We start from the raw sequence: 70,508 nt of genomic DNA on the forward strand, positions 1-70,508 counted from the left end.
AGGAGGGGAAGGGGGAACATCAGAGCCTGTGAAATGTAGTTATAAAATGAAATGCAATAAAAAATATATGTAAAAAAAAAAAAAAGCACCTGGTCTGAACCCTCAGTGTGTGTGCCACATCGGGACCCTAGGTTGATAGCAGGTGGCAGTTCCCCATCCCTGGGGCCTGGGGCAGTTGGAGGTTATCCTGGCTTCTGCCATTTTGTCTCCACAGTGCTGCCTCCTAGCACAAATTGGAAGAAGGAACAGAACATTTGGAATCAGCAATCACATGCACTCTTCCCGCCCTGATCAACTATGTAAATAATATCTAAATTTTTTATTTTTTTATTTTTTTTTTATGAATTTTTACTTTGACATTCTTTACATAGTTAATTAGGGTAAGAAGGGTCAAGGGCTACAGGAAAGTGGATAATACTAGTATGTTTTCCATATTGTTACCTTCATGTTTAAAGGGGGGTATTAAGGGAGAAGGCCCACCCCATTTCCCACCCTCCCCAGGTCCCGGATGTAGGGCATGCTCTGAGGTTCTTGCTCAAGCGGTTTTGATATTGCAACAGTTATGAATTGCTGTCAATCTTGCCACTCCAAGCAGTATGGGGGCTTTGAAAAATCCACTGATTGACATAGTCCATCGTAGCTGAGCTGGTTGGTTGACCTGTTCTGTCTTCTCTCTTTTCTTCGTTACGGTTCTGTGTCCAGCATTTAGGTTAGGAAGATCTCCAAAGAAACTTCTTGTATGTGCTAACAAGTACAGGGCCTGGCCGTGTCCATCGCCCCATTCAGCTGGTGGTTGCAATTGCTGGGTTGGTTCTGTTCTCACTCCCAACTTCCACTGGAACCAATGGGTGTTGCAGTCCAGCCTGGTGCTGCCCAGCACATATTTGGCCCTCGCATAAACCATTGGGAGCTGGCTTAGGATTGGCTAAGCTCTGGCCATTTCAGCCATTTAGAAGTATATCCAAGAAAAAAAAAATAGGAAACAAAATAAAAGGAGGGCTTCCTTTTATCCTTCTCTTTGGAAATCTGGTTTTCAAATCAATATGAATAAATCAGAGGGTTTTTTTTTAAACAGGGAAATCCTTTACTCAAAGGAAATTGTTTAAAATGTAGGCAAAGGAGATCTGAAGTAACTAGCTATTTTAAATGCTCACCCCTCCTAGCTGCACTTTACACATTGATTGATTGATTGATTGATTGATTGATTGATTGATTGATTTCCTGGCTAGAGAGCTTGAATGTAGATAGGAAAAGCAATGTTATTTCATCTAAATGACAGTCCTTGAAATGGGGGCGGAGGGTGTCCCAAGCTCAAGGCCTCTCTGCTGTCTTGTGCCAGCACTGGTACTTGTGCTAACAGCTTATTCCTCCAGCATTGGTACTTGAGTGAAGATGGAAGCTTCTTATCCAGGCTCTTGGATGTGTCTGGGAAAGACAGCAATGAGGATCCTGAGTGCAGGTGCTGGAGTGAACAGCAGGGGCAGCAGCATCCTTGGAGTGAGAAAGCCAGGTCACTAGGTACCATCCAAGGTGTGGATGACTTCTCCATTTCCTGGTGCTGTCCACCTCCTGTGGGGCTAAGTGGATGATGTGCCACCTAGTAAGGTATGTCCCTGAGGAGCAACTCGGTAAGAAGAATGGGAAAGCCTTTCAGAAGTCATGACCAGAGGCTCCCCATTCACACATTGACTCGGAAGTAGAGTCATGCGGCCTTGCAGTGCCCTCCAACAGCCTTGTCTGTCAAATGGGACTAGTAGCAGCCACCTGTCTCACAAAGGCATGAAGAGCTTTAAAGGAGTATGTGGTAGTAGAGCACATCAAAAGGTTTATAGAAACGTGGCATGAAATACACATTTTTTTTTTTTTAGTGGTGGAAGAGGTCTCTCTCTGCCTCCCTTTATTCAGCCATATATACCTTTTCCCCAAGCCTCTAGCAGAACAATTGGATGCTAATGAGTCTGATAGACAAGGTGCAACTAGCCTCCAAGCCCATTTCCTGCAGGAGCCAAGCTTAACAAATGCTAATCAACTCCTTAGCCCACAACAAATCCCCCTTTTTTGTTTTAAAGCAGATTTCTCTGCGCCTGTCTTAGGTTGTGGACTCTAGGTTACCAGCCTTACCCATCATTGGGAATCTCCGTAGCATGACGGAGCCCCTGTCTTAGGTTGGTCAGTGCCCGGTCCATCTTACCCGTCACTGGCTGCCATCCAACGCGTTGTCTGCTGCAGCTGCACAAACCATACTTGGGGAGGTTGGCTACCCTGTTCCATGGCTAGGAGAGATTTTACCTCGGTAGCAATGAGCAGGCAGCAATTCTCGGGCTTGAGAAAACATAGCACTACACAGGTGAAACATACATAGAGGTATAATGGGGGACAAGAGGCCCTGAGTATAGAAACATCTTAGTTCAGTAGCAATGCACAGACAGCAATTCCCGGGCCTGGAGAAACATTCTGCACTACAGGGGAGTTACACACAAAGAGGCATATGATGGAGTACAGGAGATCTAGACCAAAATCACAGCACATTTTTGTACAGAAGAATTTTGAATTTTTTTCCTTTGATTCTTTGAGGTTTTTTTTTTTTTTTTTTTTTGATTTGAAAGCCAGAACCTCCCACATGATCACAGGGAAGTAAATGCTTGAGCTACCTGCCAAGCTACCTTTCAATAGCTGAGTAGTATTCTGTAGAGCAGATGAACCAGAGTTTCCTTATCCAGTCTTCTGTTGGGCATTTCGGTTGCTCGCGTGGTTTTGTGATTATTGATTGTGCTGCTATGAACCTGCAGGTGCATGTTGCTTTCTTGTGTAACAGGCCTTGTGGCCATATTCCTAGACCTGCTATTGCTGGGTCATATGGAATGTAGAATTTCAGCTATCTGAGTATTCTCTATACTGATTTCCATAGAGGCTGCGCCAGCCTGCGCTCCCACCAACAGTTCTGACTGTGCTCACTGTGCTCACTGGCTCTGTATTTCAGGGAAAATATGCTGGGAGTGCAGCAGAGACTGATCTATTCAGATATGGAGGCAAAGTGCTGTTTGTCTCTGTGCATCCAAAGATGGAGTCCCAGTGCAAGACTTGAAAATATGCTGAGAGTAAGATGATGGCCCCTGACATTGTCCATGCCTGCATTGTGGGGAAACACATGGATCAGTGTGATGGACCTAAGTCTGCACTCTTCATGAAGGACACCCATTGTAAGACCAGAGGGGAAACCAGTGAGGAGGGAACTGGGGCAGGGGAGGGGTAATGCCAGAGCCTGTGGAACAGCATATAAAACAGAAATATAATAAAATGAAAGAAAGAATGTTCTCTGCTGTCAGGTTAAGTAGATTCTGTGACGTCTTCCCCCACATTGCTGCATCTGGTAGTCATTTTCATTGTATATTCTTCCACTGTATGAATAGCATACTTTTTTCAAAGATTTATTTTATTTGTATAGCAAAGTCAGATATACATACGGAGAGGATGAGAGACACAGAGGAAGATCGTCCACTCACTGAATCACTGCCCAAGTAGCCGCAGTGTCCAAAGCTGAGCTGATCTGAAGCCAGGAGCCTGGAGCCTCTTCCAGACCTCCCATGCTGCTGCAGGTGCAGAGTCCCTGGCTTTGGGCTGTACTCTACTGCTTTCCCAGGCCACAAACAGGGGGCAAGACAGGAAGTCGGACTGCCACGGTTAGAACGGGCATCCATATGGCATCACTGTGCATGCACGGCAGTGAGGACTTAGGCCACTAGGCTAAAGCATCCGGCCCTAACATACATTTTGTATGTCTGATTTTTCAACAACAATTACAATAAGAATTTCAGAAGTTTAAAAGATTTCTTTATTTATTTTGATTAGAAAGTTAGATCTTCAGAGAGGAGAAGAGATCGAGAGGAAGATGTTCCATCCAATGGTTCACTCCCAAGTGGCTCCACAGGCTGGAACGGAGCCAATCAGAAGCCAGGACCTTCTTCCGGGTATCACGTGTTGGTGCAGGGTACAAAGCCTTGGGCTGTCCTGGACTGCATTTCCAGGACACAAGCAGGGAGCCGGATTAGAACTGCTGCCCATATGGGATCCTGACACATTCAAGGCAAGGACTTTAACTGCTGTGCTATCGCACCGGGCCCAGTAACAATTTTTTTCTTTAAGAAAAGAAATTGACACATTCACAGGATCCCTCTGTACATACATTTTGTAGAGATTTATTGATCTTTACTAGAAGGACAGATCAGAGAGGAAGAGAGACAAAGAGAAAAATCCCCTGCCCTCCGGTGCACTTTCCAAATGGCCTCAATGGCCAGAGCTCAGCTGAGCCAAAGGTTAGAATCAAGCTCTGCTTCCGGGTCTCTCATGTGAGTGCAGGGTCCAAGGCTTTGGGCCGTCCTCTACTGTTTCCAAGGCCACGACAGGAAGCTGGATGGGAAGTGGAGCAGCAGGAACATGAACTAGCGCCCTTTGTGCATCCCAGAGCTTGCAAGGTGAGGATTTAGACACTGACCGGGCACATAATTTGCTTCTTTTCTTCACATTTTCATCAATGGCTTCCCCCTTTGGACCAATGCTATGAGCTTTCTTGTAGTGCCCTCAATGCCTGTTTCTACTGCCAGCCTGTAGGCTTTGTCCATGCTGTGTACTGAGAGACAGGCTGGGCTACTTTCACAATGCTTACCTGAATTTACATTCCTGTTACAAATTTAGACTTTCAAGCACGGTGTGGTAGCCTAGCAGCTAAAGTTTCAATTTGCATAGTCCAGGATCCCATATGGGCACTGCTTCCCATCCAGTCCATGCTTGTGCCCTAGGAAAGCAGTCGAGGACGGCCAAAGCCTTGTGAATCTGGACCTGCTTGGGAGACCCAGAAAAAACTCCTGGCTCCTGGCTCCTGGCTTCACATTGGCTCAGCTCCAGCTGTTGAAGCTGCATGGGGAGTGAATCATCAGACAGAAGATCTTCTTCTCTGTATATCTGATTTTTCAATAACAGTAAAAAAAAAAGTATTTAAGATTTATTTATTTGGTTGGAAAGGCAGATCTACAGAGAGGAGAAGAGACAGAGCAGAAGATGTTCCATGCGATGGTTCAATCCCAAGGTGCTCTGCAGGCTGGAACTGAGCCAATCTGAAGCCAGGAGCCTCTTGTGGGTATCGCATGTAGGTGCGGGTGCAAAGCTTTGGGCCATCCTCAACTGCTTTCCCAGGACACAAGCAGGGAGCTGGATTAGAACTGACACCCATATGGGATTCTGACACATTCAAGGACTTTAACTGTTATGCTATCGCACCAGTCCCAATAGGAATTTTGTTTAAGAAAAGAAGTTGACACATTCACACCATCCCTCCATCTTTTTTACTAAGATTGACAGTTCAAGGGCAGTGGTGGGTGCAGGACTATCCAGCAACAACTTTTGCAGGAATGCATGTGATTGGCTGCGCTGGGGACAGCTCAGAGTGGTGCTATTGAGGGGTGGGGATAAGGTGCTGGTTTCTGATTATACTGTAGAGGTTCCTTAGTGCGAATCTCCTGACAGGTTCCACAGCACAGAAAGAGCGACACTGCAGCGGGCGAGTGGGAACCGCCAGGCCTGGGACTCCACATGGCCCCTTCGGGTTTCCTCCCTAAGCGAGGAACCAGCTGGCGCTGCCCTGGCCCTTGGCGGGACTCGGGGTGCAAGGCGCGGGACACCCCAGGAAACAGTCCAAGAAAGACAGCACCTCCTCAGCCTCCCACGCCCACAGCGCCTGCGCGCGCGCTCAGCCCTTCACCAGCCCCGCTTCCGGCTTCCGCCTGCAATGCGTTCCTCCGCCGGCCCCTTTCTTGGGCTCCTTGTGTTGGCGCCAGCCGGCGCCTTGTTGTGTGGGACCGCCTTCCGCTTCCGGCGGCGTGTGAGCGGGCGTGAGCAGGAGCAGCAGTTGCGTGCGGGCCAGCGGCTGAGTGGCGCGGGCTGTGCGGGCGGGCGTGCGGGGAAGGCGCGTGTAGGCGCGGGGCGGCGGCGCGGGGAAGCCTCCCGCGGGGCGGCGGCGCGGGGAAGCCTCCCGCGGGCCTCGAGCGCGGTCCTTGCAGCAGGCGCCTCCCGAGTGGGAAGTGGAGACTGGGTACCTGCTGGAGAGGGGACTCCGGAGAGGTGAGTGAGCCCCGGCGGGACCAGCCGGGTGTGGGGTGCTGTGTGCGGACAGTGGGGTGTAGGGTGCTGGGGCAGGGGTACAGCGCGGCAGTGGGGTGTAGGGTGCTAGGCCAGGCAGGGCGGCCGTGGGGTGTAGGGTGCTGGGCCAGGCAGGGCGGCCGTGGGGTGTAGGGTGCTGATGGGTGGACAGCACAGCTGTGAGTTGTCGGGTGCTGAGGCGTGGACGGGCGCGTTCGTGGGGTGTAGGGTGTTGAAGTGGGTTCAGCGCGGCTGCTGTGCGTGGGGTTCTGGATGGGGACAGTGAGGTGCTGGGTGCTGGGTGGTGACAGCGCGGCCGTGTTTTGTGGGGTGCTGGGTTGTGGATGGCACACTCGTGGCGTGTGGGGTGTGAAGTGTGGACAGTGAGGTGTACGGTGATGGGGTTGGGACAGCACGGCCGTGGCTGCAGGGTGGGGACAGTGGGGTGCTGGGGGTGGGGAAAGCGAGAGCGTGGGGTTGGAGTGCTGAGGCGTGGACAAGGCAGCCTTGCAGTGCTGGTTGCTGGGCAGGGACAGCGAGGCTGTGCGGTGTGGGGTGCGGAGAGGATGCAGACACAGCTGTGGGATGGCGAGCTCATGGCAGAGATGCCCATTTGGGGGTCAATGAAATACGTGTTCACAGAGCTCGTTCCCCGCGGGGTGTGGCCGACCGTAAGGTGCTGTGTTCACTGCCGCTTCCAGGTCGTTTTGAGTGAGTTCCTTGTGCAGCCCTAAGCGCGCACCATGGAGGCCAAGGACCAGAAGAAGCACCGGAAGAAGCACAGTGGGCCCAAGGCCGAGAAGAAGAAGAAGCGACATCTGCAGGAGCTGCAGCTGGGAGACGAAGAGGATGCCCGCAGGAGGAACCCCAAGGCTTTTGCTGTGCAGTCGGCGGTGCGGATGGCACGCTCCTTCCACAGGTGCGTGGGAGCAGCGGGCTGGTGGTGCTGGCCCTCAGCATGAGGAGTTGGCTGTGGCTCTGAAGGAGCCGCGCATTCCGGCAGGTGGCTGTCTGAGATCCGGGTGGGCGACTGTTCCCATGGAAGCTTCCTGTGGTACAGGCCCTCTCTGCTGGTGTCTGGGCTCTGGCTGGTGGTTTTGCGTAAGAGAGAGATTGGTGCAATTTAATTGATGGAATGTTTCTCTAAAGTGTAAACGCCCTGTTTTAAGTTGCTTTCATGTCATTGTATGAAATGCTGAATTGGCAGTGTTGAATACTTGAATAGCCTTAGGGAGCAAGTCCTTGCTGTGTGTCCCACCACCACGGTCTAGTTCACACATTATGCATTAATGTGAGCTTAGGAATTATTCTTGTCTTCATTTTACAGGTGAGACAATGGAAGCCCAGCAAGCAAGTTACTCTAATTGTATACCCAGGAAAGGAGGAGAATTTAGCTCCCAAATAGCAATTCTTGTCCAGTAGTGATACTCGGCCTCGGTGTTTCTCTTTAACTAGATTGATGTGTCTGTAGTGCCCCACTCCCTGAGTCCTGTAGGCTTGTGTGTGTGTGTTGACTGCTGGGGCCAGAAATGATCCAAGTGAATTAGTTCCATCTGTCAGTTGTCTGCTCTGTCTGAGATCTGTGCTTGCAAGGTCCTTATCTTCTTTTGTGTTGTGCAAGTCCATGTACTTTTTTTTTTTGTTCTTTCTTTTTTGCAATGAATAGGACTCAGGATTTGAAGACAAAAAAGCATCACATTCCAGTGGTTGATCGAACTCCCCTGGAGCCCCCACCCATAGTAGTGGTGGTGATGGGGCCCCCGAAAGTTGGGAAGAGCACCTTGATCCAGTGCCTCATTCGGAACTTCACCAGGCAGAAGCTGACAGAGATCAGAGGCCCTGTGACCATCGTATCAGGTGAGGAGTGCTGCTGCTGCTGCTGCGGAGCCTCAAGCCTCAGGTCCCGTTCCCAGGGGTAATGATGGGCACGTGCTGGTGGTAGCCCAAGGGCTGCTTGATTTGGCCTTGGCAAATGAGCTGCTTGGGCAGGCTGTTGGGCCTGGACAGGCTGGCGTGTCATGGGGAGCGCGTTCCTGCAGCAGGCAGTGTGCACCTGCTGTGTGCTACGTGCCGCTTGCCCGCGTGAAACATGTTCTTGTGACAGTAAGAGGGGGATTTCTTTTTTTGCTGTAAGCACTCGTGGTTTTTGGGGAGAGGGGAGACAGTGAGTTTTGTACTTGAGTGTAGATGACAGAAATTCCCCAAATGGCAGAGGTAGAATTTGGAGTCTCGTGGGGCAGGGCTGATACAGATTGAGACTTTTCCTTCTCTTTGGGCATTCTTGGCCATCTCCTGTCTGCCTTGATGCAGGATGGTTGTTGGTCAGTGGACATGTAGTTGTGTTAGGTTTGTGGATGTTCTTAGCTGCAGTGAGAGCACAGGGACACTGGATGGGGATGCAGACCAGCGGGGCCATGGTCTTCCTGGAGCCCTTCCAGTCGCCGTCTTACCTGTTGGAGTGCTTTACTCACCTGGGTAGGCTGTTCGTATTGTTGTAAATAAAAAAACAGAAGAAGGAAACTAAGATGTGATTTGTTTCACACAATGTGTTTTTTTAAGAACAGATTTTTTTTGGCATGCGCATGTGGTGTTGGAGTTAATGGGTGTAAAGTCTTTTCCCTGGGGTTCCCAAATAGTAAAATGTACCCCTTTTCACTTACAGGTAAAAAGCGCAGACTCACCATCATCGAATGTGGGTGTGACATTAACATGATGATTGACCTGGCTAAAGTAGCAGATCTGGTAAGGCAGTGGATGCAGCCCGGGGTTTTTCTTCCTTTTTTTTTTTTTTTCATTTTTTTTAATCACATTTTTGATAATGTTTACATAGTTTAGTTGGGTAAAGGGTTCAAAGGTTACAGGAAAGTAGGTAAGACTATTATTTCCATATTGTTTCCTTCATGTGTCTGAGGTTCAGGGGGATATTGAGGGAAAAGCCCCACCCAGTCTTCCACCCATTCCAGGTCCTGCGTGTGGGGCATACTCCAAGATTCTTGCTCAAATGGTTTGATAGTTCACTAGTTATCAACCGCTGACGGTCTCTCCAGTCCAAGCACGATGAGTTCGTTGGAGAATCCACTGATTGAAATAGTCCGTCATAGAGTCTCTGTTCGCCCAGTTTTTCACTGCCAACTTATAGCTAAGGTGGTTGATTGACCTGTTCTGTCTTCCATCTTTTCATGGTTAGGGTTCTGAGTCTGGCAGTTTGATTGGGGAGATCCCCAAAGAAACTTTGTCTGAGGTGTTCCCAGACCAGATTCTTGTATGTACTAGCAAGTACAGGGCCTGGCACAGTCCATCGCCCTGATCAGCTGGTGGTTGCAATTGCTGGGTTGGTTCTGTTTCAGCCCTGACTTGCACTGGAACCAGTGGGTGTTGCAATCCAGCATGGTTCTGCCCAGCACATACTTGGCGCTCATAGAAACCAGTGGGAGCTGCAGCCTAGTTGGAGCGACCCACAATAACCCCCACCAGGCTCACCCCCTCCCCTGGTTTGCCAGTATGTGTAACAGACCTGTCCAGTTTGTTCCACATCGCATTCGGCTCTCGTACATGTCAAGGGGTATTATAGCTTAGTTGCATCTAACCAGCTCAACTATCCAGGCCTCACGGATGTTATTGGGTGCCTCTCTGTCTAGCCAAGCCAGCCCCTGTCCTAGTTTTTGTTGCCCTCCTGTGGGAGTGGTAACCCAAGAGGGAAGAGCCCACTATTTCCATGCTAGGCCCCTCCCATCCCCAGATTATGCACTTTCCAGGTGATTTTGTGGTTTTACTTGTCAGAATTAGCCCCCGGTGCCTGCTTCTGCCAGCTGATGCTGCAGCTAAGCCCAAACAACCCTCACCCACTCTAATTGTAGCTTGCACCAGTAGGAATAATCAGCCCAGCCTGGCTTTTCCCTGATCAAGGGAGATGAGGCCCACTTGTGTTGTAGCCCTGCTTAGTCTGGTCTGCCCCCATGCCAGTTCTCGCTCTCCAGTGGGAGTAGCTGTCCAACAAGGGAATACCCTCTTATTCCCCCTGCCGGTTCTGCCCCCTCCCTTCCTGGTTCTCACATGTGCTGGTTGGGCGCTGCGGTCACATCCGGTACAGACAACCTCTCCTTGGCATTCCCTATTGTGCACTGGTTTTTGTGGCGACCGAACCTGGCTCGACCCCCACTCTGTTCTGGTGCTCGGATTTGCCAGTGGATGACGTGAATTGATTCAGCCTGTTCTCCCCCCGACCCATGCCAAATGTATGCCAGTGGGAAACTTTCCATGGCCTGTTCTGGGCTGTTTCCTATCATGCTTCTTGCGCTTACCTGCAGGGCCTGTGTGCTGTCAGAGGAGTTGCCCAGGGTCCTCCATCAGAACCTCTCCCGATGCCAGATTTCACACTTCCCAGGGGGTCCATGAGCCAGCCCTACTCAGTTCACCTCCTGTCCTAGCAGGAACAGTGGTTTTTTTCTGACTGGTGGCCTGGGTTTCTGATGGAGACTTAGAGCAGTGTGTGACAGGCTGTTTAACTCTAACTCTCATGGAAGAGAAGAAAGTTTAGTGATTGGGAGAGGTTTAGTGGATGTAGAAGATGGGGTTGAGTTATTGTTCTTAGGCTAAACATGAATTGAGTAAAGGGAGAGCTATTTTAAAGCAAACCACAGGATGGAGAAAATCTTTCGTGAATGTTACTGATAAAAGCTCGTTAGTTTATAGACGCACATTCACACAGATGAAGCAGTAAGAAGTGTGCTGGGCACTGTTACAACAGCTTTCTGCAAGGTTAGTTTGCATAACCCGCAGTGCATCCTGGAAGTGACGAGCTGTGATCTTCTTATCACATAGACATTGCAGCTTCCAGCAGTTAGAAAACATGGGAGGATGAGAACCGTGCTGTCCAGCAAACATGAAATCATGCACCCACATGCCGAAATAAAACCATCCCGATCAGGAATTTGGGGGTGAGAGAGCCCTCCTTTTTGTTTTGTGTATTCAGCTTTTCTTGGGGAACTTTGGTTTAGGGAGCTATAAATTTCGCCTTTTGGTGGAAGACTCCTAAATTTTTTTTAAAAAAGTTAATATAGTGTTTTAAAAACTATAACATTGAATGTCAGAGTCCTAAGTTCCAGTCAAGGTTTGGACCTTTACTTACTTGCTGTGAGTGAAAATACTGTTTTAAAGATAGAGCAAACCAAACCTGTTTATGTAAATGATTGAAATAGTCAAGTACAAAAGTTATTAGTTTCTCTTTATGTAAAACATATCACATTCCATGTTTAAAAGCATGCATATGAAGAGAGATTGCCTTGTGTGTGTGTGCTTTAAGGCTTTCCAAAGGAACACGTGCATTTGGCACAATACTCAGACTGGCTCCAGTTTCCACAGACTGCATACACATTTTCTTTTTTTTTTTTTTAAGATTTATTTTTTTTTGTTATTTTTTCATTGGAAAGGCGGATATACAGAGAGGAGAGACAGAGAGGAAGATCTTCTGTCCGATGATTCACTCCCCAAGTGAGCGCAACGGTCGGTGCTATGCCAATCCGAAGCCAGGAGCCTCTTCAGGGTCTCCCACGCGGGTGCAGGGTCCCAAAGCTTTGGGCCATCCTCTACTGCTTTCCCAGGCCACAGGCAGGGAGCTGGAAGGGAAGCGGAGCTGCCGGGATTAGAACCGGCGCCCATATGGGATCCCGGGCGTGCAAGGCAAGGACCTTAACCACTGCGCCACCGCGCGGGGCCCTACATACACATTTTCTTTGACTTCTGGTCCCATTCAAAGCAGCATCCTTCCAGGTGCCTTTGAACTGGCCCCTCTGTCACATGGGTTCCAGTGTGTACATGCTCATGTGTGCACTGGAAGGTCATAAAGACAGTCAATGGAGGTTGGCAGCCAAGGGACTGCTTCCTATCTGTTCTTCCTGGTGTACTACCAGTGGGTTTGCCTGTTGGTATCTCATGGTGTGAGGCAGAGTGTCAGGGTATTCTGTGGCAAGTCCACTCACCTTCCGCTTGATCAGTGGTTGTGGAATTGTGCAGGCCTGGCCTATAGCCTGCAGTGGTTCGTGTGCCTTCTCACAGCTGCTAGCAGCCTACCTTCGTGTATATCACGGGTCGGCATTGGAGATGCTCCCTGGTTTACTCTAAGATGGATATTTCTGTCTTTGTCATCTTCATGGATATTTCTGTCTTTGTCAGTTAACAGTGTAAAGGTAAGAACAAAGATGTCTTTTCTAATGCTAGAATTCTGTAAGAATTGACTCTAATACTTTTGCATGTTTAAAGAGTCTGAAGATATTATTCATACAAGTTACCGATCATCATAACTTTACCATCAGTTTAGAATTCTAAACTGCTAGTTTAATTAAAAAAAAAATTTTCTGAGGAGTTACATAATACGCATGAACGCGTAAGTTAACATCTTTTTTATCACAGATTTCCTAACCAAAGAAAAAGAGAACAGATTGATTTTCCTATGAGAAGACTGAAACAAACAGTTGGTTTTCTGTATACTTTAATTTTAAAGATTTGTCACTTTTCTACTTTTCAGATGCTAGAGACCTGTTTGGGTTAAGAAAAATACCTTCTTAGAAACATAATCAGTATTGCTCCAAAAACGGCTAACATAGCCGTAGCTCTCTGACTTGTTTCTCATATACCTCAATCCTTGAAGTCAAAGTTTCTGTCCTGGGCATCATTTTATAGTGGCCTTTTAACACAGGTCATAGGGTAGAAGCCCCTAGCAGATAGGTCCCTGAATCACTTGGTTGGGGCTGGAGCAGGAGATAGCCGTCTGTCTCTGCAAAGGGCCTGAGAGAGAGCCAACGTTTGAGGTTCTGTGGGTCGCGTAGTCTCCCACTACTAAGTGCCGCCATTGTAGCAGACGAGCAGCCATAGACAGTATGTAAATGAATTCATACTTCTGTGTCCTGCTGATGTTCCTGCCGATGGCCGTGCCTTTCTCTGCGTGCCCGGTCTGTAGGGTCTGTTTCTGAGGTTTTCATGAGAAAGTGCTTTGTTTTCAGGTGCTGATGCTTATAGATGCCAGCTTTGGATTTGAAATGGAGACATTTGAGTTTCTCAACATCTGTCAAGTTCATGGATTTCCCAAAATTATGGGAGTTCTCACCCACCTAGACTCCTTCAAGCACAACAAGCAGCTGAAGAAGACAAAGAAGCGGTTAAAACACAGGTTCTGGACAGAGGTCTACCCGGTAGGAAGAGAAATCATTGTTGGATGTTGTTATGGTTTTTCTTTGTTTAAGGCAGAGAGGTAGAGCTTCCATCTGTTGGTTTATTTCGCAAACGTGCCAACAGTCTAGGCTGCAGCAGGTCCAAGTTGGAAGCCCAGAATTCATTGTTGCTCTTCCACCTGGGTCACTTCAAGTACTTGATCTGTCACCTGCTTCCTGCCTGGGTATGCATTAGCAGGAAGGTGGAACTGAGAGCAGGGCCAGAACTGGAAACGCATGCACTCCAGTGTGGGAAGTCTTAACTGCTTCATCAGGCACCTGCTCCTGTCCTTTTCAGATAGCCAGGTTAAACATCCCCATATCATTCGCCTCCCGAGTTTTCTTTATGTTTCTGTTCACAGTCTCTGCATGATTTCTTTGAAGATGGTCTTTGTTCTACACCTCTTCTGTAACCCACTGATCCCTGTACTGCCCACACCAGACATCTTGTAGCTTGGTTTTGAACTTGTAACTTACTGTAGTTAGAAATCTCTCCTAGTTATCTGGCCAAGAATTGCCGCTCTCCCTCTGTCCCTCCCTGATGCTGTGACCTGTTCATCACAGTATCCCTTGTAGGTTCAGGACCCTCACTACCCTCTGTGTGTCTGACCTGCCGCCACTTCCCTGGGGAGCAGTGTACGCCTGTAGGCTCCCCACGCATGAAGTCTGCACGAAGCTTGGGGACAGTGGCATAACTGGACTCTCCCAGTTTTGGCTTACTTATTTGGGAATTTTCTCTTAGTGCATATCTGGAAGAATTTAATTTTTATTATTATTATTTTTTTAAACATTTAGGGTGCAAAGCTATTCTACCTTTCTGGAATGGTACATGGAGAATATCAGAACCAAGAAATTCACAATCTGGGCCGTTTTATTACAGTGATGAAGTTCAGGCCTCTCACGTGGCAAACCTCCCACCCTTACATCCTGGCAGACAGGTAAATGAATGTATACTTCAAAGCTGAAAAGCTGGGATACTGGCACTGCTGGAGCTTACTCTGTGCTGTACCTGAGAGAGGCGGACCACGCAAGGTTGAGAAGAATGGGAGGATTTGGGGGTATTTGGCGCCAAGGGTGTGGCCCCACACTCCTTGCTGGTGCTGCTGTTTATGCTTGTGTGCCCAGTTACCCAGTGTACCTTCACATTGCTTCCTCTGTACTTTTCCTGTTTTCTTAGCTCAGAAGACCCTTTCCCTCCCCCCCCCCCCCCCCCCCCCCCCCCCGCCCATCTTCCAGCATCCATTGCTGCAGTAAAACCTAGAGCCCAGGTCCGTTCTTTTAAACCTGGAGAATGTAGTTTTCCGGTGTCTGGGGGAGTGTGTGTCACATGGAACCGGTGAGACATGTGTTCTAGGGCTTGCTCTGCTCCTTTTCCCCTGATGCGGATGGGAACTGTCTTCCCCATTTCTGTCCTTTCCAGTTTGATAAATTAGAGCAAGAATTATCAGCATGTAAGGGGAGGTACAAGGACTCTGACAGACTTCTGCCCCATGATGGACTTTTCTTGTTCTAGGATGGAAGATTTGACAAACCCCGAGGATATACGAACAAACGTCAAGTGTGACCGCAAGGTGTCTCTTTATGGTTACTTGAGAGGAGCACATTTGAAAAATAAAAGCCAAGTCCACATACCAGGTACCTCCCATTGTCGAGCCTGCCATGCTTGAAGAACACTTGGGAGGAACTGAGAAACGGCCTAACGGGGGAGCCCACCTCGCTGGAGGCATTTCAAGTAGACCAGCTGTGCATAGGTGTGGCGCAGACACTAATGCGGTCTAGCGAAAGGCACAGTCCGTATTTGAACGACGCGCCTATTTCTCCCTGTGCGTGGATTTAAGGTAGCTGACCCATGTGGGCCCCGTGGCCAGCTGGCATCTCCTCTCGGCTTCTGTCTTGCCAGGTGTAGGAGATTTTGCTGTGAGCGATGTCAGCTTCCTCCCAGACCCCTGTGCTCTTCCTGAACAGCAGAAGAAGCGCTGTTTAAACGAGAAGGAGAAGCTGGTGTACGCCCCTCTCTCGGGAGTCGGCGGGGTGCTGTACGACAAGGATGCCGTGTATGTTGACCTGGGCGGCAGCCACGGTTTCCAGGCACCGGTGAGAACGCCAGCTTAGCTCTAGCCCGCATCATTCCCTCTGTGCCTGTCATTCTATCACAGGCAGGGATGCACTCTGCTTTTACTTACTTTGTGTTCACATTTATGAGGAAGGCTTCTGTGCGTGTTGTAAATTCACAAATAGAAAGGATGGTACATCTTCCCAAGGAGGAAGGATGAGCCCTGCCCTCCACGCTCCCCTCATCCACACCTCGGTGTGGGCACCTCTGCACCTAGGCCTCTTTGTGCAATACGGCATTTTAGCTTCAACTTTGTAATTTAATTTAATTTAATTTAATTTAATTTTTTTTGTCGTTTTGTTTCTCACGTTCCAAATGGCTTCATTCTGTTTATTATTAAACGGACTCTATATTTTTTATTTCTTAGTTGTATCATGGACATTTAACTATGTAGCTTTAGGACCTAAAGGTTTTTCCAGCCAAGTGTTTGAGTGATTTTTGGGCTTTCTCTTTCAAGTAGTAAGAAGTTCTTGGGGGCCGTGTTTGGATAAAATCTCCTTGGAGTGCCCGTGCTGCCCTCTCCCCGTGGCCTTGGCAGGAGGAGGCATGGAGCGCCCGTGCTGCCCTCTCCCCGTGGCCTTGGCAGGAGGAGGCATGGAGCGCCCGTGCCTCCCTCACTTGTCCTCTTCCCATGGTCTTGGCAGGAGGAGGCAGGACCCACCCAGGAACTTGTCCAGAGTCTCATCTCTACCCACTCCACTATTGATGCCAAGATGGCTTCAAGCAGAGTGACTCTGTTTTCTGATTCCAAACCTCTGGGGTCAGAGGACATAGACAACCAAGGGTAAGTCTGCCTTTTCTCTGTTTTTAGTTTTTTAAAAAAGTATGCGTAGGAGATGATATTGACGGATCTGTAATCCTAGCATGTCTTGGTGGGATTTTTTCATTCGAGGTTGTTTTGCTTTCACTTTGCTTTGCGTATGCCTGTGTTTTAGAACTCTTTCTTTACTTAGCATTATGCGGAAATCTTTTTTTCAAAATATAATACAAAATTGGTTCTTTTGACAAATCCATAGTATTACTCAAATACTACCAAGTCCTTTGCATGGTTTGCTTTTAGTTTGTCAGGACACCTGAGGCCGCTTGGCTTGGTTTGTTGGCCCTGTACTGCAGCGGAGTCAGGGAGTCTACCCAGAGGCTCCGGGAGTGTGTGTCTCATGTCTGCAAGTGTGGGTAGATTTCTGCTCGTCTATGGTTCATGGGAATTATGTTTTGGTCTGGGTTGAGAATTTATGTTCCTTTTTATGCAGTGGGTGACAAACATGGGTTTCATTGTTATTGATTTATGAGTCTCAGTAAAAGTTTATCTGAAAGTGACTTTTCAGATCTTTTAAAAATTATTTTGACAATCTTTACATAGTTGATTAGGGCACAGAGGGTCAAGGGCTACAGGAAAGTGGGTAAGACCATTGTTTCCACGTTCTCTTTTTTTCCCTGTATCTGAGGTAAGGGGGTAGATAAAGGAAAAAGCCACACCCAGCCTCCCACCCATCCCAGGGTCCCCAACATGAGGCATGCTCCGAGGGCACTATTCAAGTGGTTTTGATAGTTCAACAGTTCTGAATTGCTGCCAATCTTGAAAGTGACTTTTAAAAAAATACTAATTTGAGAATCAGAGTTAAGAGAGAGAGAGAAGAGACAGATTTTCCTTCCTCTAGTTCACTCTCCAAATGGCTGCAATGGTTGGAGTTGGGCTGGTCTGAAGGCAGAAACATGGAGCTTATTCTAGGGCTGCAATGTGGATGAAGGGGCCTGAAGGCTTGGGGAATCTTCTGTTGCTTTTCCTGGACACATTGAGTAGGGAGCTGGATCTAGAAGTGGAGCAACCAGGATTAGAACCAGTGTTCATATGTGATGCTGGCTCCAGAAGCAGAGGCTTAACCTTCCACAGCTTGACTCTGGTCCCTATCTCTTTAAAAATTGGTTCCAACATACATAATCTTAAGATTTATTTTATTTATTTGAAGGACAGACTTTGCAAGGGTATGGGGAGAAACAGAGATGTTTTATATGCTGGTTCGCCTCCCCAAATGGCTGAAACCCCATGAGCTGGTCCAGGCTGAAGTAAGGAACCTGGACCACCATGTCTCCAGCGTGGGCGGTAGGGCCCTAAGTCCTTGGGCCATCTGCTGCTTCCCAAGCACATTAGCAGGGAGTTAGGCTGGAATTGGAGCAACTGGGATTTAGTTAGTGTTCCGGTATGGGATGCCTGTGTCGCAGGAAATGATTTACCCTGATGCGCCACAGCACTAGCCTCCCAAAGTAGCTGTTGTTAGAATCCGTGTGGTTGTTAACTACCATCTCATCTCTCTGGGCTCTTCTGGTAATCCTGTGTAGAGATTCTTTCTGACTTCATTATTTGTAATAATTCTACACAAAATTGACTTTTTCTGTGCAAGCAGTCATTTTGCAATGGCTGTTTTCTAACTTGCTCCTTCTCTTAGGGCACAGTTTTTGGTTTCTCTAATTGATGTTTTAGTTACTTTATATGTAAGACTTGTTTAAGTAGCTCCATGTAGTTATTTCATCATGTGGTTTAGCATCCTAATTTTTTTTAAACATTTATTTGAAAGGTCAGAGTTACAGGGAAAGGGAGGAAAAAATTTTTTTTTTCTCAATTTTGATAATCTTTACATAGTTGATTAGTACGCAAAGGGTCAAGGGCTAGAGGAAAGTCATTTAGACTGTTGCTTCCACATTCTCTGTGAAAGAGATTTTTTTTTTTTTTTTTTTTTTGTCTGCTGGTTCATTCCTCAAATGACTGCAACAACCAGAGTTGAGTCAGGCCACTACTGGGATCTGGGAGCCTCCTCTAGGTCTCTCACATGGGTGGCAGGGGCCCTGGGACTTGAGTACTTGAGCCACGTTCTCCTGATGTCCCAGACCATAAGCAGGGAACTGGGTTGGAACTGGTACAGCCAGGAATCAACATGTCGGTTCCATCAGCGATGACCTTGAAATGGTGGATTTCTTAATATGTGTTTATATGTTCCTTCTACATCAGAGAGCTGACATTGTTGAACACAGATACTTCCTCCTTTAATCCAGTATCTTTGTTAAATAATGGCCTTTAGTCCACGTGTTATTTATTTATTTATTTTTCCATTACTGTCATTCTTTCTGCTGCCTGCCTTGTCCCGGATTTGGCTTTGGGAGTCCTCTGGCTACTGTGTGCTTTTAGTAATTTCTCTCAGTCTTAGAGTGCTTCCTTGTATTTTCTCTCTCTTTTTAATTTAATTTTATTTTTAAGCGGAAAGAGACTCTTCCATCAGCTAGCTCACTCCCCAGACAAGAACGGACTAGATCCAAGCTGGGAGCCTGTAACCTAAAGTGGGTGTCCCACTTGGCTGTCCATGCTCCGGGTGTCATCTACTGCCTCCCAGGGTGTGTTAGCGTGAGGCTGAACCTGGAAGTCATGCAGGACGCGACCCAGATACTGCAGATGGGGGAGGCGTCCTGACTGCCAACAGGGCAGGGTGACTCGGGTTCACTTTGTCTGCCTCAGGCCTTGGCCTTAGCTTGTGCTCAAAGGTTGGAGTAGCGCAAGCCTTGAAACTAATCAGTCTTCACAAAGGTCTACTGTATGTTAACTTTTCTTTGGTCTTATTTTGTTTTAAGATTTAGTTATTTTTTGTAGGAAAGTCAGATAGAGAGGAGAAGAGACAGAGAGGAAGATCTTCCTTCTGCAGATTCACTATGCAGGTGGCCACAGCTCAGCTGGAGCTGAGCTGATCTAAAGCCAGGAGCCAGGAGCTACCTCCGGGTCTGCCACGTTGGTGCAGGGTCCCAGGGCCTTGGTGCGTCCTTGACTGCTTTCCCAGGGCACAAGCAGGGAGCTGGATGGGAAGCTGGGCCACCGGGATACGAACCGGCGTCCCATTTGGGATCCCGGCGAGTTTTAGACAAGGACTTTAGCTGTTAGGCTGCCACGCCAGGCCCATACTACTTTTTGAGCTGATTTTTAAGAATTGAAATTTTTTGAAGATAGTCTATTTTTAAATTATTACTATTCTCTAAATAAAGACCATGCCTCAGTTTGCTCATTTGGGGTTTTTCAGATCTGTTTTTCCCTGTGCTAGGTCATATTGAAGCATTCCTTGGACTGTTCTATTTCTTTGATTGCTGCTTTTTGATTAGCTAATTATTACACAAATGGAATTATTCTGCATTACTTGTTGCTATAGACTCTGGATGCCCAAAGAGGAAAAGCAAATGGATTTGAAAACTGGCCGAGTGCGCCGGAGGGCGATATTTGAAGATGAAGAAGATGAATCTGGAGATAGTGACGATGAAGACGATGATGAAATCTCTGAAGACAACGGGTTGGGAAATGGCTCGAGTGATGAGGAAATGGAAGAGGAGGGAGATGCCGACATGACCGAGGAGTATGTGAGTGTCAGGGGTGTCAAACGGCAGAAGCTGGCGCTGGAAGCAGACAGCGAGGAGGAAGATTTGCCAGCTTTCGCCGATAGCGACGATGACCTGGAGAGGAGCTCCGGGGACGAAGGAGAAGCCGAGGAAGCCGATGAAAGCAGCGCTGAAGAGGACCCCACGGCAGAGGGAAAGCGGTCCACTCAAGGGCTGAAGGCCGTCGGAGAACGCCAGGTAGGACAGGCTGCGGCTCATCAGAGCAGCGACCGTTCGAACCTGAAGGCTTGGCCAGTGAGGAAGGCAGCGCTCGCCTCTGACTCAGGTCACTGCACAGCTGAGGAGGCGTGTGGATCTGAAGATGAATCTGAGCAAGGCTCCTCACTCAGTTCGGAGGAAGGTGACTCAGAAAGTGAGGAGGGCCTTAGGGAGAAACTTGCAGAACCTTCTCAAGCAGGCCGGGGTCAGAAACCAGCCCCAGAGACCTTCACTGAAGAGACCAGCGACATAGAGGACTTACTAAAGGAGGAGGAAGATTACGTAGAAGAAAGCAACTATTCCACAGAAACTTCAGGTATGCTTGAGTGTAATTCAGTGCCGTGAACTTGGCACTGAAGATACGCAGCATTCACATTTGCAGATTTTGTTAGTTGTTGAAAACGTTGCATCCTGAATGAATTTAGGGCGCCTGACTAGTGAGCTCGAAGCGGGCAGGCCAAGAAAGCAGACGTCATTGTGTGTTGTTTTCTTTCAGGAGCCCTCAAGTGGAAGGAAGACCTTTCCAGAAAGGCAGCGGAGGCCTTCTTGAGGCAGCAACAAACAGCCCCAAACCTTCGGAAGCTTATTTATGGGACAGGTAAGGAGGTGTGGGTCAGAGCTGGAATGCTTTCAGTCGCACATTCGTTTGTGAGGTAGAAGTGAGGGAATGACTTGGAGCATGCGGGGTGGTACTTGTAACCACCCTACTTCCTGTTGTATTTGACATTTGGCTGATGATTTTAGGCATTGGCCTCTAAGGACTACAGATTGTTCATGTGAAGTAGTTACAGTTTTACAATGAAACTTCTGGTAAGCATCCTATTCATTATGTCACGTCATACCTCCTGTTTCATATTCTTGACAAGTTTTGTTTTATGAAATTTTATACCAGAAAACGAATTCTCCTTGTAAGGATGTTTTTGCTTTTTGAGAATGAGAACCATGTGTATCCATCCTGTTCTCCCTTTTTGTCCTTGTCCTCTAATTTTATATTTTTTAACAACTGTTTATGTGTTGTTGTCTTTGGAAGCAATAATAGCAATAATGAAGAGAAGCTGCCCAGTTTGATGCTTAGACCAAGGCCACTCGAGTAGATGTTTGTTCACTTAAAGGTTCCACGTGACCTGATTCTCATTCAGGTTTTGTTGAAGCCCCCTTTGCGACTGGAGACTCAATAGCTCTTGTGCAACAATTTAAAGTTCTGCCCTAAGTTGTCCCTTCTTGCTCCTGTATCCTTGCTCCTCAGTGAACTCTCTGCCGTGGCCTTGCAGGAGGGCAGGAGTCCTGTGTATGGAGCAGTAGGTTCCTTTTCTTTGTGACTCGTCTGCTCTCTCGGGGACTTAACCCCTTCAGGGCCACCACCATCCTGCCACACGGAGCAGCCACGGTTCCCTGAGTTGTAAGACGCGTGGCCTAACCCGCTGTGAAGTCAGTGGATCCTGCGTGATTGTAGTTTTTTGTTCTGACCTTTCCGTCACGGTGGTCTCTTCAGTGACAGAGGACAATGAAGAGGAAGATGCTGATACCCGAGAAGAGCTTGGTGGGTTGTTCCGTGTCAGCCAGCCTGACAGAGGGTGTAAGCACAAGGCTGATTCTTTGGACTGCTCCCGATTTCCCGTGGAGGCACCCCATGATTGGGATTTAGAAGAGGTAAGGCTGTGTGGTGTGTTGGATTCATAAGACAATTAGGGAGTTGTTTGAGAAGTTTACATGACTTCAGTACTGTTTACTTGTTGTTGGTTTTTTTAAATTCTTGTGAAGGGTCGTTTTTCAGATGTTGGGGTAGGTATTTTGTATCTCAGCAATAACATGTTCAGAGTTTGTTTGGGCCAAGCTCCTGTGCTATGGAGGAGAGAAACATGTGCAGCTTCTGGTGTGGATTTTTAGTAGTACTCTTGATTCTGAGGCTGTTACATCTTTGAAATCTTGTGTTTTTAGCTAGGATACACTTCGTGTCCTGAATTAGCATTTTTAGTTTCTGCCATTTGTAAGCAGAAGTCCTTGACACTTGTGAATAATATTCTCCTAGCTCACACACTCCCATGATGCAGTGCTCTAGCTTGCCACGGCAGGAGTCTTAGACGCTTGTGCCTCTGTTTTCTGGAGTGTTCTGGTCTGCTCGGGGCTGACCGGCTCTTGGTCCTTCTGGTTAGGTTAACTGCAGTAATTGCTCAGGGGACCCTCTCACCTTCACATGACTTGTTGTAATGGACTGCATGGCACTTATGTGAGATATAACCTAACTGTTTTTACGGTAAATTTTAAGACGTAAAATCCTCATGCAACTTAACGAACCAACTGCTGGGAGGTCAACGAGTGCCGCTATAACCACCACTCATCCACCAAGAGCACAAGCTTGGTGTCCCCTAGCCATGCTGCGTGAAGTCATCCCATGAGGATCCCTTCCTCCTGTGGAGGGAACCTGTGCAGACCCTGGGCAGTCCTTTCCTGTCTTCCTGATTGCATCCTCACAGGTGGCATCACCAATGGCATACTTTAGTTTTACCTGTGTTTTATTCATGGATTTTGCTCTGCCTTTTCAGTCTCTTAATCCGTATCTTCTCCTTCCCTTCCTCTTTATTCTCCCTTGGGTTTTATTTTAGTTTGTGATTTCTTCTTTCTGGCTCTCGTTGTTACCTCACCTGCCAGGTGCTGCTGGCCAGGCTCTCTGTTTCGCTAGCTGAGCCCTGGTGATGGCCGTCTCCCAAGTGCCAGCTGTCCAGTGGGCTCTTGAGCACTTTTGTGGCTAGTAAGACCAGAGAACCGTGTCTCATTTCAGTTATATTTTATTTACTCGTAAAATAGCTTACGTGTCCACATGGTTGCAGCTACTACGGATGAGACATTTAGAAGTTTGATAGAATGTGGGTTGGTTTGTTTAGGCACGTAAAGTCTAGTTGTCTCTTCGTGGTGTTAGCAGTTGCTGACACTCAGTGCCAAGAACCACTCATTTTTAAGGAGGTAAAGCTGGTGCTGTTCTGCTCAGTGATTTCTCTTCATTAGGCCACTGAGTACTCCGACACAGACGCTTGCCCTCATCTGCCATTCAGTTATGTAGACCCGTGTAGGCAGGATGACTGCTTGAATCTTTGAACTTTAGGAAGGACACTCCAAAAGTGGCTTCTTTTAACTGTCAGTATGAACTTACAAGTTTAGATGTAGTTGATATGCTTCCTTCTGCTGTGCCTGTTGTTCTCACGTTCCTCTTATCTAACCTGTGGGGATCTTCCCACGGGCATCTGTGGCCCCTGTGACACATTCTTCCTTAGCCAGCACCGTCATTTCTGACACCAGACTGACGGTCAGCCCTACGGAGACCTGGTTTCCTTTAGTAGAAAATGGCGACTCAGCATCTCAGCCGGTGTGAGAGCACCTGTGCTGTGGGTCAGCTGATGGTTCTTCCTAGGCCTTCTCGGTAACCAGAGCGAGGGAAATACACACTTCCAGTGCATGCTCGGGGCTAAACGCTACATCTGTTTTTCCACTGGAGAATTATTTCCTGATGAGTCTGAAGATGATGAAATTGGAACATCCTATAATTGCTCATTTTAAAATCTGATCATATTACAGAAGCCTGACAGGATAGCACTATGTGCTGCTGTTAATATGATTACTGGAAATGTTCTTTCCCATTTACTCTATTTCTCTTTCCCGAAGTGATTGTAGCATTTTGCTCTTCCAGCAGCCGTGGATGTGGGCTCCAGTTCACGTCTTCCTCACCGCTCACCATTCAGTGTTCTGATTAAGCCGTCCGTGGAGGTGTGCAGTGGTGTCTCCCTGAGTTACTGATTTATATCTCCCTGATGGCTAATTCCCTGAGCCATCTTGTCATGTGCTTATTAGCCATGTGTGTTATGTGTTTTTGAAGAAATGGACTTTCAAATATTAATTTCCCATTTTTTTAATATATATTTTATGTTTAGTGCTTACATTTGGGCCACCGGTTAGGGTAGGGAGGGTTGAGGTATGGAGGAGGTGCGTGGGGCAAATGTTTAGTTTTCCTTCTTTTTCCTCTGGTATCTGTAGAAGGAGGGGTAGGGGGTGGCACTCCTTGCTGCCAAGCTACATCCACATCCTAGGGTGACGGGGCAGTCATTTGATGTCATTTTAGAGAGCCCGATGGATGTGCGGAAAAGTGTTCAAGGGAGTTAGTTGGGTGGTTTTAATAGTTCTGAGACATTGTTGGTTTTCTTGCTCTAAAGTTGAGAAACTCTTTCCAAGGTCTAGTTGAAAAAAGTCACACACACCTAGATATTTGCTGCAGAGCTTGGCTAGGAGAGTGGTCCAACCTATGCTGCTTTCCATCCTCTGTCAGCCTAGACGAACTGGCCGTCATGTCCTCTGTGAGTCTGGGCATGCTTCATTGCACAGGCATCAGTAGCTGAAGAGGCCAAGACCTGATGTGTGCACTCCAAAGTTGGACCACATGTATTTTGATTTTTCCCGTGGTCAGGGCCTGAGTCCAGTGGTCTGTTTGGGAAGTCCGTCAAGAAGTCTCCTGAGCTGACTCTGGTGTGGCTCAGCTAGTACAGGGTCTGGTTCAGTCTATCACCCACATCAGCCTATGCACATAACGTAGCAGTGAGTGCAGTTGCATGCAGTTGCTAGTTCATATCCATCCCCAACCCTATCTCCACACAAGTGAGCTGCAGTCTAGAGCAACCCAGCCCGTCACAAACCCAGAAACTGCAGCCTAGTCAGAGCAACTCCCAGTTATCCCCACCAGGCCCACCCCCAGCCTCTGTTCACCTGCAAATACCGTGGCCTGATCTATGGAAAATCCTAGTGGTCATTCCACACCCGTAAAGTACTCTTACACCTCCCCAAACTCCCTTCCCTGGGTAACCCTTACAAGCCCCGGGGTTGTCTTCTGGAAGACTCCCTGGCCACCCCCCCACCCCCCATATCTTTTAAAAGAGAGAGAGAGAGAGAGAGAGAGAGAGAGAGAGAAAGAATATTTAACTGCTGGCATTGTGGTGTCATTAAAAAGTTTGGCATTAACCAGGCCCAGAATGCCCACCAGCTATAGGCTGCTTTTCCCTCAGTAGTGCAACGTTTGTCTATGTACAAGGCAACCCAGGCAGTTGCGTACAACTGAGGCAACTTCTCGTATTAAAAACTAGATTATTATTAGGTCTACGAATTGTTTATATATTCTACATACAAGTTCTTGCCAGATACAGTATTTATAAAATCTTCTCTCCCAATGTGGAGTTTGAATTTTCAAACCGATATATTGTTTAGACTAACAAAAAACAGGACCGCTGTCTCAGAAACGCTAATAACTTTAAAAATTAGTTATGTTAGAAATGTCCTGTGTATTTGTACGATCACTGGGCTGCGGTACTCGCCCTGTCTGCTGCTCAGTGTTGTGGCCTTTATGCTTTCTTTCTGTGGTTAAGCTGTCTGCCACAAAGGCAGAGATGTCTGTTGGCCTGCGTGCAATGAAAATAGCCACGAGAGTTTCTCCAAGTACTTAAAGACAAACTTTGCCTACTGCCATTTCCATTTTTTAAAAAACGTTTTACTGATTTTCAGTTGAGACAGAATCAGAGGAACACCCATCTCCATGGGTTCACTCCTCGGATGTCTCTCCAACAGCTAGAACCAGGCCAGAGCTGGGCCAGCAACTCGATCCAGGTTTCCTGCAGAGGTGACAGGAACCCAGTGAGCTGAGCCATCACTGCAGTCCTTCAGGGTCTGCATTGGCAGGAAGCTGCAGTTAGAGGATCAAGACAAGTATCAAACCCCGCACTCTAGGTTATCCCAGTGTCATTTCTTAGAGAGCAGTTGTTTTGTTGAATAATTGGAGCGTATCAGTCAAGTGCTGACTTTTCTGTTTAAGGTTATGAACAGTATCAGAGATTGCTTTGTGACTGGCAAGTGGGAGGAGGACAAAGACGCAGCCAAGCTATTGGCAGAAGATGGTGAGTAAATAGCAGTGGTCTTCACAGACGACTGGCTTCTCTGTACTTTCTTTCTTATCTTAAATAATGACCAAGATGAAAAGAATAGTCTTGAGTGCAAAATTATGGGACTTTTTTTCTTTAAAAGATTTATGTTACACACTTGGAAAGCAGATTTACACAGACAGAAAGAAAGAGAGACCGCTTGTGGCCTGGGAAAGCAGTGGAGGAAGGCCCAAAGCCTGGGAGACCCAGATGAAGCTCCTGGCTCCTGGTTTCGGATCGGCTCAGCCCAGCTGTTGAGGCCGTTTGACAAGTTAAGCTTGAATGAAGATCTTTCTCTCTGTCTTTCCAATAAAAATAAGTAAATCTTAAAAAAAAAAAAAATCTGAAGTACAGAACCTAGATCAAGGGATAATTGCATGTTTAGTTTTAGAAACTTGAAACATTTTATGGCTCTGCAGGCATTTGAGTGAACCGTTTTGTTTGCATCTTTGCCAACATTTGGTCTTTCACTGCTTTATTGTAGCCATTCTGATTGATATGTAATGACTTTTGTTTCTGATGACTAAGCATATTGAGTATTATTAGCTCATTTGCCATCTTTCTACAGATTTCTGCTTGGATTATTTCTAATACTGTTGAATCTCAGATGCATTTGCAGAGAGAAAGATCCTTGATCCTCTGGTTCTCTCCCCAAACAGCTGTAAGAGCTGGAGCTGAGCCAATCCAAAGCCAGGAGCCAAGAGCTTCTTCCAGGTCTCCCACATGGGTGCAGGTCCCAAGGCTTTGGAACCATCTTGTGCTGCTTTCCCAGGCCACAGGAAGGAGCTGGATGGGAAGTAGAAGTGCCGGGATATTAACCAGTGCCCATATGGGATTCTGGTGCTTGAAGGTGGAGAATTAGCCAGTTGGGCCCTAGAGCCGGCCCTAATATTGTTTCTTATGTCCCTTTGGTAGCATCCTTAATCTTTTTTTATCATTTTATTTTATTTTATTTTATTTTTTTAAAGATTTATTTTTATTATTTTTTTATTGGAAAGGCAGATATACAGAGAGGAGAGACAGAGAGGAAAATCTTCCATCTGATGATTCACTCCCTAAGTGAGCACAACGGCCGATGCTATGCCGATCCGAAGCCAGGAGCTTGTTCTGGGTCTCCCACGCGGGTGCAGGGTCCCAAAGCCTTGGGCCGTCCTCGACTGCTCTCCCGGACCACAGGCAGGGAGCTGGATGGGAAGCGGGGCTGCCAGGATAGAACCAGCGCCCATATGGGATCCCGGGCATGCAAGGCGAGGACCTTAACCACTTGCGCCACCACGCCAGGCCCTATCATTTTATTTTTTAAGTAAAGTCCCAGCAATGTTAGGTTTGTTCCTTTTTTACCTTCTTTCCATCGATTATCTTCTCAAGATTTTTTGGTTTTTGAATTACATTTATTTTATATGTTTGTTTTATAGGTGAGCGGGTTGCAAACACATGTAGATCTTTGGGTGGTGTGGGTAGGGATGGTGTGGGTAGAAAGACCCTGCCTTCCCTTCTGTGACCATGGGGATGAGCGGGAGATGTTGCACCGCTCCTTGCTGCCAGTTTACATCAGTGCCAGGGGGCAGAGATTGTCCCCTGATTTGGTCCCAGGGACCCTCTGGTGGGGGTAGAATGCCCTGAGGGTATTACTTGCATAGTCCCAATTATTCTCAGATGGTGTTGGCTTTCATTTGCCCTTTCCCATACTTGCTGGCTGTCTATGTCTGCCTTGGTCCCTCCATAGCCTTAAAGGCCTATAGCATTGTTCAACCTGCTCTTCTCTCCATCTTTTGGTGAGGCACTCAAGGTTGAATAAGAGCGACTGGCTGTCCTGTCTTTCATGTGTATCCCAGTATGTTGTCTTTCGTTATACAGAGTCAGCAGTTGGGGCAGCCCAATCCCACACTGTGTGCTCCAGGCCCAGATCTGATTTCTGTGTGGAGTTCCCTGAGGTTGGGCATTTTTTGGAGGGGACTGATTGAGCTACCCACCAAGAGCCCTTACTGAGTTGGTCCCTACATCCGGCAGTCGCATGTACCAGCAGGTGCTGTGGCCTGGTCAGACTACCATGACCAGAGCAGCATGAGCAGGGTTGGAGAGTAAGACAAAGTGCAATCGAGAAAGTAAGAAATGAGACAGGGTCCCGGCATCGTGGCTCAATTGGTTAACTCTCCCCTTGCAAGTGCAGCCCATATAGGCTGCGGTTCGTGTGTTAACTGCTCCGCTTTGCATCCAGCTCCCCACTTGTGACTTGGTAAAGCAGCAAAAGATGGCCCAAAACCCTGGGTCCCTGCACCCACATGGGAAACTCAGAAGAAGCTCCTGGCTTCAGATCGGCTCATCTCCAGCCATTGTCATCATCTGGGAAGTGATTCAGTGGATGAATGATCTTTTTGTCTCCTTCCCTGGAAATCTGCCTTTCCAATAAGAATAAATTAAAAAAACAAAAAACAAAAAACAAAAAAAAAAACAGGAACAAGACGGACGCAAGATAAAGGCTACAAAAGTGGGTGGCCAGAGGGAAACCGTCTTCTCTGGAAGGCTCGCCTCCTCGGTCTTAATTGATGTGGCACAAGCATTGAGAGCTAGGTCCCATATTCATTGAGCCAGCCAGTGCTTGGTGACCAGTAAGCAACAACTTCCAAGTACAGAAGCGAGTACATGTCTGTCTCAAGGATAGCTTTCAAAGCACATGGATGGTCCTGTGGCAGCTGTCTGCTGCACACAGCAACCCTCAAGAACCCCAAACAATGCTGTACCCAGATCAGCCCCTATGGATGCTGCAACATGGGCCAGGCTGCTCCCAGACCCAGCTCTTACTTGTTCCAGCAGGTATTGTGGCTAGTAGGGAAGACCCCTGAGAATCACTACTTGGCCTGCAGCATGGCCCGGCGTGGCCCACCATCAGCCTTGTCATTCACTGGGGGGTGCTTGCAGCCTAGTTAGGGTGACCCCAAAGAACCCCTACAAACCTGCCCCAAACAAGACTCATTTGTGCTGGCAAGTGCTGCAGCCTAGCCTGGCCCATTCCACCCAAACCCCACTCTTGTGCATGCATGTACTTTAACCTGATCCATGGAGGTCCTGTGGATTCCCCCTTCTGATCCAAAATGGAAGCCAAACAAGCCTTGGTGGCCTCCATTCTGACTTAACCCCAGTCCCTCAGCACCTAACAGGGCACATCCTGTCCCCATGTGCTCCTGGTGACAGCAAGTGGTGATGGAGTGGCCCCAGTTGGCTTGAGTCCAGAGTGGCACAGTAGTTGCTCAGCAGGTGTTCTGCACCCCCTTGCCCCCAGATCTTTAAAAATAAATAACAAAAACAGAATGGAATAGGCCATTACACTGGCACACTGGCATCGTTAGCACAAATTTGCCATTTAACCAGACCCAGAATGCCCGCCAGTTATTAGCTGCTTTTTTTTTTTTCCCAGCCGTGTACACGTGTGTAAATATGAGGCAACCTTGACTGTTGCCTCCAGCTGGGGCTTCCTAAGTTTGTCTTATGGGAAAATGTTGTAACAGCCTTCTAAGTGTTGCTGTAGTCGTCTGTTTTCTTGTAACAACAGAAGCTGTCACTGAACCCAGAGTTCCAAAACACAAACGGTGGGGGTGAGGTCAGATGGGGGTGAGGTCAGCGCTGTTTTGGGCTCTGCTCTTTACTCTAAATTCTCTCCGTTATGCTGTGTGAAGTTCTCCTGGGTGTGTTGCATGATTATGTTTTCTTAAACCTGTTCCTGAGACTTCGCACCTTTACTGTTAACAAGTCATGACACTTTTTTTTCTTCTTTTAAGATTTAGTTTATTCAGAGTAACAGAGAAAGAGATTTTTTCCCAAGTGCTAACTCCCTACATGTCCACAACAGCTAGAGCTGGACTAAGCTGAAGCCAGGAGCTGGAACTCCATCTGGCCCTGACAATGGTGCCCAAGCACATAGGCCGAATCCCATTGCTTTGCCAGCTGCATTGCCAGGGAGCTGGATCTAGGCAGAGCAGCTTCTTTATCCTTTAAAATGTTAGCTTTGGGGATTAACCTGCAGGACCATGCCTGCTCTGCGTGTCTCAAATGAAATGGTTATTACCTATACTGGAAAAATCACTCCTGATGAAATTAAACTTAAAATTAAATCTGGAGGCGCTGGCATTGTGGCACAATGGTTTAGGTCATCATCTGCAGTGCCAGCACCTCATGAGCACCAGGTGTAGCCCTTTCTACCCTGCTTCTGTCTGGTTTGCTGCTAATGCACCTGAAAAAGCAGGGGAACATGACTGAAGTGCTTTGACCCTGAGACCCATGTAAGAGACGGGGATGCAGTTGTGGCTCCCTGCTTTGGCCTGACCCAGCCCCAGCCCCTGCTGCTCTTTGGGGAGTAAACCAGCAGTTGGATATCTCTGTTTCTCTCGCTCTCTTTCTCTGTGTCTTTTTCTCTGTGTCTCTCTCTCTCTCTGTTTTTCTTTCTCTCTAACTCTGCCTTTCAAATTTTAAAAAAAAAGGCCCACAACCCGGCAGGGGTTCATTTGCTGTATCCAGATAGGTGACGATGGTAAACCTTATTGCGGGGAGGAGGGGGCTGAGCATATGTTGTGGGTGTAGGATCTTGGCTGTGTGCAGTAACAAACACAGTAGGAAAAAAGCTCAGAGTGCAAAGCACACCCGGCCTTTGGGGATGCTCATGTCACGTGCAGGTCCTATTCATGGTGGCGCCATTGTGATGCTCTTTATTTTCTCAGAAGAGCTCTATGGCGACTTTGAAGACCTGGAAACGGGAGATGTGCACAAAGGAGAACCAGACCCAGATACTCAGGTACGACTTTGCCCTGGACACTCTCAGTTTGACCTGTGCTTGGCTTGTTCCGAGAAACTGGGTTTGAGAAACACGGGTCTGTGTAAATTATTGCCCAGGTGGTTAGATTTCCTAAAATATGGGGATGGGAACAGAATAAGTTGTTTACTTGTTGTATAACTCTAGCCATAAAAATAACCATGAAACCAGCTCTAAGCGTAGCTGTAATCCTAACCCTAGCTTTAGTCTTTGTCCTATCCCTCATTCTAGCTCTGTGCCTAAGTTCTCAACCTATCCTGGCTGTTATCAACCTTCACCTTGTACTAACAATAATCCTGAGCCTACTAAACCTAGCCCTAACCCAAATCCTTAACTTTGCCTTCCCCCTAACCCTAGCTGTAGCTCTAACGTTCTCATCTGACCCCACACTTGTTCTTAAGCCTGACTAACCAGAGCCCTAATTCTAATCATAACCACAGTTTTAACAAAGGACCTAGACATAAACCTAATTCTAAGTCGGATATACAGAGAGGAGGAGAGACAGAGAGGAAAATCTTCTGTCCGGTGATTCACTCCTCAAGTGGTTGCAGCGGCCAGCGCTGAGCTGATTTGAAGCCAGGAACCTCTTCTGGGTCTCCCACACAGGTGTAGGTCCCAAGGCTTTGGGCCATCTTCTAATGCTTTCCCAGGCCACAAGCAGGGAGCTGGATGGGAAGTGGGGCTGCCGGGATTAGAACCAGTGGGATCCCAGCACGTTCAAGGCGTGGACTTTAGCCTCTAGGCTACCGTGCCAGGTCCCCTTATTTTCATTTTAATCCAAAGCCTAACACTAACCCTAAAGCTAATCTTGGCTCTAACCGAATTCCTTATGATTTTTTATTCAGAGAGGTTTCACCTCCTGAATCCTTCTGAGCACTTTTATTTTTGCTGTTACTCTCTTAAATTTAAGTATCACTTGGGAAAGAAAATTTCCTTTTCTCCCCATTTGCAAGACAGTATCTGGGAACATCTGGCTTAGGAATAGCTGCTTCTACTTTTACTGATGTTTTGATTTGCAGCCAAATTGATGAATGTCAGTTTATGGTAGTAGCTGTCTCTGTAGCAATACTGTGGTTTTTGCAGCTTAAATTAAAAAAACAAAAAAACAAAAAACAAGCAAACCTTTTTTAAAATTTACTCTCCTATTTGAAGAAAAGATCCCGATAAACTTCTTTAACATTTTGTCTTTAATAAGATTGAAGATGCAGCAGAAGAAAAGGAAGAAACTGACCCCAGTGAAGAGGAAAATGCCAAGAAAAAGCATTTGGATAAGAAGAGAAAATTGAAGGAGATGTTTGATGCCGAGTATGATGAAGGAGAAAGCACGTATTTTGATGATCTTAAGGGAGAGATGCAAAAGCAAGCTCAGGTGAGGGAGCCCGCCGTGTCAGCCTGTCACGGCCTGTCCTAGCCTGGCCCTCTAGCTCGAGCTGTTGGACGAGTCAGTTCACCAGGGCGGTGATTAGTCCCCTCGTTTGTACCAGAGCGTGGTTCTGAGAGCAGCGATTGGAGACAGTGTGTTCATTTGCAGTCCCTGTACCAGTGCCTGATCTGACGGGGCGGGTCATTTGTGGCCTGTGTGGATTTGTGTTCTCCAGGAGAGGTTTTCTGTTCATGTAGAGAGTATCTGATTTCAGCTCAGATGTGGAGATTAGGGGAGTCTGGAATTGCCAAGGGAAGGCTGGAAGTGGGCAGTCTGGCCTTCTGTATGTGGGGCAGGGAGAAAGCTTTCTCAGACTGTGTGTGGTGGTGATCTCGCTCTGAGGGAGACACAGACGTATACCTGTCGATGGCAAGAGTGGAATGTCCACAGAACCCCCGGACGCCAGGAACCTGCACCTGGAATCCTGGCACCTGTGACGTTGTGGTTGATGAGGTCTGCCCGCTCAAGGCCTTTGTCCTGCTGCCAGCGAGGGTGAGGGTGCCCACACAGTGTGTGAAGGAAGGGGGAAACCATGAGAAAGAAGGCCAGAGAATCAGTAAGCCTTTCTATTGGATAAAGCCTGAATTCTTCCCATGGTTTACTTAGAAATCGCTGTGCTGATTTTATGTTTAGAAAGTTAGCAGTGCTTTGGGACTCTGTTGGGTTTTTTTTTTTTTTTGTCTCCTATGTAGCTTAACCGGGCGGAATTTGAAGATCAAGATGACGAAGCCAGAGTCCAGTATGAAGGTTTTCGCCCCGGGATGTATGTCCGTATTGAACTTGAAAACGTTCCCTGTGAATTTGTGCTCAACTTTGACCCTCATTACCCAATGATCCTGGGTGGTTTGGGCAACAGCGAGGGCAACGTCGGGTACGTGCAGGTAGGTGCTCTGGGCAGCGGGCTCAGCCAGGGGCGCCCTTGGGATGCACGGGTCACAGACCTTGTGGAACTTCTTCCCCTCAGATGCGCCTCAAGAAACACCGTTGGTACAAGAAGATCCTCAAATCCCGAGATCCGATCATCTTCTCTGTGGGGTGGAGGAGATTTCAGACCATCCCTCTCTATTATATCGAAGACCACAACGGGAGACAGAGGCTTCTGAAGTACACCCCACAGCACATGCACTGCGGAGCAACCTTTTGGGGTGAGGGTGATTCGGGTCATTGAGATGTTTGCACTGTAGGCTTGCTCTTTTCCGTTTGTCAACATCGAGATTCATGCGATTTTGCCCTTTTTTAGGAGGAAGGGGTTGGAATGTGTCTGTGGCATGGAATCCGAGACTTGCTGCTCACTGTATTTTTGTCCCGTTTTTTGCTTTAAGGTCCTATCACTCCACAGGGAACAGGGTTCTTGGCAATACAGTCCGTCAGTGGCGTCATGGTAAATATCTGAATGCTTTCCGGTTGTGCTTAAAAAACGGAGTTGGGGTATGAATATATAAGACCAAGTTGGAAATACTTGTTTTGAACGCATTGGTATGCAGTAGGTTTGTGTTTGCTTTTGATTTTCTCACATCCAAGTGGGATGTGAGAGTGGAGAAGAACACGGTACAAGGATTACGGCACTGACAATGCCATATTCTATTTTTGTCTTAAGCATTGGGATTATTTAAGCGGTGTTCACACTGTGCTGTGAAGGTTCATTACACACCAATTAGACAGGACACACTACACCCTATAAGGCTGGCCAAGCAAAGTCTGTCCACAGTCTGCCCAGTCAGCAAGCCTCATGCAACTAAAAGAGGCGGAATAACAGCAGGTGGATCCTCCCCGGAGGTCTCAAATCTAATCTCCTAGATATTACGATCTAATTTTCAGATTTCTTTTCATTCCAAGTAGATCATTATTATACAATGCTGTTGAAATGATCCTCAGGGAAGTACTCAGGTCGCCATCAGTGGCTGGTGTTTGCTCAGACACATTTTGCATGTCCGCATGCTTCCAGATAAGGGTAGGTCAGTGAGGTTGTAGTTCGGAGATGTTGTCGTTTTTGTCTTGGTTGTATCATTTCTCTACTCTAAATTTGGGTATTTCTTTGTAGCCTGATTTTCGAATTGCTGCAACAGGTGTTGTCCTAGACCTGGATAAATCCATAAAAATTGTGAAGAAATTGAAGCTAACTGGTTTCCCATATAAAATTTTCAAAAATACTTCGTTTATTAAGGTCTGTATATCCATGGATTCATATATTTATAAACGCATACATTGTTAAAGGAGGAACAGCGTACAGGATAGGTATCACTGATTCAGCTGCTGAATGCGGAGGCCTCGTGGTCCTGTGATAAACTGCTGCTTGGGAACTCCTGCGTCCGTACTGAGTGCCTGGGTTCAAGTCCTGGCTCCCTGTTCGTGCTCACCCTGGGACGTAGGTTCTTGGATCCCTGCATCCGTGTGGGAGACGCAGACTTGAGTGCCAGCGTCCCTGATTTGGTGTAAGGCCCATGGGGAATGAATCAGTGTTGGAAAATCAAGAACAAGAAAGACTTGCTCTCTTTTTCTTTCAAATAATAAAAATAAGTAAAAAGATAAATTAGGGGCCCAGCGTCATGGCCTAGCAGCTAAAGTCCTCGCCTTGAACACGCCAGGATCCCATATGGGCGCCGGTTCTAATCCTGGCAGCTCCACTTCCCATCCAGCTGCCTGCTTCTGGCCTGGGAAAGCAGTCGAGGACGGCCCAAAGCCTTGGGACCCTGCACCCACGTGGGAGACCTGGAGGAAGTTCCTGGCTCCTAGCCGTGGATCGGCATAGCATTGGCCATTGTGGCCACTTGGGGAGTGAGGCATCGGATGGAAGATCTAAGATCTTCCTTTGTGTCTCTCCTCTCTGTATATCTGCCTTTCTAATAAAAATAAATAAATCTTTAAAAAGAAAAAAAAAGAAAAAAAAATTAAAAAAAAAAAAAGACCAAAGAAAAGTGTTTGGAATCAGAGTGTTTGGTATTTCAAATTTTAGGCTGTTTGGGTTTGAAGAGACATAATAGATTATCTTGGGGAGGGTCTGCAAGTCTGAGCATGAAATCCATTTTTATGGCTCATGAACACCTTTTACTCATAGCGTGCAGCACGTTTTATACCGTATTTTAGTGCACTAACTTGTGGATGATCAGTCACATGAAATTAGTGTTTAAGACTGGAGATACTATACCTGTATTTTTTTTTTTTTTAAGATTTATTTTTATTGGAAAGGTAGATGTACAGAGAGAAAGAGATGGAGAGAAAGATCTTACCTGCACTGTTGCATTCCCCAAGTGGCTGCAGCGGCTAGAGCTGAGCTGGTGCAAAACCAGAAGCCAGCAGCTTCTTCCAGGACTCCCATGTGAGTGCAGAGTCCCAAGGCCTTTGGCCATCCTCTGCTGCTTTCCCAGACTACAAGCAGGGAGTTGGAAGGGAAGTGGAGCAACCAGGACACGGGCATGGGATCCTGGTGGATGCAAAGCATGAATTTAGCCACTAGACTGGGCCCTAAGCCTGTACTTCTAAACCTCATTTCTCAGGACTTTAGGAAAGTAATTGAAGTCTTACAAATGTAATTTTCAGTCTTTCTTTTTTTTTTTAAGATTTATTTATTTATTGGAAAGTCAGATATACAGAGAGGAGGAGAGACAGAAAAGATCTTCCATCCAGTGATTCACTCCCCAAGTGAGAGCAACAGCCGGTGCAATGCCACTCTGAAGCCAGGAGCCAGGAACTTCCTCCAGGTCTCCCACACGGGTGCAGGGTCCCCAGGCTTTGGGCCGTCCTCGACTGCTTTCCCAGGCCAGAGGCAGGGAGCTGGATGGGAAGTGGAGCTGCTGGGATCAGAACCGGCGCCCATATGGGATCCTGGCATGTTCAAGGCGAGGACTTCAGCTGCTAGGCCATGCCGCTGGGCCCTCAGTCGTTTTTAACTTCTATCTTTATATTGGACTTTGTGTTACTTAAATATGCTCAGAAATCTAAAACAAAAACAGTTAATAATTGAGGCGATTATTTATTGCCTTTGTGTAGGACTGTCATGGGACTAAATGAAAATGTAAATTTTAGCCAGATTAATTTTTATAGCTTTTTGATTTGTGCAACAAAAAAGGAGAAAATAATAAATTTACCACAGTTCAGTAAAACATAGACAAAACAATTCACCAAAAAAAACTTGACAAAAGCCCAGAGAAATGTATGAACTGTTTTTGCAGAAAGTTTTAGCAGTAGCAGCAGTATTTCCATTCAACAGATTTGGGGTGGGCTTTTGGCTTAGTGAGCAGGCAGCCCACCTCCCGTATTGGAGGACCTGGGCTCCCTTCCCACATGTGCCTGCGGAGCCCAGCTTCCTGCTGTCATGGGCTTTGCCGGGCGCAACGGGAGATCTGGGTTACGTTCCTGACTTGTGCAACCATTGCACGCATGTGAGGAGTGAACCAGCAAAAGGGAACCCTGCCTCCTTGCTTCCCGGATTCTTTTTTTTAGAAGAATAAATGAATCGAAATAAATTATCTGAAATAACTCGTAACATGTTCTTGTGATGATGTCACCATTTGTTCAGATCTGTTTCTTTAAAAAACTTTGTTTCGTTTTATTTGAAAAGGAGAGGCACAGAGATCTTTTATGTGCTGGCTCACTCCTCCAGTGACCTCAGTCAGGAGAGCTAGGACAGGCTGAAGCTTGGATCCTGGAACACGGTCATCCTTCCCTCTGGGTGGTAGACACACCCCAATTACTAGAGGCTGCATCCACTGCCTGCCTGAGTGCTCAGTTTAGTGGGAAAACAGGCTGGAACATGAGGAGTGGAGAACGGAGCCAGACTCACACATGGAACGTGTGCACCAAATGCCCACCCCATCTTTTTGTGTTTTAAGGGGAGTACACCTCGCCTGCATGGAGCCAGTTCAGACTGTGGAAGGGTTCTGGGGAATTCCCCTTTGATCTTCTCTTGTACTGGGTTCCTGTTGATGGCATGCCAGCAGTCCCGCAGCAGAATCTTGGTTACCATGACTGAGACAAAAGAAAAGAGAGCTGTATTGTTTCTGACGCGGTAATTCCACTTTTAGAAGGCACAATATTTTAGCACCCTTGTAATAAGTTGTTTTTGTTTTTTTAACCCAGGGCATACGTATGAACTAACAGGTCGAGGAAATGACTTTGTATGTCTGTATTTTTGTTTCCATATGCCCACAGGGAATGTTTAATTCTGCTTTGGAAGTTGCTAAGTTTGAAGGTGCTGTGATTCGAACTGTCAGTGGGATAAGGGGGCAGATCAAGAAAGCGCTGCGAGCCCCCGAGGGAGCTTTCCGAGCCAGCTTTGAGGATAAGTTGCTGATGAGCGGTAAATATCTGGGGCTGTTCCCAGTGAGGCCACTGCTTTCCAGCCGGTGCTGACTGGAGGGTGCAGCTTAGGTCTTGCGCAAGCCCAAGTATACTCCAGCACTCCGTGTTTGGAGCACTTCACACCCTGTCTGCAGGCCTTTGGTTCACGGGCCATAAGAAGCTTTTGAAGCATAGGATAGTATAGGGGCATTATGATGCGACAGGGTAAGCTGCCACTTGTGTTGTGCTGGCATCCCATATGAGAGTGGTGGTTGGGGTCCCTGCAGCTCTGCTGCCGGTGCAAGCTTGCTGCCTGGGAAGGCAGTGGGTGATGGCAAGCCCTGGCACCCCATCCCTGTTGGAGTTCTTGCTTCCCAACTTTAGCTCGGCCTTGCCCTGCCTCTGTCGTGGGCCTTTAGGGAATGAACCAGCGGACCCGAGATGAATCAGTCCGTCTCTTTCTCTCTCTGGGTCATTCTGCCTTTGAAATAAATCATCCTTAAACAAAATAAAAGGAATAGTTTAGTCAGTAAGTCCCTCTCAAATGCTTCACATCCAGGCAGAGAAGGTGAGGTGATAGGTTTGTTTTTGTTTTGTTGGCAAGATGAACTGGCATCTTTTGAAAGCGGTAAAGTAAAAATTCCTTTCTTTCCAGATATTGTCTTCATGCGCACTTGGTATCCTGTCTCCATCCCAGCCTTCTATAACCCTGTAACATCTTTGTTAAAACCACTGGGGGAGAAAGACACATGGTCAGGAATGCGGACCACAGGCCAGCTGAGGCTGGCACATGGCATCAAGCTGAAGCCAAGCAAAGACTCGCTGTATAAGGTACTGGGTGTCAGTGCTCGCACTGTGTGTATGTGGGTGTGGTGTGGTGTGGTGTGGTGTGGGTGTGGTGTGGTGTGGTGCTGTATTCAGTCCCTGGGTGTCAGTGCTCACAGTGTGTGTGTGGTGGTGTGTTGTGTTATGTTTAGTCCCTGGGTGTTCATGCTCACAGTGTGTGTGTGTGGTGTTGTGTTGTGTTGTGTTTAGTCCCTGGGTGTCAGTGCTCACAGTGTGTGTGTGTGTGTGTGTGTGTGTGTGTGTGGTGTTGTGTTGTGTTGTGTTTAGTCCCTGGGTGTCAGTGCTCACAGTGTGTGTGTGTGTGTGTGGTGTTGTGTTGTGTTTAGTTCCTGGGTATCAGTGCTCACAGTGTGTGTGTGTGTGTGTGTGGTGTTGTGTTGTGTTGTGTTGTGTTGTGTTTAGTCCCTGGGTGTTCATGCTCACAGTGTGTACCCTCCACATAGGGAGTCAGGTGGATGCAGAATGTCTCATGAATTTTCTGTTGTTAAATGTAACAGTTGTATATTCGTGGATTGTTTTAGAAAAGAATAATGATATAATGGTTTTCTCTGGATTGGAAATGAGATTTTTTAAAATAAATTTTATTGCATATTTTGAATTTTACAGTGTCTGTTATGAGACATTGGGTGATCCAGCTGTTACTGTAGTAAAGCAAATGAGCGTGTCTACTGGCTCATGTAACGACTCTTTTTTCCCCCACAAGAGCAGCTAACACCCATTTAATAAAAGTTCCAAGTACAGAAGTACAGGTATATTTTACTAAAAGTTCCCTCTTGGAACTGCTTTTACTGCATCCCAAAGATTTTCATATTTTGTTTATACTCTGATTTATCTCAAGATACTTTTAAGCTTATTTTGTTTTAGTTCTTTCTGAGTCCATTGGTTGCTTAGGAAAATAGTAAAACTTAAACAATCCTAACAGTAGCCCTAGGATTGTAAAGCTAATGATAATCACCAACCACTAATAAAAGAGCCCTTAGTCATAAATTATCTGCTGTCTATTGTCTATTTATAATAGGGTTTTTTTTTTTAGTTCATTTATTTATTTTTATTGGAAAGTCAGATATACACAGGGAAGGAGAGAGAGAGAAAGCTCTTTGTCTTCTGATTCACTCCCCATGTGGCCACAATGGCCAGAACTGCGCCAATCTGAAGCCAGGAGCCTCTTCCAGGTCTCCCACGTGGGTGCAGGATCCCAAGGCTTTGGGCCGTCCTTGACTGCTTTCCCAGGCCACGGGCAGGGAGCTGGATGGGAAGTGGAGCAACCAAGGCACAACCATATAGAATCCCACCGGACGCAAGGCGAGGCTTTAGCCACTAAGGCTATTGCGCTGGGGCCCAATTATAACAGTGTTTGACTTCAAGTCTGTTCTGGTTACTGCTTGTATAGAATTATCTGCTTCCATCACTTCACTTTTAGCCTGCTTATCATTGAAGCTACACTGGGTCTGTTGTGGGCAAGCATAGTTGATTGTTGTTGCTGTGCACGTTGAACCACTATCTCTTTGAAATGGAGTTTAGTCCATGGTATAATCCAGGTGATTGTTGATAGGTAAGGACCTAATCATGTATTTGGTTCATTTCTTCCTACCTCCGTGCCTCTTTTGTCCGTTTCTTGCGTGGGTACCTGCAGTGTGAGGGTATGCCAGCCAGGAGGAGGTACAGGATGAGGTGCAGACTCCGCGGCTGCTCAGTTCTCATTGCCAGCAACTACCTCATACATTTATTGGCTTATTTATTTTTCTTCAATTTTAGGTTTGCAGTACCTATCTTAGAGTCCCATTTTTATGTAGATTTCGGTCTCAGAACTTTCATTATTTTTTGTCATAATCTAGTGATGCGTTTGAGAAGATTTAATTTAGGATATTTGGCTGCTCTGTAATAAGAGAATAATTCAGGATATCAGTTTTGCCACTCTACTGAAACTGATGTCTCCCAGGCATGCTTTTTCTAAACATGATTAATAATAGTTTTAGATCCTATTACATGGATTTTTATTAAAGTAAACATAAGGATGTGGTGCTTAGACTTTTTTTGAGGTGAAGATTTCTCCAAATTCTTTTCAAGCAGTTTGCTTCTAAACAGAGACTGTCGATTATTGTTGTGGATGCTATTTTTAAAAATACTTTTCAAAATATAACAAATGTTCTTTATTTAGTAGATATTGACATTTAGTAAAGGCCAAGGACAGTTTTTTTTTTTTTCAACTTAATAGCAATATTTCTGAGGTATTTAAGATTTTTGATCATGTGAATTTAAGCATTACCTTGAATTTAACATTGTCTTAAAGATTCATTATGGAGAGTTTTGGCTTCACCTGTTGTTTAAATCTCTGTTAGCAGTTTTCTGCCAGAAACAGTGAAGTTAAGCTTCTTTTTTTTAGAAAAAAAAAAAAAAAAGATTTATTTATTTATTGGAAAATCAGATATACAGAGAGGAGGAGAGACAGAGAGGAAGATCTTCCGTCCGATGATTCACTCCCCAAGTGACTGCAACGGCCAATGCTATGCCGATCTGAAGCCAGGATCCAGGAACTACTTCTGGGTATCCCACATGGGTGCAGGGTCCCAAAGCCTTGGGCCGTCCTCGACTGCCTTCCCAGGCCACAAGCAGGGAGCTGGATGGGAAATGGAGCTGCCGGGATCAGAACCGGCACCCATGTGGGATCCTGGCGTGTTCAAGGCGAGGACTTTAGCAGCTAGGCCACCGGCCCCGAAGTTAAGCTTCTTACTGGAACCCAGATGGGGATGCTTTGGCTGCTCATTGGAGGAATCGCCATGTCTGTAAATCCAGACTGAGTAATAGTCCCAGGGAGAAGCTGCTTGCTCCCGCTATGCTGGCGCAAAACTACTTCAGTGCCCCAAAGACAAAGCCTGAATTTTCTCATCGTAAGAACTTTGGATCTGCGGCTCCATGCTCGGCCTGGGCTCCTGGGGACGGTGCAGGGGCTCACCGGGAACTCGCGCCTTCTCAAGGCCATGCTGGGGGTGGCTAGCTGGCCCACATGCCGTGTGCAGAGGAGGCTGCGACCTGAGGCCTGTGACCGCGGGGTTCCAGCGGCGTGGGCCAGGGAAAAAAGCCTGTATCGAAGGGGCGCAAAAAAATAAAAGAAGCAGGTTCTGAAGTTCACCCTGGACTGCACCCACCCAGTGGAGGATGGCATCATGGTCGCTGCCAACCTTGAGCAGTTTCTCCCAGAGAGAAGCAGGGTCAACGGGAAGGCTGGGAACCTCGGCATTGGGGTGGTGAGCCTCTAGCCGAGCAAGAGCAGGATCTCCGTGACCTTCAAGGTGCCTTTCTCCAGGAGGAAATCTTCAGGGCCCGGCGCACTAACCTAGTGGCTGGAGTCCTTGCCTCCTTGCATGCGCTGGGATCCCATATGGATACAGGTTCCTGTCCCAGTGGCGCTGCTTCCCATCCGGCTCCCTGCCCGTGGCCTGGGGAGGCAGTCAAGGACCACTCATGGCCTTGGGACCCTGCACCTGCGTGGGAGACCCAGAAGAGGCTCCTGGCTTCAGATTGGCTCAGCTCCGGCCATTGTGGCCACGTGGGAAGTGAGTCAATGGACAGAGGATCTTTGTCTCTTCTCCTTTTCTCCTTTCTGTAGCTCTGACTTTCCAATAATATAAAGAAAGAAAGAAAAAAAAAAACCAACTTTGGAGGTACCCATGCAATGCCGTATTAGGCTAATCTCCCCATGTGGACACTGGTCAAGTCCTGACTTCTCTTCTGATCTGAGTCCCTGCTTGTAGCCTGGGAAAGCAGCAGAGGATGCCTCAAGTCCTTAGGACCCTGCACCTGTTTAGGAGACCCAGAGGAAGCTCCTGGCTCCTGGCTTCAGATTGGCATTGGCCTAACTGCAGCCCATGCAGTTACTTGGGGACTAAACCATCCGATGGAAGATCTTTGTCTTTTCTCTCTCTGCCACTTTGCCTTTCAAGTTAAAAAAAAAAAAAAGGAATGAACTTTGGGTGTGCTATGTTGAGACCTCATCACTTGACATTATAGAGGGGGTACATTGCTGTTAGAGCTGTAAATGCTATCTGTTCTGTGTTTCCTAGAATTATGGGTGTCCACTGAGACAGCACATGTTTGGTAGCTAATTGCATCCAGATTCCTGATAGTTAACAGTGTTACTGATCCTGTGGGCGTGTCAGTCTGTTAAGACTTTATGTAAACATTTTAATACGCAGAAGTCATAATTTACATATGACTGTTTTATTTTCCTTTCCAGCCAATTCTGAGGCAAAGGAAACATTTCAATTCACTGCATATTCCCAAAGCCTTGCAGAAGGCCCTGCCGTTTAAGAACAAGCCCAAGACGCAGGCAAAGGCAGGCAAGGTGCCGAAGGACAGAGTGAGACCAGCTGTCATCAGGGAGCCTCATGAGAGGAAGGTATGTCGGTGGGCGTCTCGCTGCATGTTGCGTTTTGATGTGAAAAGTAGCGCTTTCAGAAGCACACGTGGCATTCCTGCCACATTCTCAACATTTCATCTGGAAAGGACAGGACCAGAGTCTGTTTTGTTTCCCTTTTGTGAGTCATACTGTGCCTTTGTGTTCGGATGAGAAGCAATAGGCGTACAGCAGGTGCATCCCTGTTAGCTGGTTGCACATAGCATCCACAGAGGATTAACACAGGCACTTGAGTGGTGGAGGTACATCACCATGCAAATCATTATTCCTAGTTCAGGATGGACTTGACCAAAATAGTATAAACTTGAATTGTGGCGCGAGTCCAGCGTTGATACCATCCCTGGAGGCGTTTAAGCTTAACCCTGAAAGGTAGAAGGGAAAGATGCTGTAACTGTGGGAATCGGCTTTGTCCTTGCCAGGTCCTCGCTCTGCTGGATGCGCTGAGCACGGTGCACAGTCAGAAGATGAGGAAGGCCAAGGAGCTGCGGCACCAGCACAACAAAGAGCACGTCCGAGCAAAGCAGAAGGAGGAGGAGGAGAAGCTGAAACGACAGAAGGACCTCAGGAAGAAGCTGTTCCGGATGCAGGGCCAGAAGGAAAAGAAAAACCAGAAGTCCAGCCTCAAGGGCACTGGGAGCAGCTGAGTCAGGAACGCAGAGGGACAGTGTCGAGGACCTTAGCGCTTGTGAGTACCAAGTCGGCGACAGGAGCTGCCGAGAGGCCCCTGTTGGGCGGACGACCAGGCTGTGCCTCTGAGAGCAGGAATGAAGACTGCTGGTGGGACACAGGCCCAGCCTCGGCTTCCAGGGTCATTTATGTTCTGGGGGTTCTCTCGTTTTCCTCTAGCTGTCTCAGTTTCATTAATTATTTTGTGCTACTAAAATATCATTAAAATATTTTTCTGTTCACTTTGGCGTAGAAAGTTTTCTTCAGGGAAGAATGCCTAGCAGTGTCTTGTAAATAATTATTCTTCCCCACTTTCATGATAAGTTGCCTACTAGGGGGAAAAGGTTATTAACTGAAAGGCTGGGCAAGGCTTTAGTACACCAAACAATCGATGTATTGCAGACGTAGAGAGATCAAAGAAATAGAATATATTTGTTGAGTAGGTTTTTTTGCTATGTTCTCATACATTTACCTGCTTACCTACATTGCCTCTTTTAAACTGAACATGATGTAATCATGAGTGTGTGATTAAATAAATCTTAGAAAAAACAATATGATTAGCTAACAGGGGTCTTGCAAAAATTCATTGAACATGCAGATTGTGAAAAAAATCATGTTTGCTTAAAAAATTGTTTTTTCTAAGATTTATTTATTTTTATTGGAAAGGCAGATATACAGAGAGAAGGAGAGGCAGAAAGATCATCCATCCTCTAGTTCATTCCCTGAGTAACTGCAATGTCCAAAAGTGAGAAGATCTGAAGCCAGGAAGGAGCCAGGAGCGTCTTCCAAGTCTCCCACGCAGGTGCAGGGTCCCAAGGCCACGAGTCATCCTTGACTGCTTCCCCAGGCCACAGCAGGAAGCTGGATGGGAAATAGAGCAGTCAGGACACAAACTGTCACCCATATGGGATCCCAGGTGTACAAAGTGAGGATTTAGCCAGTAGTTCACCACCTGGGCCTGCTTTTAATTTTTTTTTTTCCCCAACATAAGCCCATTTTTAATTCAATCTTCTATGAAGTTTTAGTTTCTCTTATATGGTGTTATAGTCATTTGCCATCTAATTGTGCAAGATGCATGTGTATATTCAGTGTAGACTTTGCCCCATTTCTCTCACTGGTCATGTTGTACACATATCACCATCAGGATATAATTGACACAATGCAGTGATCTTACTCAGATTTTCCCAGCTCAATTCACATGTTATCTTTGTCTAGGGCCATATGCGACAATGGCCCGTGAGAGTATCATATTTTCCTTTAAACATAATATGGCACAAAGTAAATCTGCAGAGATTTCCTAGCAGGATTTTATAATTTAAAATAAATTAATTTTATATACCATAATTGATAGATTTTAAAATATGAAACTGGTGAAAGCTGTCCAAAGCATCCTAAATTATACTGTGGTTTGCATTTCAGTAGCTTATAAAATGATCATTCAAAATCGGTAAAATTTACCTTTTTCAAATCTTTTATTTAACATTATTATTATCATTTTATGATACAGTTCCATAGGCTCCTGGCATTTCCCTTATCCCCTCCCCAATTAACCCCCGCACAACAATTTCCCCTATATCATTACTATGGTATAGTTCCTCATACACAGTCATATGTCCATTATTGTGGGCGTGGACAATGGCAGAGAGTCCAGCATCCCATTGTCATATAATTTAGTAAACAGTTTCATTGGGAGTCCATCTTTGTCTGGAAGTAGAGATGCATAGTGTATCCTCACATCTGGATATGTTAGTTTCCATTTCACAGTTACTGTACATCCCCTTAAATGAAAAGCCACAATACAAAATCAACAACAGAAAGAAAAATAGAAATTTAAAATGCCATAAAGTTAAATAACGTGTCATTACACAGCTACTATACATCCCCTTAAATGAAAAGCCACAAAACAGTATCAACAAAAGGAAGAAAAAAAAAAGAAATTAACAACACCAAGAAATTAAATAACATGCTACTGAATGACTAATGTGTCACTGAAGAAAAGAAAAAAAAAATCAAGGACCTTCTTAAAGGAAATGATGCTACTATATGATCTATGAGTCACTGAGAAGTTTTATCAGAAGAAAGAAGTGTTTTGAGGAGATGAAACCAACAGAAAACATCAAATTCCATGAGATATAGTTTCCGCTGATTTTTGTTGCTGAAATGTGTCTCCTGTAGCTAACAGATGGGTTTTGTTTTTTAATCCAGTTTACTAATCTATGATGTTTGATTGAGCTTAAGCCATTTACAGTCAGGGTTAATATATATGGGTGGTAATTTGTTCCTGTTATTTTAAGAATGACAGGATTCATTGATTTGGTCTTCTGTTATCATTTTACTGGGATGGTCTTCACATTTGCCTTTGGTTTCAGTAGGCACTATTCCTTTTCTCTGCCAAGAGAACATCTTTAAGTATCATTTGTAGGGCAGGTTTGCAAGAGGCATATTCTTTCAACTTTTCTTTGCTCTGGAAGAATTTTATTTCATTTTCAAAGACAAAGCTTTGCTGGGTACATTATCCTGGGGTGACAGTGTTTTGCTTTTAGAATGTGGAATATGTCACTCCATTCTCTTCTGCCTTGTAGCATTTCTTGTGAGAGGTCTCCTGTGAGTTCAATTGACATTCATTTATATCTCAATTTTATATCTCAATTGTTTTTTTTTTTTTTTCATGTGCACATCTAAGGATCTTTTCCTTATGTTCAATTAAAGAGAGCTTGATGATCATGTGTTGTGGTGAAGATCACTTTTGATCAAGCCTGTTGGGAGTTCTGTGTCCCTCCTGGATCTTGTTCCCCAATTCTTTCTCCAGATTAGGGAAATTTTCCTGTATTATTTCATTAAATACATTTGCAAACTCAGCTTCTCTTTCTGCACCTTCTGGGACTCCCGTAACTCTTATATTGGACCTCTTAATAGTGTCTTTCAATTCTTGAATACTTTTTTTGGCCTGATCCAGCTCTGCTTCCAGCTTTTTGTTTGCTTCCCCCTGGTGACAGGAAATATCTTCTAATTCTGAGATTCTTCTGCTTTCTTCATTCTATTGTTGAGACTCTCCACTGTTCTTTTAATATGCTCCACTGCATTCTTCATTTCTGATTTATCAGCCTTCATTTAATTAATTTCCGGTGTGATATATTCCTTAAATTGCTTTAATGCTGCTTTACGTGCTTCTCATCGTTGATAAGAAGCATTATAACAAGTGCTTTGAATTCTGTATCCCCCATTTTCTTGAAATCTTCCTCTGTTAACTCTGAGGTTGTCAAAGGCTTTTACTCCTTTGCAGGGGAATCTTTTTTCAAAATTAATTAATTAATTATTATTATTATTAATAACATTGTATTATGTGACACAGTTTTATAGGTAATGGGATCCCCCCCACCCCTCCCATAACCCTTCCCCCATGGTGGATTCCTCCACCTTGTTGCATAACCACAGTTCAAGGTCAGTTGAGATTCCTTCATTGTAAGCATATACTTAGCATAGAGTCCAGCATCTTATTGTCCAGATAAGTTCAATGGCTTCTTGGGGAGACCTTCTCTGGTCTGAAGGTAGAGCCAACAAAGTAAAATCCCGATCAATCAAAAGCCCCAACATAACATCAGCAACAATATACAATGTTATGGTATTAATTAACATAGTATTGAGTAAACAATATGTTAAAAATAATGCAAATTCTTTACCACATCCTGTGACTACTCCATTGACATTTCAACAATTGAGGTGCAAAACAGTTTTAGGAGGGGTATGCAGAGAAATCTTCAGTACCTTGGTGAGGAGTACTTGCTCTGTGTCCTACCTAGTAAGGTATGTGTGAGTCCATGCTGACCAAACTTTCCTTGTTGTTGTCTGCCCATTATTCTAATGTGTGTGTTTGTGTGTGTGTTTGGAGGGGGGGGCTCTGGAGCGACCCTGGTGGTCATTGCAGAGAGGGTGGAGACCCAAAGTTGGAACTAAGTAAGGACCAGAGAAAGCTCCTCTCCCTAGTCCCGAAGGAAGTTTACTGTTCTTCTGATTCCGAGGACCGCTCTGGGTTCCTGGCTGTTGTTCCAATGACCTTGGATCGAACGAGGAAGAATTCAGGCTTTTTTCATCCCGTGTGGTAGATCCAAAGAGGGCCGGGGGCGGGGGCGATGCCCTCTGAGTTCTCGGGCTCTGAAGGCATTTCAGTTCCCCTGGTCTCTTTGGCAGTTGGGATGTAATCCTTGATGCCTGTGCTGATAATCCTTGGTGGGGATCCCGGAGTCCAGGGTTGGGATGCGCGCCTCTTCCTGTCCTGCTCCACTCTGGGGTCCACCCTTGCTCTGTGCATATGACCTCCTGTGGTGGTTAGGATCGCTCTTGGTTCCCCCTGTGTGTCTTTGTAGTTTAACTATTGTCTAACGCTGTTTTGAATCTGTTACCAATAAGTTACCTGTTATTTTCCTGATAGGTTACACTACATGTCTTCCTCACACATTCTACGGAGATGGAAGATTTCTTTGCTCTCCCGCCCTGTTTCTGTTTAGCACAAGGTTTTCAAAGTATGGTAGGTTTTACAATTTTTCAAAACACATGGTTTGAGACAGTATTAATTACAGGTTCATCTGAGGAAGATTTACTGTCCTTGGGAATCGTTAGGATTAATTCACGTCCCCAAAGCACTGAGGGTTCAGCAAGGAGCTATCTAAGCAGCATATCAAAGAATGACAATCCCAGAGCTCCTTGGCCAGGCAGTCAGCAGGCAGAGCCCCGGTGGCCGCCCACCACGTGGACATAGTGGCGGGCTCATATGAAGTAGGCATGAGGCAGCCATCCTGCCCGGCGGCCCCTGCAGCCAGGCCGATGGAGGTTAAGCTCACTGGACTCCCAGGTCCACCCCTCCCAGATCCTACCCCAGCTCAGCTGAAGCGAGCAGTAGGCAGGGCCAGACTTACCTAACAAAGCAAGGAGACTCCCTCCTGAGAGGTCAGCTCCTGTGGCTTTGTCAGGTATGTCCAGGGGCCGCTCACCACGTGGACGCAGTTGCGGCTCATATGAAGTAGGCATAAGGCAGCTGTCCTGCCTAACGGCCCCCGCAGCCAGGCCGACGGACGTTAAGCTTGCAGGGGAATCTTCATTAACCTTCATTGTGCCTCTGTCTCTTCTTTTTTTTTTAAAGATTTATTTTTTATTATTTTTTCATTGGAAAGGCGGATATACAGAGAGGAGAGACAGAGAGGAAGATCTTCCGTCCGATGATTCACTCCCCAAGTGACCGCAACGGCCGATACTATGCCGATCCGAAGCCAGGAGCCGAGCCTCTTCCGGGTCTCCCATGCGGGTGCAGGGTCCCAAAGCTTTGGGCCGTCCTCGACTGCTTTCCCAGGCCACAGGCAGGGAGCTGGAAGGGAAGCGGGGCTGCTGGGATTAGAACCGGCGCCCATATGGGATCCCGGGCGTGCAAGGCGAGGACCTTTAACCCCTTGCGCCACCGCGCCGGGCCCTGTCTCTTCTTTTGTTCTTGGTCATTGTACTTCTGGTTATCAGATTTTTCTCCTTGGGGCAGGTTTCTAAGTTCTGTTACCCACAGGTCTACAGTTCAGTTTTACTTATTGCAGTTGGTACATGGCTCTTTATTTGCAGTTACTTGTGTCACTCCCTTCAGCAAGTTCCAGGTCTGGGTTCTTATATTAGAGTTCCACCATGGTCTCCCTAGCCCCAGCTCCTGCCTCACCTCTGTGACACTGTGCTGAGGCTGCACCATTGTCTGTACAAACTTTCTCCCACTTCGGTTGGTGCAGGTCCCAGGATTAGGGAGACACCAGGTGTTCTATATAGCTAAGTTGTTGGTGGTGGTAATCTTGAAGGAACCTGTTGGCTGCTAGGTCTGACGGCCACATGGACCCATTTTGACCCTTACAGTGCCAAAATCGGTATTATTTTTAGTGTAGGACCAGTGCAGTGCACTGAGCTCAGTGAGTTCTTGCGAGCTCAGCACATGTGCAGGCCAGTGTTTTCCCCTGCAGTCCTAAACCTTTTGCCACACTGTACAATATGGTGCCTGACATGCGACTGCTAGAGTTCGTGATCCACTGGCCACCAGGTCTGAGGGCTACCTGGACCTGTCATGGGTGGAGCCTGTAGGATGCCACGCTGTTGCAGTTCACTGAGTCAGAAAGGAATTCACTCTTCAGCTCAGTGTATGCTCACTCCTTTCCCTTGCCTTTTCTTCTTTAAACAAGATGGCGCCTAATTTGGCTCTAGGGGGGTGGACTGGACTGTGAAATCCACGCCGTTCTCACACTACCCATCTGTGATCTGCTGCTCTGTCTCTGGTCAAATCAAACGGACCAGCACGACAGGCAGTTCTTTGTCTGGGTTCACCTCCTCAGCTCCCAGTGAAAGTCCCTTCCCACCTTGTTGCTGGTTGAATTCCGCCTGCTGGTGGAGTTCAGATCACCCTCTCTGCTTCATACTGGTTAATGTTTCTCCATCCGATTAAACGTGTCCTTACATTTGGTAGAATTCAGCAGTGAAGCCATCTGGTCCAGGACTTTGCTTGGTTGGGAGGACTTTAATTACTGATTCAATCTCAGTGCATGTTATTGGGCTGTTTAGATTGTTAATTGCTTCTTGATTCAATTTTGGTGGATTGTATGTGTCCAAAAATCTATCCATCTCCTCTAGGTTTTCTGGTTTGTTCACATATAGTTGCTTGTAATAGACCCTGATGATTCTTTGTATTTCTTATCTGTTGTTATACTTCCTTTCTCATCTCTGATACTATTGATGTGTACCTTCTCCCTTCCTTTTTTGATTAGTTGGGTTAGTGAGGAGTCTATTTTGTTGACTTTCTCAAAGAACAAGCTCTTTGATTCATTGATCTTACATATAGTTCTTTTGGTCTCTATTTGGTTTACTTCTTTCCTTGTTTTGACGATTTCTTTTTTCCTACTAATCTTGGGATTGCTTTGCTGTTGCTTTTCTAGTTCCTTCAGCTGTAAGGTTAGCTCATTGACTTGGTGCTTTTCTAGTTTCTTGACGTAAGCACTGATTGAAATGAACTTTCCTCTTAGCACCGTCTTGATTGTGTCCCATAAGTTTTGAAATGTTGTGTTGATGCCTTCATTCGTTTCAAGCAATATTTTAATTTCCCCTTTGATTTCCTCCCTAACCCATTGCTCATTTAATAACATTATTCAGACTCCATGTGCTTGCAAGTCTTCCTTGGTGTTTTGACTTCTTGGTCTCTAGCTTCACTCCTTGATCTAAGAAAACGCATGGTATAATTTCAACTTTTTAAAATTTGCTGAGGCTTATTTTCTGACCTATAACATGATCAATTCTGGAGAAGGTTCCAGGTACTGATGACAAAAAAGTGTATTTTCTATCTGTAGGATGAAAGGTTCGATAGATGTTAAATAAGTCCATTTGCTCTAGAGTTTGGGTGAGTTCTGTTGTTTCTTTGCTGCGTTTCTGGTTTTTTGATCTGTCCATTTGAGTTAATGGGGTATTCAGGTCTCCCACTATGATCATATTGGAGTCTGTTTCTCCCTTTAAGTCCATTAATATTTGTTTCACGTAGCTAGATGCTTTGGTGTTTGGAGCGTAAACATTTATTATGCTGATTTCTTTTTGCTGAAGGCATCCTTTGATCATTATGTGGTATCCTTCTTCATCTCTTTTGACGCTCTTTACTTCAAAGTCTATGTCATGTGATATAAGAATGGCTACACCTGCTCGTCTTTCCTTTCCATTTGCTTGGAATATCTTTTTCCATCCTTTCTCTTTCAGTTTCCTCTGATCTTTGTTGGTGAGATGTGTCTCCTGTAAGCAGCAGATGGTTGGGCTTTGTTTTTTTGATCCAGTCCTCCAATCTATTGCGTTTGACTGATGAGTTTAAGCCGTTTACATTCAGCGTTATTATGGATAAGGGGCAATATCCTGTCATTGGTCCTGTCATTTTGGCAATGTGTTGTTCTATAATTGAGTCTTCTGTTAGCCTTTTGGTGGGATGTTCTCCACATTTGCCTTTGTTTCTGGTGGTTGCTATTTCTTTTTTCTTTCATGGGAATATCCTTGAGTATCATTTGTAGGGCAGGTTTAGATGAGACAAAGTCCTGAAGTTTTTCTTTATTGTGGAAGAATTTTATTTCATTTTCAATGACAAAGGAGAGCTTTGCAGGATAATTACTCTGGGCTGAAAATTTTTCTCTTTTAGAATCTGGAGTATGCCCATCCATTCTCCTCTGGTCGGTCGTGTTTCCTCTGAAAGGTCAGCTGTGAGTTTGATTGGGATTCCTTTATATGCCGCTTGGTTTTTTTCTTGTGCACATTTAAGGATTTTTTCTTTTTGTTCAGCCGAAGAGAGCTTGATTATCATGTGTTGTGGTGAAGTTCATTTTTAATCAACTCTATTGGGAGTTCTGTAGCCTTCCTGTATGTTGTTTCCCAATTCTTTCTCCAGATTAGGGAAGTTTTTCTTTATTATTTCATTGAATACACCTTTAATCCCAGCTTCTCTTTCTGCACCTTCTGGAACTCCCATAACTCTTATATTGAACCTTTTAATCATATCTTTTAATTCTTGGATTCTTTTTTTAGCTTGACCCTGCTTTGCTTCCAGCTTTTTGTTTCTTCATGGTGACAGGAAATATCTTCTAATTCTGAAATTCTTTCTTCTGCCTAATTCATTCTATTGTTGAGACTCTTCACAGCATTTTTTAATTTGCTCTACTGTGTACTTAATTTCTGATGTATCAGCCTTGATTTGATTTATTACTGCTATTTCTTCTTTGAACTCTTGTTTGTGCTTCTCATTGTTGTTCAACAGCTTTATTACAAGTTTTCTGAGTTCTGTGTCCCATTTTCTCAATGTCTTCCTCAGTTAACTCTGCGAGTGGGTGAAGCTTTTGCTCCTTTGTTGGAGAGTCTCCAGTAACATTCACAGTGCTTTTGTCTTGTCTTACCTTTTGTAGTTGCCGATCTGTTTGACAAAATCATCTCTATGGTGTATTAGCTACAGGTCTATAAGTTGATTTTTATGTTCAATCAGTGCCCTGGATTTGGAAAACACAGCTGTCCTGAATAATTGCTTTCTCAGCACTGATTTTGTAGGCAGCACTGAGCTTGTTGCCCCCTGCTGGCTGATAAGTCTGAGTACCTCCTGGAGTTATTTTGGGTGGAGTTGGCAGCGTGCCTTGTATGGGCTGTTTTTTCTGTGGAGCCTGTGCAGTGCTCTAAGATGGTGGTATTTTTGTCCCCAGGTCAGTTCTTGGGCAGCTCAGCTGTCCTCCCTTCAGTGTAATAGTGCCTGGTCCCGTGACACTGTTATCTGAGAGCTGCTGAATTAGCGCATGCGCGGTTTATCACTCCTCCTCTTGCAGTTTATCAGTGTTTGGAGCGCTTACCTCAGTGTCCAAGATGGTGCCCTTAGGGGCACCAACAAAGATCAGGAGGCTGTCAGCCGTCAGCTCCAGGAACAACACAGACCCTACAGGCTGCAAGGCTGGCTCTGTGGGCTCAGCTCAGTGCAACTAACTGGCAACAAGTCCCCTCTGGACCTTCACTTTGGGTCCACTTGCTGCCCTGCTGCCCGAGATGGCACCAGGCAGGAAGCTGCTGGAGAACTGCAGCTGCTGGCTTTCAGCTCCAGGGACCACACAAACCCTGCAGGGAGCGAAGCTGGTGCTCCCGTCCCCACTTGGATCAGTTTCGTGTGATCAGCCAAAAAACGAGTCTCTTCTGTACTGCTCCGTCATCTCAGCATTCCACCTCTCCACCCAAGATGGCGCCCTGACTCTCCGACTGTTTGTTTTTCCGCCTGTGGCTGGTGCCAGTCACCCAGCGCCATTGTCATGTCCCAGACGGCACTCCCAAGCTCCCCATACGGACCCAGGCTCCCACCTGGTGGTCACAAGAGCTGTGTGGAGGCCACTGCTGGATGTCTGGCTGGTGCTGGAAACGGATCGCAGGGGTCTGAGTTGCTGTTCACTCTTTTCTGCTGGGTTTTTCAGTTCACTGCAACACTGCTGTCCCATCACCGCAGCTTCCTTGCGTCCAGGGGGTCTCCAGGTACCCCCTGCTTATTGCCTGAACCCTATTTTTTTCCTGTAAACTACTTATTGTACTTCACCCTGTCTAAAGATTCTCCGTCTTATCAAACATGTCTGTATTCCGCCATCTTGCTGATCGAAACAGCTTTTTAAAAAATATTTGTTTGAAAGGGAAAAACAGATCTTTCATCCTCTGGTCCACTTCCCAGCTGGCCGTAATGACCAGTGCAGAACCAGGCCAAAACAGAGTCATGAGCACCGTCTAGGTCTTCCCCAGTGGGGATCATCAGGGGCCTGGACCTCTCGGCCATGCTACACTGCTTTTCCCAGATCACCAGCAGGAAGCGGGATCAGAAGTGGAGCAGCGTAGCCATGAATAAGGGATGCTGATGTTGCCACAATGGTAGCACCTAATGTACAAAATCTTATCCACTGTTTCTGAGAAACCTTGGAAACCACATTTGGAAAATCAGAATGAAAAGTTTGCTCATCCAGGTTATTTGTAACTGAAGTCAGGAAACTTGTGTCGTTCTCTGAAGGGTGTTTACCAGTTAGGCTCACAGCCAGCCATGTGCTTTAAAGCACCTGCATGGTCTGTTCCACTATGAGTATGCCTCTGCTTTAGAGGAAGTTGGAATATCGGAAAAGGGACTAGACATACGTAAGTTAACTGTAAGAATACCGGTGCTATATTCATCTAAGACTTTCAGGAAGTGTTTTTGCAAATGTGAACTCCACAGGCATACAATAGGAGAGGGGAACTGGGCTGTTGGCTGAGAGTAGAGCCATCAGGGACAAGTAGGTGTGTGCTAAATGCCTGCAGGTCCCTGAGGTACAGAAGGCAGGCTTCGATCCTGTAACACAGCTTCACAGGCTGCATAGGAAGTGCTCAGCTGCAAAAACTTCATAAATTGTGAGTTACTCTTTATTGTAAATACATTTGACAACTACTTATTTGTATGTTTTCCTGTCTGTACGGGCTTGCACAGCCATAGGTTTTCAGGATTTCTAAACTGATTTTGGGCCATTATATATATATATATATAAAACATATGAACTTGCTTTATTGAAAACTGCTGCCTTGCTATGTAGTAACCTGCCCACCACTCCAGAAGTAAATGGTTGAGTGAGGGCAGGCCAGCCTGGGGGGCCTGTATTCAGATCCCCAGAGGCTTCCAAGCTCAGCCCAGCTGAGGAGGAAAGAGCATTTGCTTAGCTGCCCTGGGCACTCATATTTTGAAAAAATAATAATAATAATTTAAATGTGCCTTAAATGTAATGGATCTCACTTGGCCTCACCTTCCCCTGCCATAGTTTATTGAACTGTTTTAAAGTCTTGCACGTTTTTTTTTGAAAAGATTTATTTTTATTGGAAAGTCAAGATAGAAAGATCTTCCATCCGTTGATTCACTCTCCAAGTGACTGCAATGGCCGGAGCTGAGCCAATCTGAAGCCATGACCCTGGAGCCTCTTCCAGGTCGTCCACGTGGGTGCAGGGTCCCAAGGCTTTGGGCCGTCCTCCACTGCTTTCCCAGGCCACAGGCAGCCCTGCTTCCCATCCAGCTCCCTGCCTGCAGTGCGCTGTCATCCCACACAAACCGCTCCTTAAGCTTGGGCTCCTGCCCCAACCCTTGGTGACCACTGTTCTGCTCTGTCCCTGGTATAACTATCTTGGATACTTTCTATGCCATGCAATGGTTAACATTTTGTATCTGTTTTACCTAACTTAACGTAATGTCTTCAAGATGCATTTGCATTTAGCCTGGGTCAAAAGTCCCTTCTGTTTAAGGCTAATGCCCGTCGTGTGTGTATCCAAGCGGTCTTCCAAACTTTCCTGCAAATGGGTATTATGAAAAAATTAGAGATGGATCTTGAGATATTTTCAGATTAAAATAAAATGTTATTCTCCGAGCTTTTTTGTAAGGACCCCAGACTTGGCCTGTTGGCTCTCCGCGTCTCTTTGCTGTTTCCCTATAAATGCCTGGAAGTGAGATTGCCGCGGCATAGCTCCCTGTGCTGACGCCTGCCGAGCTGCCACGCTGCTGTCACAGCAGCTGCACACGTTCCAGGGCCATCAGGAATGACCTGCAGTGCTAATTTCCCCACACACCAAACAACCCTTATTATTCCAGGATTTTGGCTTTTGTATGAATTTGTGTTCTCCTTGTGATTCCCCCCCCCCCCAATAACTAGTGATGTTATTGAGTGAGTACCTTTTCTTGTGCTGGTTGGACATATAAATATCTTCTTCGGAGAAATGTCTGTTCATGTCCTTGGCCTATTTCGTAGTCAGCTTGTTTTTTATTAGTGTAATTCCTTATGTGTTCTGGGTGTCTGTCTCTAATGGAGATAAACAGCTTGCTAATGTTTTCTCCCATGCTATGGTTTGTCTTTTCACTCTCTTGAGCTTTTAATTTTTTTTTAAAGATTTATTTTTATTATTTTTTTATTGGAAAGGCGGATATACAGAGAGGAGAGACAGAGAGGAAGATCTTCCGTCCCATGATTCACTCCCCAAGTGAGCACAACGGCCGACACTATGCCGATCCGAAGCCAGGAGCCTCTTCCGGGTCTCCCACGCGGGTGCAGGGTCCCAAAGCTTTGGGCCGTCCTCGACTGCTTTCCCAGGCCACAGGCAGGGAGCTGGATGGGAAGCGGAGCTGCTGGGATAGAACCGGAGCCCACATGGGATCCCGGGCGGGTTCAAGGCGACGACCTTAACCACTGGGCCACCGCGCCGGGCCCTTGAGCTTTTAATTTTTATGATGTCCAAGTTTCTCTTTTGTGTTTATGTCCAATGCAAGAAATTATTTTCAAATCATTGCTCACTGCTTTTGTTTTGTTGGGATTTTGTTTTGTTTGAAAGAGAAAATAATTGAGGAAGAGAGCCAGAGCTACTATTCTCTGGCTTGCTCCCCAAATAGCCAAAGCCAGGAGCCAGGAACTCCTGTCTGGTTCTCCTGTGTGAGTCACGCGGTTGAGCCATCATATGCTGTGTCCCAGGGTATGCATTACAAGAAGCTAGATCAGAAATGGTGGGCCTTGAACCTGGACAACTCTCCCGTAGTATACAGGCAATCCAAGCAGTGACGTAACCACTGTGGGGCAGCCAGCCCTCCCTGTGTTTGCTTTTTAAACAAATGTAATTTATGTGATTATTTGGCTGATGTCTGCATCCACCAACAGAGTATGTTTCTTGAACATGCAAGCTTGCTGTTACTGCAGCAAATCCCTTCATTGGCTTTCCTTATGAATGGGCCAGAACCCTCAGCTGGCTCTATGTTCAACTCCGGCGCAATTACCGCAGGGCCTTAATGCATGCTGTCCCCTCTGCCTGGGACGCTCTGGTTCTAGAGCCACCTCTCTGCCTTCACCAAGAGCCCACTACTCTCTTCTGACCTTCACTCCTCAGACACTGGCCAACACAGCTCCTCTCCCAGCACACTGCCCCAGGGCTTCCTGCAGACCCTCTCCTAACTGCTGCCCATGTGCAGCTTGCGGGAGAAGCCAGCGCCGTGACAGCACAGCGTGGAGATGCCAGGACTCCTTCCCACGCCCACGTGTGTCAGTGCACGGCGAGGCCCCAGCCACCAACATGGCCCAGGAGGCCAGCAGTCAGGTGCCGACATGGGAATCCAGCTTACAGGAAGGTCTCTCTGTAACACTGCCACTCAAATAAATACATAATTTGTAAAGATTTATTTATTTTTATTGGAAAGACATACAGAGAGGAGCAGAGACAGAGAGGAAGATCTTCTGTGTGCTGATTCACTTCCCAAGTGGCCTCAACAGCCGGAACTGAGCTGATCTGAACCCAGGAGCCCGTAGCATCTTCTGGTTCTCCCACGCAGGTGCAGAGTCCCAAGGATTAGAATTGGCACCCATATGGGATACCAGCACATGCGATGTGAAGACTAGCCTCTAGGCTACCGCACCAAGTCCCGTCATTTTTTTAAAGAGAAAGCCAACAGCCAACAAGGCTAAAATATTCTCTCTACAACCTGGAATCTATGAAAATGACTAAAGAGAAAGTCAACATTGTCTGTGTGCCAAGTCTCAGCGATTTGGTGTGTGCTGTTCTTTTACAGCTCAGTTGCTGTATTTTGTGGCAGACAGTTGCTCTATTTTTAGGTTTTATGAAATTTGCAGTTGAATATATACGTGTCTTAGTTGTTTAAATGTGACAGAGCCTAATAGCCACTTTACACTTAAATTCAGAGGTTTGCAGCTCTCAGCATCAGCTGCCCATTTCACAGCTTGGTGGCAGCCTGGCTCATGACGGGGTGGGAGCTTGGGGAAGCCGCTCTACAAAGCCAGTGACCTCTAGTGCCTGACCCGAAGAAGCAGGCTAAGTGGGCATCAGCTGCAAGTTGGGCCAGGCAGTGGAGTATGCATAGGCTGTGTGGCATAAGGCGGTTGGTTGCTGTGGCTGCAGCCGGGATGGCCCGACAGGGCATGGCGCTGCATTGCAATGCTGTCTATCCCAGGACTCCGGCAGGCCTCGCAGGGCATTGGGACGGGGCAGTGTGGTCAAAGGTGCAGAAAATAGCTGCTCTATTTGTGGGCGGGGACACACTGGGGGGAGTTGAGATGGAACTCCTGGAAGGAGGTGCAGAGAGGGAGGATCGGGTGTTAGAATGTTGGGAAGCAGCACTGGAGGGTACTGGGTACTGGGTACTGGATCTGGGGCTCGTGAGGAGCAAGGGGTCTTTGTGGGAGATGACCCCTGGATCTCTGCCTACTCGACCTATGTGGAAGGTCACACCATGTCCCCAGGAGAACACCCGACAATGGTCTTGGTACACCGAGACCTCAACCGAACCTATTCACTTAGACAGGCGGGAGCAGTGGGCTGCACCACACTTCTCTGTCCCGGGACTTCCTTGATAAGCAACTCTAAGAGGCCAGGTGCAGTCCATGTCACCTGCCAGCCACAAGTGGTGAACATGACCTCCAGCATACGTGATTGCAAGGTCCAGAGAGATAGACAGGCCTTCCAGCCAATCACAGCGCCGTTGGGTGGGAGGCATGTCGAGAGACGCCCTTCTGCCTTCCCCCTTCTTGGTCTATAAGTTTATGCTTGCTTTACACTAAACGGACACGCTCAGTCAAACTGTCTCCGGTTGTTGCTGCTGAGAAACGCCGCCGCCTCACCCGCTTGCTGGTCACGGGGTGGTGGTGGGGCTGCTGGTCAGGAAATCCCCGGGGGGTTATCTGAAAGGCAAAGAGAAAACTTCCACCTGCTGGTTCGCTTTCCAGATTCAACAGCTGGGGCTGAGCCAGGATGAAGTCTGGGACCTGGCACGTAATGCAGGCCTCCCACCTGGGTAGCAGAGACCCAAGTACTCGAGCCGTGACCTGCAGCTTCCCACCGGACACCTTAGCAAGAAACTGACCAGAGAGGGAGAACCAGGGGCTCTCAGACTCGGGGTGCAGCCGGCTTTGTCTTGACAGCTGCCCCCAGTGCCCACCCTGTCAGGGTCTTTTTCAGAGTCCAGGGTGCTAACCATTACACTATGGAACCCCTCCGCCAGGGTCTTTTTAACAGTATCTCTTGCAGCACTGATAGTTTCATTTGGATCAAGTCTCATTTCTTCCTTTTGCTTTTTATGGATTCTGCATCTGATGCCACATCTAAGAACTCTCCCTAACCTCAAGCCACAAAGGTTTCTTTCTGTGTTTTCTCCTAAAACTTTGTACACACACACACACACACACACACAGAGAAACACATTCATACCAAATGAGGGGAAATACTGATAATGGCCACAGCTCTTGCTTCTGTGACTCAACTCGTGAGAAAACCACCTGTGCTGAGGCCCCTCGCCATGTTGCTCCAGCAAACCTTGGCTGCCTCTGAACCCTTAGGGAAGAGCCTCAGTGCCCTCCAGCTGCACCTCATCATCCCAGGACCTCATTCACTGCTGTTTTGTTGGGAGTTAGGTTTTCACATAAGCACTTTAAAAAAAAAAAAAAAGATTTATTTATTATTTTTATTGGAAAGGCGGATATACAGAGAGGAAGATCTTCCGTCCGATGTTTCACTCCCCAAGTGAGCGCAACGGCCGATGCTATGCCGATCCAAAGCCAGGAACCTCTTCCGGGTCTCCCACGCGGGTGCAGGGTCCCAAAGCTTTGGGCCGTCCTCGACTGCTTTCCCAGGCCACAAGCAGGGAGCTGGATGGGAAGTGGAGTTGCCGGGATTAGAACCGGCACCCATATGGGATCCCGCTGGCTTGTTCAAGGCAAGGACTTTAGCCACTAGGCCACGCCGCTGGGCCCACCACTTAGCTTTAATACTTACACCCAACTGGCGATGGATGGCTCAGGGCCACAGGAACTTGGGGCCTCAGGGGCCAAGGGTTCAGTCTCCTGGGGTCCAACAGCAGGTCAAGACTTCCTCTCTAAAGAGGAGCAGTTATCTGCAGGGTCATCCTCCAGTTTGGACGGCCTGCACTGCGACACAGTGTAGGGCCTGGCAAAGGTCCCCAGCAGCATCACTTTCTGTCCAATAAGTGGAGCAGCACTGGGTCGGCCACTTCACAAGGCCTAGGTGGCAGAGGAGGTGGCTCAATAGTGTGGACCTGTCACTGAGCATTCTACAAAGCTAGCAGCTTTCTGAGTTGCTTCTCACATGTCCAAACAATGCAGCTGCATGAGGAATGTGCCACCTCGAATATTTAAGGGCCCAGACGCGCTGAGCTGCTTTTTTGGCCACAACTCACTGCTCATTTGTTTCTTGTTATATATATATTATATATATTATATATATAATATATATAAAAAATCTATACTGAACTATTTAAAAAAAAATTTATTTTTCTTGGAAAGTCAGATTTACAGAGAGATGGAGAGAGATGGAGAGACAAAGAGAAAGATCTTCCATCTGCTGGTTCACCCCCCAAGTGGTCACAATGACCAGAGCTGAGCCAATCTGAAGCCAGAAGGCAGGGGCTTTTTCCTAATCTCTCAGGTGAGTGCAGGGTCCCAAAGCTTTGGGCCATCCTCTACTGCTCTCTCAGGCTACAAGTAGGGAGCTAGATGGGAAGTGGTGCAGCTAGGATACGAATCCGTGCTTATATGGGATTCTGGCGCATGCAAGGCAAAGAATTTAGTCACTAGACTACTGTGACAGGTCCAGAACTTTTTCTGTTTGTTTTGTTATTTTAAGGATTATTTATCCAAAAGAATGGCAAAGGCGGTGGGTGGCAGGGGGAGATAGATCTGCAATCTGTTGGTGCACTCCCAATATGACCACAACAGTTGGGTCTGGGTCTGGCTGAAGCCAGGAGCCGGGATGTCCATCTGGTCTCCCTCACGAGTCACGGAGGCCCAAACGCTTGGGCCAGCTTCTGCAGGTATGTTAGCAGGAGCAGCAGCAGAGCAGCAGGGATTCAACCCTGCAGTACGGAATGTCAGTGCTATAGGCTTAACCTACTGAGCCGCAACACCAGCCTTGTCATCCTTCACTTCAGAGGAGTTTATCCTGACATGCTCTCTGCTGTGGACCAGGAGTTTCACTGCCATGAAAGACCACCGGGCTTCTGCCCGATTTCCTTCCCACTGCCTGGCACACAGATGTTCTAGAGTGGAGGCTACGAGCAGGACAGCATGCCATGGCCCATGGGGGGATGTCCCATGGGGGGATGTCCCATGGGGGGATGTCCCATGGGGGGATGTCCTGGGAGGGAGAAGGCGATTGAGATGGCTGTGAACTGAACTGTGACAAGAGTGCTGCACATCTCACCAGGTAGGCCAAAGGTGTGACATGTCACTGGCCTTGCTGGCCGGGCCTCGTGCACAGATGGGGAACAGTTGCTGCAGCAGGTCCACAGTGGCACAGCAGGTCCCTGGCCTGGGTTGGATTCGCTCCATTTCCAAGCAGGCCAGCACAGCAGGCACAAATGTCTATTTGTTGCTCGATCAATCTTACAAGAACCCGGTGTCATTGTGTAGAATCCTTGCCCAACAAGTGACATGGCGGAAGACGTGGGTGAATCATTGTGCCTCTCAGCTCCTTTGTGGTGGCACAACACGTGTCATCGTCACCCCCACTCCGGAACGTACCGTACCGTTGCTTTTGATTTGGTCTTTGCTGAGTCAAGGCCATTCTAGAAGCTTTCACTGGCTGCCCCCAGCCTACAACAGTCTTCACTGCATGAGGAATCAGTGTGAAGATTCTGCTGGTTGCCACACAAGTCTATTCTAATTTCTGCGTCCTGGAACTGAGAAAATAACAAGATCGGCTTGCCCACTGCAAGACAGGCTCGAGCAAAGACTCCACTGGCCACTCTGGCTTTCTGAAGCCCCTGCTCCAACCAGCTCAGCCCAGAGGCCTTCGTGGTCTTCTGAGGTCAGCGTGCAGCCAGAGCCAAAGGCCAGCAGTGCCTGAGGCCCGACCACTTCCTTTCTCCCAGTGCACAGCTATCCTTATAGTAGGCCTAGTTCACCTTGGGAAAGGCTGAGAGAAAGTCTATTGGGTTTTGGCTGTGGAGGGTCCTTCCTCAACAGAACTTGGCCCTGCCATGGTCTGAAATGCGTATGTCAAAGGCCGATGCTGCGGTGTAGCAGATCAAGTCACTAACGGCAGCACAGGCATGCCATATGGGCACTGGTCTGAGTCCAAGCTTCAAAGAAAGCTTGATCTTCCGTCCGCTGATTCACTCCCTAAGTGGCCACAACGGCCGGTGCTGTGCCGATCTGAAGCCAGGAGCCAGGAACTTCTTTCCGGGTCTCCCAAACAGGTGCAGAGTCCCAAGGCTTCGGGCCGTCCTCGACTGCTTTCCCAGGCCACAAGCAGGGAGCTGGATGGGAAATGGAGCTGCTGGGATTAGAACCGGCACCCATATGGGATCCCGGTGCATCCAAGGCGAGGACCTTAATCATTACACTATCGTGTCGGGCCCCAAGCTTCTTCATTTCTGATCCAGTTCCCTGCTAATGATCTCGGAAAAGCATAAAGGATAGCCCAAGAGCTTGTACCCCCTGAACCCGCATGGGAGACCTGGGTGGAGATCCTGACTCCTCCTGGCTTTGTTATTTGGAGAGTGAAGCAGCAGGTGGAAGATCTCACCCTCTCTGTGTTTCTTCCCCTGTCTCTAACTTTGGCTTTCAAAGAGGTGAGGTGTTGAGCACTGATGAAGTGTTGGTGGAGGGCGGGGAGACAGCAAGAAGTGCTTCACAGAGAGGAAGCCCAGAGCAAGCTACCCTGAATAGCTTCCGGGGTCTCACTGGGACACTCGCAGCCCCAGGACCGTGGGAGAGAAGCTGCTGTCACATAAGAAGGATGCAGCAGGGGGCATTGTGCCCTAGCAGAAGAGGCTGCCCGCTGCTTTCTCCAAGGTGCTGGATCGGCCACGGGACATTGACTGGCTGTTTCCAGGTTTGGCTTGGAGTTCTGTTCTCTCCACTTAGGAATTCGCTGCTTGTGTCCCCGAGTAAGCATTCCGGGTAGGTCTGCTGTCTGCTGGACCTCTAGATGCATCCTTGAGCATCTGGGTGACACCAGGGGTCACCCGAGTGCCACAATCCTGACTACACTTGACCTGATCTGTCCATCACAGGATCTGTGCCCACCTCACCCTTGGCAGCTGGTACCTCCCCAGAGCTCCGAACTCTAGCACCCAGTTACTCCCACTGCATTTGGTTCCTGCCATCTGCCGAGGAGAGCAATGGCAGGGCTCTGAGAGGCTGCTGATATAACCCTTGCCATCATGGTGAGAGGGTGCCTTCTGGACTCTTCCATCTCAAGTAACAAGTTCACACTGCCGTTCTAGTCTTCCTATGCCTCTGGATTCCCACTTCCACACCAAACCAAGGGATGATCAGGCACTTCGAGAGCACTCACTGTGGGGCCCCTTTCTGCCTGTACATGAACCACCAATCACAGCCACCCCAGGCCCCAAAAATTAGGCTCTTCAAAGGAAGTCAATAAAACATAAACCAGGGCTGGTTGGCACTGTGGTGTGTTGGTTAAGTCACCCCCTGCAGCACTGCATCCCACACAAGCACCGTTTCAAGTCCTGATGGACTTGAAACTTCAGATTCAGCTCCTTGCTTATGACCTGGGAAAGCAGCAGAGGATGGCTCAAGCCCTTGGGTTCCTGCACATTCGTGGGAGACCCGGAAGGAGCTCTCGGCTCATAGCTTCCAGACAGACCAGCTCCAGCCATTGTGGCCATCTAGGGAGTGAGCCAGAGGATGGAAGATCTCTGTTTCTCCCCCCGCCTCTCTGCCTTTTAGATAAAAGTCAATCCAGGCCATAAGCAAGGAGTTGGATCAGAAGTGGAGCAGCTGGGACTAGAACTGGCACCCCATCCCCCTATGGAATGTCAGTGTTGCAGGTGGAGGATTAACCCGGTGTGCCACCATGGCAGTCCCTTTGCCTCTCTTCCATTCATGGAATCAGATGGTGAGTGTTCATCCAGGTTGTTGTGTGTACAGTCTGATGCCAGTGCATTTGGCATCGCATGGGTGTACCACAGTTCGCCCAACCAGTCCCCTGTTGAAAGGCATTTGGGTAGTTCAGGTTTGGGACTATTACAAATAGAATGACTACATGTTTAAGAGTCTGCGTGGGGGTTCATTTCTCCAGCATTACTGCTCACATTATCACTGAGCTCTGAGGACATGCTGTGTTTTCATTTAGTTGTTTGCATTTTGAAATTGCCTCCGAGCCTATCCCTTGGACCACGTTTTCAATAAAAGTGTGCTGTTTGATTTTTCTCACTGTCTTACTGTATTGCCTTTCTAGTTTGATTCCATTAAAGTCAGGCGACTATATGTTTTTAAAAATTCATTCAAATTTGTTAAGGTTTTCCAGTCTATATTTGCTAAGAGCTTGAAAGTCAAATGCTTCTGTTGTTGACTAGAGTTTTCTTACAAAAGCCAATTACTAATGTCTAGTGTTTTTTTTTTATTCTTCAGATTTATCTATTTTTATTGTAAAGTCAGATATGCACAGAGGAGAGACAGAGAGGAAGATCTTCTGTCTGTTGATTCACTCCCCAAGTGGCCACAATGGCCAGAGTTGAGCTGATCCAAAGCCAGGAGCTAGGAGCGTCTTTTGGGCCTCTCAGGGTCCCAAGGCTTTGGGCCAACCTCTACTACCCTCCCAAGCCATAAGCAGGGAGCTAGATGGGAAGTGATGCAGCTAGGATATGAACAGGTGCCCATATGGGATCCTGGGCCTGTAAGGTGAGGACTTTAGACACTAGGTTACTGCTCCAAGCCCAAGTTTTTCTATATTCCTTTTTTTTAAAAAAAGGATTTATTTATTTATTACAAAGTCAGATATACAGAGAGGAGGAGGGACAGAGAGGAAGATCTTCCATCCGATGATTCACTCCCCAAGTGACCACAATGGCCAATGCTATGCCGATTTGAAGCCAGGAGCCAAGAACTTCCTCCAGGTCTCCCACAGGGGTGCAGAGTCCCAAAGCTTCGGGCCGTCCTCGACTGCTTTCCCAGGCCACAAGCAGGGAGCTGGATGGGAAGTGGAGCTGCCGGGATTAGAACCGGCACCCATATGGGATCCCAATGGCACATTCAAGGCAAGGACTTTAGCCGCTATTCTATTGCGCTGGGCCCCTAATCCTGCTTTTTAACTAATGATGTTTGTTTGCATAACGTGTCTTCTTCTGTCCTGTCATTGTATTTATGCCACAGTCGTTGGAATGAGTTTCTCATGGGCATGTTATTATGGGTCCTGGTCCTCTGCACCCACGTGGAGGCCTAGAAGAAGCTCCTGGCTCCTGGCTTCAGATAGGCTCAGCTCTGGCCATTGTGGCCTTCGGGAAGCAAACCAGTAGACAGAAGATCTCTCTTTGTTTCTCTCCTCCTCTTTGTATATCTGACTTTCAAATAAAAGAAATCTTAAAAAGGAAATCTGAGTTGGACCCAACCCCCCTCTCTGCATCCTTGTTCACCATGCGACTGGTCCTCCACGCCATCCACTGCCCTCCCCACAGTCCCAGTCTTCTCTGGCTGAAGCCTCCAGCACCGAAAGCCGGAGGAGCCTCCTCTTGCTAAGGTGGATGCCCCAGGCATCTCATCAGAGTCCCAGAAAGTCTGAACACAAAGTTGACTTCCTCCCCTTGTTTCTCCCCCCACTGTCTTAAATAACTGCTACTTGAACACAGAAGATGCAACACATACTGTCAGGTTTTTGCCTTAACCATAAAATCCAAGTTAAGAAGCTCAGGAGCTGAAAGAGAACGCATTACACTTAGCCCATTGTTGCGTTTTCTGCTGTCATTCTTTCCTGGCGTCTTCTGCTTTTTCTTTTTGTTCACGGAGCTTCCTGTAGCAGTGTAGCTTGTGTGGGCTTCTGCTAACAGTGACATCTAGAATAGCTCTACTCCTTTTCTCATCTCTTAGGAGCTGTAAGCCACTTCCTTCTGTCCCGTGGTTTTCTTCTTCTAAAAGATTTATTTATCTTCCCTGGAAAGTCAGATATACAGAGAGGAGGAGAGATAGAAAGCAAGATAGCAAGATCTTCCATCCACTGAATCACTCCCCAAGTGACCGCAATGGCTGGAGCTTCACTGATCTGAAGCCAGGAGCCAGGAACTTGTTCTGGGTCTCCTACGCAGGTGCAAGGTCCAAAGGCTTTGGACCGTCCTCGACTGCTTTCCCAGGCCACAGGCAGGGAGCTGGAAGGGAAGTGGAGCAACCAGCATATGAACTGGCACACATATGGGATCCCGGAGCCACTAGGTTGCCGTGACGGACCCCCCTGTGGTTTTCAATGAGAAGTCCAGTGTCACCTGAATCACTGTCCTGCTATAAATAATGCATCTTTTCCCCCTTGATATCTTTGAAGATTTATTTTATTTATTTGAAAGGTAGAGTTACAGATTGGGAGAGAGAAAGAGAGAGAGACAGGTCTTCCATCTGTTCACTCCCCAAATGGCTGCACCAGTTGAGGCTGGGTCAGACTGCAACCGGGAGCCTCCTCTAGGTCTCCCCTGTAGGTACTTGCTCCATTTTCTGCTACTTTCCCAGGCATGTTAACAGGGAGCCAGCTAAGAACCATCACCAACATGAAATGCCCAGCACTGCAGGGCATTTAAATTTATTGTTTGTCTGAATCAGTTTCTTTGCGTTTATCTTATTTGGGGTTTGCTTGGCTTCTTGAATCAGTGGGTTTCTTTCTTTCAGCACATTTGTGGAGTTTTCAACCATGTTTTAAAATACCTTTTCAGCCGCACGCTCTTTCCCTTTCTGGCACTCTGACAATGTGGGTGTTGGGACTCCGAGGAGCTGCGTGTGAAGCCGTTGGTCATTGCCCCTCCTGTCCTTGGGACTCAGCTCATTTTTCCAGGTGCTCTGAGTCGGTCTTTCCAAGAGTCACCTGCTGGAAGGTTGGCTCCTCAGGTGGCAGAGGGTGAACCTTTTAAGGGGTAGGGATTGGGTGGGCTTTGTGGCGCATTAGTTAAGCCGCTGGGGGGATATGACCACTGTGAGGTCAAGCGCCAACTTGGGTGTTGTGCTGGAGCAACGCAAGAGTGGAGGTGGAGGACGAGGGGTGTGTGAACGGTGAGAGAAACAGGGAAACAAATGTGAAGCCCAATGTCAGAGGAAACGCGGAGGACGGGGCTCCAGGACGGACGGACGGAGGGAGGGGAGGCGACGATGTTTATCCAGCATCAGGAACTTGCTGCTACCACCTTTTTGCATCCCTCCCTCCTCTTTACACGCACCGTTTTCTCACACACATAAACACAAAATCTAGGCTTCCCATTCTACCAGCAGATGCCCAGCCCTTCCTAAGAGGCTGGACCTGCTAGCAGCTCGTTTGCTTCCCAGCTCCTGTTTTGCACACACACTGAGTGTTCAGGAAACACGTCTCTGAGATTGTCTGTTGCTCTTAGCTGGAGGTGAGCTCAGAGTGCGCTTTGGAGATCTCTGCACGGAAGCTAGCCACGTGTCTGAGGCTGTAAGACATCCTGCGGAAGTCCGGAGGACAGGAACTTACGTCACAGGCGTATTCCGGTGACTTCCGCTTTTTTTTTTCACCTTGCTCACCGTAAAGCATAGCAGTCTCTGCCTCAGCACACCTTTCTGCTCTTTGCCGGCCCTGTGGTCGGGACCAGGCCTTGGACTTCTGGAACACTCTAATGCTGCAGCCCATGCTGCTGGCCATGCGAAGTCCAAGGTTGAGCAGTGTCCCCTTCACGGTTTAGTCTGTCCCCACTCCTTGCTTCTAACCTCCAGTGTGGGGCTTGGCCCCTTCCCTGTCCCCAGCCCCACCACCAGGAACTGGACTCAGGGTTTTGCATCTTGCCAGCCAGGGGAGCACAAGTCACATTCCATTGCTGCCTCCATCTGCATCTTTACAGCAGCGCTTCGAGCGCATACCGTGCATGCTCACTTCCACGCTCACCCTTTTATCCACCAACTTCGTAAGAGCTCATTAGTCCCAGGACTGCTTACAGATGCTGTATTTTTGCTTAGTACAACACTAGTGTCTCGTCTCTTTTTTGGTAAACACATCCACAATGTCTTTCTTTGTCCAGAGGGTTGAATGTTTGTGTCCTCAAGTTGGCATTCTCTTTATGACTTTGAAGTTTTTTTCACCAAAAGGATCCTCCCGCCACAAAACATCCTTCCACGTGCTTTGTAAGTTTAAAAGCTTGTTTGCTTTAAGATACAAATTTATGTTTGTTTATTTCAAAGTCAGAGGAGAGAGCATGCTTCCATCTGCTGGTTCACTCCCCCCCAGATGGCTGCAGAGGCGTCAGAACATCCGCCTGCCTCCCCACACAGGTGCAAGCGTCCAACACCCAGGCCGTCCTCTACTGCTTTCTCAGGCCATAAGCAGGCAGCTGAGTCAGAAGCTGAGCCCATGTGAGTGCCAGCATCGCAGACCATGGCTTTCCCTGGCAGGCCACTATGTAAGCCCCCAAGTTTACATTCTTTCATCTAATTGTTAATCTTGGCTTCTTCCCTTTTTTTCCCTCAGCCCAACGTAACAGAGTCGTGTTTATTTTGGTGGTCTTTTCAAAGCACTGGTTTGGGTTTCATTGATCAATTTGTTTTTCATTGATCAATTTTTAAATAAAAGCTTTGTTTTCATTGAAAAGGCAGATTTACAGAGATAAGTAGAGACAGAGAAAAAAAAAATCTTCCACCTGCTTGTTCACTCCCCAAATGGCTACAGTGGTCAAGGCCAGGTCAGGCAGAAGCCAGGAGCCTATAACTCCATCTGGGTCTCCCTCATGGATGGCAGGGGCCCAGGGACTTTCTGCTGGTTTCCCAGACACATGAGCCGGGAACTTGATTGGAAGTGGAGTAACTGGGAATCAAACCAGAAGAGCTGGCAACTCCATCCACTGTGCCGTAACACCACAGCCTGTGCCTTTTCTATTTAGTTCAACTTCCCATGCTTGTTGAACGCTCTGAAGTAACTGACTGTGAGTTTTATTGATCCAGTCTGCTTCCACTGTGGCTGTATTTAAAGATTTATTTTTATTATTATTATTTTTTTATTGGAAAGGCAGATATACAGAGAGGAGAGACAGAGAGGAAGATCTTCTGTCCGATGATTCACTCCCTAAGTGAGCGCAATGGCCGATGCTATGCCGATCCAAAGCCAGGAGCCTCTTCCGGGTCTCCCACGCAGGGGCAGGGTCCCAAAGCTTTGGGCCGTCCTCGACTGCTTTCCCGGGCCACAGGCAGGGAGCTGGAAGGAAAGCGGGGCTGCTGGGATAGAACCGGCACCCATATGGGATCCCGGGCGTGCAAGGTGAGGACCTTTATCCACTTGCACCACCGCGCCGGGCCCTGTGGCTATATTTAAAATTATTTCTGATTTGTTCCTTTAAAAAAATTGTGTTGCTTGTTTTGTTCATACAATTAATATTTCTTATTTGTAAGTATAGGTATCTGGCTTCATTGCTTTAAATTGTCCCTTGAAAACTGCTTTGGACAAATCCTATCAGTCTTGGTCGATCACAGTTTTAATGTAATGTATTTCTTTTTAAAGATGTTGATTTATTTTTTATTGGATACACAGATTTTTATAGACAGAGTGAGAAAGATCTTCCATCCGCTGGTTCACTCCCCAAACGGCTGTAATGACTGGAGCTGAGCAAATCCAAAGCCGGGAGCCAGGAGCTTCTTCCAAGTCTCCCTCAGCTTTCTTCCAGGATGTCCCAAGCCTTTGGGCCATCTTCCCCTGTTTGCTCAGGCCACAAGTAGGGGGCTGGATGGGACATGGAGCTGCCGGGATTAGAACCAGCACCCATATGGGATGCTGGTGCTTGCAGGTGGAGGATTCGCCCACTGAGCGACTGCAGCAGCCCGTAGTGTAATTTATTTCTAGAGAGTGTTTGATTTTTTTTTAAAGATTTATTTTTATTATTTTTTCATTGGAAAGGCGGATATACAGAGAGGAGAGACAGAGAGGGAGATCTTCCATCCGATGATTCACTCCCCAAGTGAGCGCAACGGCTGGAGCTGAGCCAATCCGAAGCCAGGAGCCTCTTCCGGGTCTCCCACGCGGGTGCAGGTTCCCAAAGCTTTGGGCCGTCCTCGACTGCTTTCCCAGGCCACAGGCAGGGAGCAGGAAGGGAAGCGGGGCTGCCAGGATTAGAACCGGTGCCCATATGGGATCCCGGGTGTGCAAGGCGAGGACCTTTAACCACTTGCGCCACCGCGCGGGGCCCCGAGAGTGTTTGATTTTGATTTTGATTTTAACTCAAGCTAGTATCCTATTTTCCGCTTTCTCCCTTGTATCCAGCCTATGATAGATTCATTTGCGGACAGAAATTTCCCCCTAAATACCACTTCTTGTGGAATTTCATAATTACAGCACTGCCGTTGACTTCCAAACATTTCATAAGGCTCAGTGGGGATATTCCTTTTTCGTCCACAGCGCATTTGTCACACAGCCTCTTTGTGCTTCTTTCCAGCTGCTTTTGCAGCCTGGTGAGAGGATGTGGCTCAGGGTCCCTGTGGAGAAAGGGGCTTTCCTGTCGTGTCTTTGCCAACCGCCCACTCTCCCAAGGTTCTGCGTGAGCTTGCAAACCCCCAC

At 47.2% G+C, this 70,508-nt stretch overlaps 1 protein-coding gene across 2 annotated transcripts; it reads left to right on the top strand.

The window, feature by feature from the left end:
- Nucleotides 1–6,032: 6,032 nt before the first annotated feature.
- On the top strand, nucleotides 6,033–43,699 carry BMS1 (BMS1 ribosome biogenesis factor). Of its 2 annotated transcripts, none has more exons than XM_040970336.1 (23): nucleotides 6,033–6,114; nucleotides 6,834–7,051; nucleotides 7,799–7,989; nucleotides 8,795–8,874; nucleotides 13,131–13,319; nucleotides 14,133–14,275; nucleotides 14,851–14,972; nucleotides 15,238–15,431; nucleotides 16,095–16,234; nucleotides 19,635–20,392; nucleotides 20,573–20,674; nucleotides 21,569–21,726; nucleotides 25,922–26,003; nucleotides 30,740–30,813; nucleotides 32,027–32,200; nucleotides 32,947–33,135; nucleotides 33,219–33,399; nucleotides 33,577–33,635; nucleotides 34,296–34,418; nucleotides 37,403–37,550; nucleotides 38,187–38,362; nucleotides 42,612–42,773; nucleotides 43,211–43,699. In XM_040970336.1, exons 2-23 carry the CDS (start codon nucleotides 6,876–6,878, stop codon nucleotides 43,433–43,435), a joined length of 3,846 nt encoding a protein of 1,281 aa, XP_040826270.1. In that variant the 5' UTR covers nucleotides 6,033–6,114; nucleotides 6,834–6,875; the 3' UTR covers nucleotides 43,436–43,699. The 2 variants fall into 2 exon arrangements, with proteins under 2 accessions (XP_040826270.1, XP_040826271.1); XM_040970337.1 differs by having other exon boundaries at nucleotides 30,743–30,813.
- The last annotated feature ends 26,809 nt before the right edge of the window (nucleotides 43,700–70,508 follow it).

This window comes from Ochotona curzoniae, unplaced genomic scaffold (genome assembly GCF_017591425.1).
Source record: "Ochotona curzoniae isolate NIBS_2020 unplaced genomic scaffold, NIBS_Ocur_1.0 scaffold_4763, whole genome shotgun sequence".
Taxonomy (NCBI): Eukaryota; Metazoa; Chordata; class Mammalia; order Lagomorpha; family Ochotonidae; genus Ochotona; species Ochotona curzoniae.

Excerpts from the sequence above, each read along its gene's own strand:
- BMS1 (XM_040970336.1), top strand. The coding sequence starts at position 6,876 with ATGGAGGCCAAGGACCAGAAGAAGCACCGGAAGAAGCACAGTGGGCCC. Across the intron at positions 26,004-30,739 it reads CAAGCTATTGGCAGAAGATG|AAGAGCTCTATGGCGACTTT; the intron begins GTGAGTAAATAG and ends TTATTTTCTCAG. Across the intron at positions 42,774-43,210 it reads GGGAGCCTCATGAGAGGAAG|GTCCTCGCTCTGCTGGATGC; the intron begins GTATGTCGGTGG and ends TGTCCTTGCCAG.